At 40.8% G+C, this 72,089-nt stretch overlaps 1 protein-coding gene and 1 long non-coding RNA gene across 2 annotated transcripts; one reads left to right on the top strand and one right to left on the bottom strand.

The window, feature by feature from the left end:
- The first annotated feature begins 28,283 nt into the window (after positions 1-28,283).
- On the top strand, positions 28,284-30,059 carry LOC5568349. The gene is made up of 2 exons (XM_001657953.2): positions 28,284-29,743; positions 29,807-30,059. Exons 1-2 carry the CDS (start codon positions 28,340-28,342, stop codon positions 29,993-29,995), a joined length of 1,593 nt encoding a protein of 530 aa, XP_001658003.2. The 5' UTR covers positions 28,284-28,339; the 3' UTR covers positions 29,996-30,059.
- A 31,676-nt stretch (positions 30,060-61,735) lies between these two features.
- Positions 61,736-62,389, bottom strand: LOC110674692. The gene is made up of 2 exons (XR_002499101.1): positions 62,001-62,389; positions 61,736-61,939 (listed from the first exon to the last, which is right to left on the bottom strand). It is a non-coding gene; the product is annotated as an uncharacterized LOC110674692 (long non-coding RNA).
- Positions 62,390-72,089: the final 9,700 nt, after the last annotated feature.

Raw genomic sequence — 72,089 nt, forward strand, 5'->3', positions numbered from 1 at the left:
AAATGCACAAAGAATCAACTAGAAGTTCGGCTGGGATTGGCCATAATCTTCTTCAGTGTGCATAATTCAGTGCCTCTATTTATACAGGGTCAATAACGGCGCCGGCCACGTCCTTGCAGTCAGGTGGGATTGGAGGAAGGAATGTTAGTGTGTAACCTTTGCTATATGGAGACCGTGTTTACCTCTGCATCTCCACAAAGGTTACTGGGAGGGATGTTTGTTAATGGGGAGGATCGTTGGGTCACAGGATTCACTTTGATAAGCGATTAGACCATGATAAATTATTTGACGCGAGCTAAGGATCGAACACTACCAACCTGCTTCGCGAACCGCGCCACTAATAAATCATGCCACGCGAGCGACGCGCGACACGATTGATCCTGCTCACATCACCCGCCCCCGCAGGAGCAAGCGACGCGAGCAAAGGATCAAACACAACTAACCTGCTTCGCGATCCGCGACACTAATAAATCATGCCACGCGAGCGACGCGCGACACGATTGATCCTGTTCACATCACCCGCCCCCGCAGGAGCAAGCGACGCGAGCAAAGGATCAAACACTACTCAACACCGTGAGCGGAAAAGTCGCCGCGGCGATTAATCCATACGAATCTATGACAAAAGGTCGAAAGACAAAAGGTCGAAAGGACAAAAGGTCGAAAGACAAAAGGTCGAAAGGATAAAAGGTCGAAGAACAAAAAAGAAGGGACAAAAGGTCGAAAATCTATTTTCAAAGAAGGAAAAATTTCCCAACATGCAAATCATTTTCGACCTTTTGTCCTTTCGACCTTTTGTCTTTCGACCTTTTGTCCTTTCGACCTTTTGTCTTTCGACCTTTTGTCCATAAACCCTATAAGTATGATGTCGTCGGCATATACCAGTATGCGAACATTACTTGGTACTTCATCGAAGACTGGATTTATTGCCAGTAGAAAAAGCGTAACTGCCAAGACAGAGCCCTGAGGTACCCCACTTTCTTGGGTACGCTCAACTGATGTTGCTCCGCCGTAACTCACACGGAAACGTCGATCCTTCAGAAAGCTGGTTATGCAGTTCCGCATACGGTGTCCAACGTTAAGGTTTTCTGCTTCAGGATATTAAGTCGCCAGGTTTGGTCGTACGCTTTTTTAATATCGAGTATGGCGAACTCGATATGGGAGCCGTTCACCCTCGTTTAGGATTTCTTTGAGGTCAGAGAAATAAGAGGATGTGCCTCGGCCAGCCCTAAAAGCATGTTGATTCTCATTTAACACCTTATTTTCCTCAAGAAAGGTAATTAAACGATGATTGATCATGCGCTCATAAATCTTTCCAATACAGCTGAGTAGTGTAATGGGACGATATCCGTCTACATTTTGCTGTTTTCCTCCCGGTTTTGGAATAGGTACAACCAGTCCTTGCTTCCAGCATTCAGGGAATTTTCCGGCTGACCACACTGAGTTGTAGGTTTGAAGCATCGCTAGTTTTCCTGCCAGCGGTAGATGCCTGAACATAGGGTATCCTATGTTGTCGTTTCCGGTGGAATGTCCTTTTGCTGCGTCAATAGCCCGGAGAAGCTCCTGAATAGAGAAATCTTTGTTCATGTACGAAGGTTCCTCACATACTTGGACTTGTTCTGCTTCTGATTCGAGATTTTGCTGTACACTTGATGCAGATATTTGGTGGAAAAAGTCGGCAAAATGCTCGGCTATTTTAAACGGATCTTGCACATGGCTCCCATCGATTGTGAGCCCTCGTTGCATAGTTTTTCTTTGCCCGTTTAACCGGTGAAAGTTATTCCACAGTATGTCTACCGGGGTGTTGGGATTGAAAGATTGACAGAAGTTGTTCCACGAATCATTTTTGGCTTTCAAAATTGCTTGTCTTGCTGAGGATCGTGCTTCTTGAAAGGCTTTTCGTGCACTTTCCTTTTGTGGGTCATCAGGTGGAAGTCGTTTTAGTTTTCTAAGCATTTTTCGGCGCGTTTTGACTTTGGTTTGAACTTCGTTTGTCCACCATATTTCCTCCGCTTGGAAGGGCTTCTAGTATATTTTGCTCAAATGTGGGCCAGTCTGCATTTTTATATAACCAGCGCTTTCGGCATCGGAGCTGTGGAGAAGCAGTTTGCAAACGTACTTCGATGGGAAAATGGTCGCTACCATAGGTATCATCCTTAATTGACCAATAGAGCTTACTAGCCAGACATTGCGATACCACGGTAAGATCAATAGCTGAGGTACTTCCGTGAGCAGAACTAATAAATGTTGGCTCTCCATTATTGAGAACAAGAAGCTGGTGATCTACAAACCATTCGAGAAGTAACCACCCACGTTTTGATGATTTTTCGCTTCCCTATGCTTCGTGCGCAGCGTTGAAATCGCCTCCAATAATGAATGGTGGTTGTAGATTGACTACGAAGTGGTCCAACGTATCGATTATATCTGCATCCGTGGCGTTTGGTGGGATATATATTGAACCGATTGTCATGTTATATGGGGCAAGCAGTCTAGCAGCACATACGGGGATTGCTGAGTTGATTTGTATTAGCTGATGGGGGATTTCTTTGAGGATTCCAAGGCCCGCTGCGCCAGCTCCTTGGCTGTAGTGTCGATCAGCAAGTATCCATTCGTATTGATTTCTGAATTTGTTGGTCATGTTTCTAGTCATCATTTCCTGCAGACCAATAGCAAGAGGTAGCTCGCGATCCACAAGTAGCGACAATTCGGTTTGGTTAGACTGCAATCCACGAATATTCCACTGCAGGAGTAGAACCTTCTTCCCAGGGCTGGTGTTGCTGCTGTTTTCGTCGATTGAGGTGGTACTGACTGGTGAAACATCTCTTATTTCTGCGGTCCGTTGACTGTCTAAAAAGTGTGCCTCGGAAGTAAGGTTTGCAAAACTGCAAGTTAATGGAGGAGGAAGAATACTTGCCCGAGATTGGTTGGGGTCCATGACGACTGCCGCCAGAGGCTCATCGGAAAAATCCGGAACATCTCTGGTCAGGGTCGACATGGAATGCCTCGCGCTTGGCGAATCAAGTGATGCTGGCTGCAATGCTCTGCTGGTTGATGGTTGTGTCGTTATATTCCGAAGAAGGTCGTAGGCCGCAGAGTTCGATTTGGCGAGGTCTGGTAGGGTATGCTTCAGACGAAATTTAATTGGTAGCATGTTTTGGTGGGTGTCAACCGATGATAGTTGTTCAGCGTGTAAGGCAGGGTCGGAGTTGACGATGTTCGAGACAAAGTTGATATTGCTTGTTTGTTCCATTATTTGAAAAGTTTGACGGGAATGCTGGTGACAGGTTTAACTAGCAGATTGTTACCCTTGATGCCATCGATTAGGATAAGTTTTGCGTTCCGCATTTCTTTGAGTAATCGATGTATCTCTGAAAGGCGTAATACGGGGAAGCAGTAGGTTGCACGGAAAAACATTATTCGCAGGTGTATACTTGCCTGACAATGGCAAGGGTCCATGTTGACTGCCGCCAGAGGCTCATCGGATAGTTCCGGAACATCTCTGGTCAGAGTCAACATGGAAGGCCTCGCGCTTGGCGAATCAACAGGTTTCGAAGCAGAGTAAAGTTTATCGTAGTTGAGTAGCGGATGAGTCCATTCGGTAGCGGCCGAGCTGTAAGTTTGGAGATCAACGGGTTGGGTGATGACGTTCCGGACCACCTCCCTTATCAGCATCGCTTCCTGAATCGGAAGTGAAAGGGGTACTTCACATTCCCCACTTTCAAACCGTGAATCATTCTTTGGCGTGGGTTCCAATTGGTGTCCGATATCATAATCCGTTGGGGGAGAGCTAAATGGTGATAACATTTGTTCGTTCGTTTTCAGGTCCAGGTGCAATGCAAGGTCGGAGATAATGATGCTAGGGTTACGTTCTTGGTCCATTATTCGTCGATATCAATGGAGGCACTATTGGCCGGCTGTGCAGAGAATCGTTTACCCTGTGCACGGTGTGCCAGAAACCGTTATTAACAGAAAAAAATGTCCATGAATTCGGCACCTACCATTCGAAAGATATAGTATTCAATCATCTTCTCCGTGAATTTGAAAATATTCTAACGGGAGAATCGAAAGTTATAGTGATATGAAGGTTTTAAGCTATTTTGCATGGGATATTCACATGCTTATAAATATTCCTCAACGGTACATCATTATTAACTTGTAAACAAGCCAAGTAACCATCAACTTTGCATAAAGCATTCAAAACATGTGATATCCAAGCATCTTCCCTGTAAATTTGAAATCATAACGTCGAGAAAATCTGAAGTTACAGTGATTTGTTTACATACCATTATTTCTATGAAGTCTAAATCAGAGCTTTTTTATGGCTTTTTTATATTAGTGCACAGAATTTACAAATAAAAATGTCCACATGACTGACACTGGGCATTCAAAAGATGATTTTTCAAGCCTCTTCGCAGCTAGGCTGAGAATACTTTATCTAGATACAACACTACTAAAGTACTTTGAAGTTTTGGACCTATAATAAAGTAAATTTTGAGTATTAAATTACCACGTTCAATGTTTTTACCACTACTAATTGCAACAAATTCTTATCAATATGTTGATCAATGTGATTTAATAGCGTGATTGATCGCCTACTGTTGCTTCTCCGTTATTACAAGAGCAACTATACATGCACAAGGAACCAACGGATGTTACTTAGGATTAGTCGCAGCACTCTCAGTGTGTAAGTAATGGAATTCTCATTCCTTGTACTAAGCAGTACCGCGTCCTGCTGCGTCCGAATTTATGTCAATTGGGTTATGGAATAAGTATTTACGTGATACTATCTTTGAGGAAGCCTTTGGAATCCTCTGCACTTCCACGAGAAGTCAATGGGAGTTTGGAAAATTGGAAGTGGTTATATTACAGATTCGTCTTGGTAAAAAAAAAACGCTTAATTACAATAGTCCTAGGGATCATCACATCATTTTCACTGGTTAAACCCTGTTATACCTCTCTTAAAACATAATGAAGTCATCAACATAATGAATAAAATAACATAAATAGTAATCCTTTTATATGCACAAAACATGACAAAATCAATGTATAATCGATACCTTTGATGACGAACTATTCAAAGATTTCGCATGATGAAAATCATGTAGCATCAATCCAAAAAGTAATCTATCAGTATCTAAAGGAAAAGTCGACGCTTATAGTATCCAATAATTCTAGGAACTAAACAAAATATAAGGCTTGTTGCATTTACATATTTTGCAAAACATGAAACAAGGTTAATTTCTACAATAAATTCCTACTAACTATTAATTGAACAAACACATATAAAAACGTATCCCTTTCGCTGTCATGAACAAAATGTGCACCATCATATTTAACTTATTTAAAACACTAGCATAAAACGATCTCACTAGTTGATAATCCAACCTCGACTGAGCAAAATGGTGCCACTTTCAAATTGTTCAGGTTCGCCAATATGCTTATTTGGGCCATAACGAAACACTGCCCCGCAAAACGCGCAGAAATTAAACAAAATTCACAAAAACGAACCCATTTGCTTATGATTTAACGCAACACTGCATTTCTTCAATGCAAGATATAAGTTGAATGCAAATCTATTAAGTTAATATGTGTCGAAATTATTAAAAGCATGTTGCGAACACTAGTTTAGACGATTGAAAAAAAATCCTTATGACTCCAAAACTTCAAAGTACTCTAGTTATGTTGTTTTTTGATAAAATAATCTCAAACTAACTCCGAAAATAATTGACTACTTTTTTGAATGCCGATGGTCAGTCCTATAGATATTTTAATTTGCAACTTACGTACATTTTCATAAAAAGGCATATAAATCAGCCCTAATAAACTTCACAGAAATAATCATAAAAATACAAATCACTGTAACTTCAGATTTTCTTGACGAAATTTTTTCAAATTTACAGAGAAGGTGCTTGGATATCACATGTTTTGAATGCTCAATGCAAAGCTGGTGATAACTTGGCTGGTTTACAAGTTAATAATGATGCCACCGTTGGGAAATATTTATAAGCATGTGAATTTCCCTTCCAAAATAGCACAAAACTTTCAAATCACGATAACTTTCGATTCCCTCGTTAGAATATTTTCAAATTCACGGAGAAGATGCTTGAATACTATATCTTTCGAATGGTAGGTGCCAAATTCATGGACATTTTTTTCTGTTAATAACGGTTTCGGGCACACCGTGCCTGTGAGTTGTCGGTTGACGGTGATATGTCTATATGACGTTTACCACTACGGCTGCGATTTCGGAGATCGCACGTTTTCATATCATTGATGTTTGATGCCAACGTTGGTGGAGAGATATACGATTTGTCTTTACGTGATAATCTGTTGCTTTTGTTTTGTGCTGGAGCAGGCATGGCTGTTGAGGAAGCGTTCGAAGGAAGTGACGGCTGGGCTGTAGAGTTTCGTGGATTTGAGGGCTTAGTACTTGTGCCAACAGAGGATTGACCATGAGATTTAGATTTGATTACGCTTTTCAGTTCGTTGAGTTCTTTCGCTAGAGTGGCTACCTGCTTTTGTAGTGCTGCAATCATTTGATCTTTGATGGCTAATTCGTGATTCAGACGATCTTGGACAACGTTCGCAAATGAATCTTTTTTCGTTTCTTCGCCGTATATCCGTCTCGCTTCCGGGAAAGAAATCCCCCGATCGACTTTAAGGCGGATAATTCTTTCCTCGGATTTGTATTTTGGGCAGTCTCGCGAAATGACAGCGTGCTCTTTCTTGCAGTGCATGCAATGTGGTGTTCTGTTGCATTTTTCACCTTGAACGACTTCGTGTGTTTCGGAACATTGTAGACAGATGGCACAGTTTTGGCACATTTTTCTGGAGTGGCCGTATTCACCGCAATTGAAACAAATCATTGGGTATGGATAATAAGCTTTAACTTGGATACGCAGGAGGCCGAAATATACGAATTGTGGCAGTTGTGTACCGTGGAATGATAACACTAAGAGTGGTGTGTTCTGAAGCGTATCATTCACACGTTTCTTTATTCTACGAACCATGTGCAGTGCACTCCTTGAGATGTCAAGTATCCTAGCACGTCCTTCTCGTCCATGTCTTTGGTATCTGGGTCATATACGGTACCTTGTACTGAGTTTAGAGTGGGGTGCGGAATAATTTCGACTTGAGTGCCATCCGTGAGCTCCGTGATCTGCAGTAGTTTATTGAAGACAGTTTTCGATGATGTGCGGAGGAGGTATCGCGAGCCACGCCCTTCGCGCGTAGCTTCTACCTTAGATCCGACTGCCAATTCGATCGACGTTCCAACTATAAATGGATTTGAGAGAGGTTGCATTTCATTTCGATTGCCTCTATTCTCCTCTGCATCTTGGTTTGCTTTGCGTCGCAATAAAAGCACCATAGATCCCATGTCGTCTGCGTTTCTCATCCAATTAGGTTGTCTGCCCGGTGGCTCATATTTAGGCCCCCTTGGAGGGCCCGATGAGCTGCCGGCCATATGATCGGAGCTTGACAACACTATGCACTAATTTGCAGCCAGTTATTTCATGCACGAAGTACGCACTATGCCAAAAATTAACACGCTTTGGTTCAACCCACCACTCGGGTTAGATTACTAATGTACACCACAGATACACACGTCTTTGGCGGGTATTGTTTAGCCACCACGTTGTATTGGCAAACTTTGTACCGTAATTTTCGTACGAGACAAACGATTTTTTTCCTCAACTGTAACTTTACTTCAGTCACTCCGGCGAAACCTTCCAAACGAATGTAGTTTGAAGGATTTTAAACCGATATTTCCACCCAAAAAACGGTTGCAAAATAGAGAAATCCGCGCGCGCTGTATAATAACAGTAGCCCGACTACTCGAATGTGTAACAGTGTTATGAAATCTTCGCCACTAATTCTTTATACGCACTTTCCCTAGTATTGTCGTGTTGATGTGAAAAGAAAAGTAAATGCAGTGAATTAGGTTTCACAATGACATAGAAGTACAAGAGGTATTTTGTCACAGTGCGCATCGTACCTTCGTGCTGTGCGTACACGAATTCTCTCTGCTCTTGGAAGTTTTCTTAAAAACTACCTAAAGCAATAAATCAGTACTTTTCAGTGCTACATAAACAGTACTTTTCAGTGCTAAAATAAAAACGGTACTTTTCAGTGCTACCAAAACAGTACTTTTCAGTACTATTTTTTCTACTATTGATCCCTTTACTTGTTTACTTGTTTGGACCCGTGCCTTAGATTTTTCGTTGGACCCGTTGGTGAAAGCTAGCGGTGCTAATCCTTCTTGGACACCGTCTTGGGAAAAAACCTCTCGAAGGTAACGTCTTCTTTCGTTTATTAACTAAACATGGTATCAACAACAAACAAAAGGAAGGGTGAATCTCTGAATTCACTACTTCCTTCCAAAAAAGTGGGTTTTAAAACTGTCACTACACGTGGCAAGGATGGAAGAAAGGACATTTCCCCGGAATGCGAACTTTCTTCCAAGGGTGAAATGAATAATTGTATCGAAATGAGCAATCAGTTCGATGCTCTAGACAAATTTTCCGAACACCAAATCGAAGCAGCCTCTAGCCCAGGCTCTTTGATTCAAGTGAGGAAGCAAAGAGTGCCGCCTATCGTGATCAGTTGTTCCGAATTTGCGGGATTTAGGCAGGAGATCTTGAACTCCATTAGGGGAATCAAGGTTTCCTTTCAAATCGCAAAGAAAGGAGACAGTCGCGTTTTGCCGGAAACTCTTAAAGATTTCTTCTCAAACATCTTGAAGAGAAGAAGCACAAATTTTTTACTTATGACGACAAAACTGAACGTTTGTTCAAAGTTGTCTTGAAAGGTCTCTCAAGTGACTATAAGTCACCTGAAGAGATCAAAAATGGAATAAATGATTTACTTGGATTTTCCCCAGTCCAAGTAATCATTATGAAAAAGAGAACCCAATCTGGCATTGTTCGAAAAGGGCTTTCTCAAGAATATTATTTAGTTCACTTTAACAAAAAAGAACTAAATAATATTAAAGCTTTAGAAAAAGCAAAACTTTTGTTTGATGTCCGTGTGACATGGGAACATTTCCAGAAACCTGGAGGAAATTACCAGAACCCCACTCAGTGCCGTCGGTGCCAAAAGTGGGGTCATGGTACAAAAAATTGTCGCATGGATGCAAAATGCATGAATTTCGGAGGTTCTTCTCACGCTAAGGACGTCTGTCCAGTGAAGGAAGATACCACCAAATTCATATGCTGTAATTGCGGGGCTAACCATAAGTCCAATTTTTGGAATTGTCCTTCACGCAAAAGGGTCATTGAGGCTCGTGCCAGGCAGATGAAAGATAATATCCGTTACGATAACGGTCGTCCTCGGAATTTGCCTGGTAGAGTATCGAACAATGCTCATTTTTCAGTTAACGATCGCTTGATCATGAATCATACCCATCAGGAAGATCATAATCATGCTCATTCACAAACTAATTTTAATCCGTCGGGTAGCCGTTCGAATCTTTCAATTTCGAATGTATCTACCCACGGTAAATCCTTTGCCGATATCGTAGCAGGTAATTTGAACTCTTCCCCTATTCGTTCCATGAGTACCCATTCTACTTGTTTCAAATCAAATGGAAAAAACCCTACCGCCACAGGTAACTCCTACCCCGCTTCTTCGTCTACCGAAAATTCCAATGGGAAATCATCAGATGATATGTCTGCCTCTGATTTTAATTTTCTAACTGAACAATTGAATCTAATGATTGATGCAATGTTCAAAGCCACCACTATGACTGAAGCAGTCCAAGTAGGTGTAAAATTTACAAATCAAATTGTTATTGGATTACGTTTTTCTTACTTACTTATTTGGCATTACATCAATTATCTTGATAAAGCCTCGCCAACAATATTTCGCCAATTCCCTCGGTTCATGGCCGCTTCTCTCCATCCTCGAATGTGACCCACGCTCTCCAGGTCCTGGTGTACCTGGTCAATCCACCTAGCTCGCTGCGCCCCACGCCTTCTTGTTCCGACCGGATTCGTGGCGAACACCATCTTTACAGGGTTGTTGTCCGGCATTCTTGCAACATGCCCTGCCCAGCGTATCCTTCCAGCTTTAGCTACCTTCACGATACTGGGTTCGCCGTAGAGTTGAGCGAGCTCGTGGTTCATCCTTCGCCGCCACACGCCGTTTTCCTGTACGCCGCCGAAGATCGTCCTTAGCACTCGGCGTTCGAAAACCCCAAGAGCTTGCAAGTCCTCCTCGAGCATAGTCCACGCCTCATGCCCATAGAGGACTACCGGTCTTATGAGCGTTTTGCACATCGTGCATTTGGTGCGGGGGTGAATCTTTCTTGACCGCAGTTTCTTCTGGAGCCCATAGTAGGCACGACTTCCGCTGATGATGCGCCTTGGAATTTCCCGACTAACATTGTTGTCAGCCGTCAACAAGGATCCGAGGTAGACGAACTCGTCCACCACCTCGAAGGTATCCCCGTCTATCGTAACACTGCTTCCTAGGCGTTTTTCTAATGGATCCAAATAATAATTTAAATATTTTAAATTGGAATGCTCGTTCTTTGAATGGTAAAGAGGACGAGCTGTTTAATTTTCTTACGGTTAATAACGTGCATATAGCAGTTATTATCGAAACGTATTTAAAACCTGGATCTAAACTCAAAAGAGATCCTAACTTTTTTGTTTATCGTAATGATAGACTTGATGGGGCATGTGGGGGAGTTGCAATCATCATTCATAGGCGTATAAAACATCAACTGTTTTCATCATTTGAAACTAAAGTTTTTGAAACTTTAGGTGTTTCTGTTGAAACACAGTTTGGTAAATATACTTTCATAGCTGCCTATTTGCCTTTTCAATGCTCTGGACAGCAAGTTAATTTGCTCCAAACTGACTTGCGAAAATTGACTCGCAATAAGTCAAAATTTTTTGTCATTGGTGACTTCAATGCCAAACATCGGTCATGGAATAATTCTCAAAGTAATTCCAACGGCAGAATTTTATTTGATGAGTGCTCTTCAGGATATTTCTCAATTCAATACCCTGATAGCCCCACATGTTTTTCCTCTTCTAGAAATCCATCTACCGTCAAGCTACCATTCACCGTGCATTTAAGAAAAATTTGCACTTCAAAAAATTATATAACTTTTCCAAATAATTTGAAGCGTATTAGAATACCACTACGTAGCGTACAATTATATAATAATTCAGGGAAAAATCTTAACCTAGTGATGCATAACTAAAATTACTGAAAAATTATGTTTGAAAATCTCATGTTAAGGTCGCCTCGTACCGTTCTATGCCACCATTTACCGTGCACACTAGTGCACCATTCACCGTGCGTATAGATTTCGTCATGATTTAATTTTGTTTCTTGAAGAAACGTTGTTGATGGAGCAACTATGTTGCTAATATTGAGCGCACTCATTTTTAAGACTGTTCAAATCTTTATTTACAATAAAATCTATAAAAAGTTTAAAAATTGGCTAAATAATCATTTTTTCATTAAAATCGTTATAGGATGTTTGACTGTATTGTCCAAATCATTCCATATTCACTCAAAAACTAAATATGAAGTAGTTTAATGACGATATAACAATAAATCTAATATTACCGAATAATTTCATGCCTTTTACACTAATGCACGGTAATAGGAACCATACATACTGAGAGGGATCCATTCACCGTGCATTTGGGTTTCGTCTGAAACACAATATAAAATTCTAATTTGCATAAAATCTCATTGCTCATACGATGAAATACATCTTACTAATAGTATCCACAATGAAAACTTGTTGAAATTTTGAAAAAAATCATACTCTATCGTTAAAATGAAAAATGTGATTTTTTGGTGTTTCTACTAAAAGTGTTGAAGAATCTTATTATCAAACAGAATTCACATGATTTTTACTACATAAACTAGGTTTTTCAAAATGCTTTGTGACAAAAACTACTTCATTTCATCAGTTTTATCTTATTTTGCTGACAAAAAAATAATTAGTGAAAATTGTATGAATATTCTGTAGGAATTTGTATATGTGCACGGTGAATGGAGGCCGCACGGTGACTGGTGATTTAACGGTACGATTGATTTGGTCTTAACCGACTCTAGTCATCTTTGTAGCCAACTGATTACTCATGCTGATTTTGATTCTGATCATGTCCCTGTTACATTTCAAATATCCCAAGAAGCGATTCTCAATCCTATCAGCTCCACTTTCAATTATTTACGAGCCGACTGGAATATATATAAAACGTATGTTGACTCTAATCTTGATGTAAACATTTCTTTAGAAACTAAACTTGATATTGACAATGCTCTTGAAACTTTAACAAATTCCATTGTTGAAGCCCGGAGCATTGCAATTCCAAATGTGAAGTAAAATTTGAATCCGTGATCATAGACGATGATCTTAAACTCTTGATCCGTCTTAAAAACGTGAGGAGAAGGCAATTTCAACGCACTCGCGATCCTGCTATGAAAATTATATGGCAGGATTTGCAGAAAGAAATCAAGAAACGTTTTGCTCAATTAAGAAACAAAAATTTTGAAAATAAAATTTCTCAATTGGACCCTGGCTCTAAGCCCTTTTGGAAATTATCTAAAATCTTGAAAAAACCTCAGAAGCCAATAGCGGCATTGAAAGAGGAAAACATATTATTACTAACTAATTGCGAAAAAGCTCAAAAACTTGCTATGCAGTTTGAAAGTGCGCACAATTTTAATTTAAGACTTACTAGTCCAATTGAAAATGAAGTTACTCAGGAGTTCGAAAATATTCTCAATCAAGAGAACGTTTTCGAAAATGCCTGGGAGACTGATTTGGAAGAAGTGAGAACTATTATTAAAAAATTCAAAAACATGAAAGCTCCTGGCGATGATGGAATTTTTTACATCCTCATCAAGAAACTTCCAGAAAGTAGCTTATCATTTTTAGTTGATATATTTAACAAATGTTTTCAATTTGCATATTTTCCTGACAAATGGAAAAATGCTAAGGTTGTTCCAATTTTAAAACCAGACAAAAATCCTGCAGAAGCTTCTAGCTATCGTCCAATCAGTTTGCTTTCCTCCATCAGTAAACTTTTTGAAAAGGTTATTTTGAACAGAATGATGGCCCACATCTACGAAAATTCAATTTTTGCCAATGAACAGTTCGGATTCCGCCATGGACATTCGACCACTCATCAACTTTTACGTGTAACAAATTTGATCCGTTCCAACAAATCTGAAGGCTATTCTACTGGTCTTGCTCTTCTAGACATAGAAAAAGCATTCGACAGTGTTTGGCATGAAGGCTTGATTGTTAAATTAAAAAAACTTTAATTTTTCAACATACATTGTTAGAATAATTCAAAGTTATCTGTCAAATCGTACACTTCAGGTTAATTATCAAAACTCTAGATCTGAAAGACTTCCTGTAAGAGCTGGTGTTCCTCAAGGCAGCATTTTGGGACCAATATTATACAATATTTTCACATCTGACTTACCTGAGTTACCTCAGGGATGTCAAAAATCTTTGTTTGCGGATGACACAGGCCTCTCCGCCAAAGGACGAAGCCTGCGTGTCATCTGTAGTCGATTGCAAAAAAGTTTGGATATTTTTTCTTCATACTTGCAAAAATGGAAGATTTCTCCTAATGCTTCCAAAACTCAACTAATAATATTCCCACATAAACCAAAAGCTCTTTATTTGAAACCTTCAAGTAGACATGTTGTCACGATGAGAGGGGTTCCTATAAATTGGTCAGATGAAGTTAAGTATCTAGGGCTCATGCTAGATAAGAATTTAACTTTCAAAAATCACATTGAGGGCATTCAAGCCAAATGTAATATATATGTAAAATGTCTCTATCCGCTTATTAATAGAAAATCAAAACTTTTTCTTAAGAACAAGCTTTTGATATTCAAACAAATTTTCAGGCCAGCCATGTTGTATGCTGTACCAATATGGACTAGCTGTTGTAATACCAGGAAGAAAGCTCTGCAGAGAATTCAAAATAAAATTTTGAAAATGATTCTGAGACTTCCTCCCTGGTATAGTACCAATGATTTACATAGAATATCCAATGTTGAAACATTGGAACAAATGTCAAATAAAATAATTAATAATTTCAGGCAAAAATCGTTACAATCTTCTATTGCCACGTTTAATGCGTTATATGTTTAGGTTAAGTTAGGTTAAGTATATTAAAAACGTTTTATTTTTCTCTTATAAGCAGGTGAAATCAACTTACCTGTAAAAAAAAACTGAACTGCTACGGCAACTGAAATGTAATATGTTGTTAACAAAATGTTAATTAAATCTTAAATTTGTTTTACCAAATTAGGATGATAGTGTTGTCTAATAACACAGAACACCTAGATATAAAAAAATGAATGTAATGTTTGGAATGATACTAATAAAGAAATTATAAAAAAAAAATAAAAAAAGAGGTATTTTGTCGGCTTGGGGGAACCTTCAATCAATCAAGGTGAAGATGAATCGAAGCCAAAGTTCAAATTTTCAAGAGCACGGATCTGGAGAACCAAACACCCGTTTAAGCTGAAAACCTAATCGATTGGCCACCACCAGCTAGAGACTAATCGATTAAGTTTTCAGCTTAAACGGATGTTTGGGTCTCCAGATCCATGCTCTTGAAAATTTGAACTTTGGCTTCGATTCATCTTCACCTTAATTGATCTAAGAAAGTGTTACATATATTTAGTACTAAGATGTGTAGTAGTTAGTTCTTTAAACGACTTCTAAGATTAGAGTTCAATCAGCTAACAATGCCGACGAAATCACTAGGACTAGCCTCATCATGTCAGTTGCATCTCATATTTTTAAACATTTTAACAATAAACTTCCTTTTTCGTAACGACAATCGTTATTAAATCCCAGACTTCCACCTGACATTTGTTTTGAACAGATGCAAGATCGAAACAAATCTGATAACAAGAAAAGAGGATTTCTGAGCAAATGTAAGTAACTCAGAGTTACCTAGATGCGCATAGCCTGCTCAGAGCAAAGGTGTCTTCCCCTTGCATTGGACTATACATCTAAAACTCTCTCGATGTATGACACAAAATGTCCAACTCTACAGGTTCAGATCTGCGCCACCTATAAATTAATTTTGATGAAATACTAACAAGACCTTATTTATATATTAGAACAAATGAAATTAAAATTTTCACCAAAAAAAAAAAAAACGATAAAATTTTATAAAAATTGGTTTGTAAACTACTCAGTTTAATTTTGCGGAGCCTACTATTTTACACAAAAGTATTGAAAATGTAATGTACATACAGTTGTCTCTCTCTTCTGAGGATGTAGCTTATCACAGCGTCTGTTCTCCATGTCAGGGGCGGCTGATCATCGTCCTAGTGCCAGCGTGGGACTCTAAACAGTGCTGTGCACGATGATCCTCCGGCGAGACAGGGGGTTGGTGCAGGCCTTACAAGACAGCCGTGAAAACCATCAGTACAGGAAGCATACAATGTAAATTCGTACCGGAACAATCGGCATAGACCCAAGCATCGAAAACGGACTAACGATTGGAAACTCGGATCATGGAACTGTAAGTCTCTCAATTTCTTGGGAAGTACCCGCATTTTTTCCGAATTATTGAGGGTCCGCAAGTTCGACATCGTAGCGCTGCAGGAGGTTTGCTGGAAAGGGTCGACGGTACATACGTATAGGGATGGTTATACCATCTACCAGAGCTGGGGCAACAGACATGAGCTGGGCACAGCTTTTATCGTGATGGGTGAAATGCAGAGGCGCGTGATTGGGTGGTGGCCAATCGACAACAGAATGTGCAAGTTGAGGATCAAAGGCCGTTTCTTCAATATCAGCATAATCAACGTGCACAGCCCTCACCTAGCAAGTGACGATGACGATAAGGACGCTTTCTACGCGCAGCTGGAACGTGAATACGACGGCCGCCCAAGCCATGATGTCAAAATCGTTATCGGAGATCTCATCGCTCAGGTTGGCCAGGAGGAGGAATTTAGACCTATTATAAGGAAATTCAGCGCTCACCAGCGCTTAGACTGATTGATTTTGCCGCCTCCAAAAACATGGCCATATGTAGTACCTACTTCAATCACAGCCTCCCGTATCGGTACACCTGGAGATCACCCCAACAAACTGAATCGAAAATCGACCACGTTTTGATTGATGGAAGACACTTCTCGGACATTATCGATGTCAGAACTTATCGCGGCGCAAACATCGCTTCGGACCACTACCTAGTGACGGTTAAAGTGCGCCAACGACTCTCCGTTGTGAACAACATTGTGTACCGACGCCCGCCACGGTACAACCTGGAACGGCTCAAGCTACCCGAAGTCGCAACTGATTACGCGCAAAGCCTTGAAGCTGCGTTGCCGGAAGAGGGAGAGCTCACCAAAGCCCCTCTTGAGGACTGCTGGAGTAGTCTCAAAGCAGCCATAAACAATGCAGCGGAAGGTGCCATTGGGTTCGTGGAAGCAAATCGACGGAACGGTTGGTTCGACGAGGAGTGTCAGGCGGTTTTGGACGAGAAGAATGCAGCGCGGGCGATGATGCTGCAGCAAGGCACCCGTCAAAACGTGGAACGATACAAACAGAAGCGAAGACAGCATATCCATCTATTCCGGGATAAAAAGCGCCGCCTGGAAGAGCTAGAGTGCGAAAAGATGGAGCAGCTGTATCGTTCTCAAGAAACACGAAAGTTCTACATGAAACTAAATGCATCCCGCAAAGGCTTTGTGCCGCGAGCCGAAATGTGCCGGGATAAAGATGGAGGTATCTTGACGGACGAACGTGAGGTGATTAAAAGGTGGAAGCAGCACTACGATGAACACCTAAACGGCGCAGAGGAGGAAGATCAAGACAGCAGGAGGAATGGCTTCATCAACGGCGGATGAGGGAGACGTGCCACTCCCACAATAGGTGAAGTTAAGGATGCTATCAAACAGCTCAAGAACAACAAAGCAGCTGGAAAGGATGGTATTGGAGCGGAACTTTTTAAAATGGGCCCGGACAGGTTGGCCACTTGTCTACACCGATTGATAGCCAGGATGTGGAATACAGAACAGCTACCGGAGGAGTGGAAGGAGGGAATAATATACCCAATATACAAAAAGGGTGACAAGTTAGAATGTGAGAACTATTGAGCCATCACCATAGAGCAGCCTATAGAGTGCTTTCCCAGATCATCTTCCGCCGTCTATCGCCACTGGCAAGCAGATTTGTTGGAAGTTATCAAGCCGGATTTGTGGACGGTCGATCGACGACAGAATCTTTATGTTGCGGCAGATCCTCCAAAAGTGTCGCGAATATCAAGTCCCTACGCACCACCTATTCATCGATTTCAAAGCGGCCTATGATACCATCGACCGCGAAGAGCTATGGAAGATTATGGACGAGAACGGTTTTCCCGGGAAATGAAACTGATTAGACTGATCAAAGCTACGATGGATAGTGTACAGTGCTGTGTGAAGATATCGGGTGCTTTATCGGACCCGTTTGAAACACGCAAAGGACTTCGACAAGGCGATGGTCTTTCCTGCCTCCTGTTCAATATTGCGCTAGAAGGTGTTATGAAACGGGCGGGCTTCAACATGCGGGGCACGATCTTCAATAAATCCAGCCAGTTCATTTGTTTCGCTGACGACGTGGACATTGTCGGAAGAACGTTCCAGGTGGTTGCTGAACAGTATACCAGGCTGAAACGTGAAGCAGATCGGGTTGAATTGAAGGTAAATACGTCGAAGACGAAATATCTGCTGGCTGGAGGAACCGAGCGCGATAGAGCTCGCATAGGCAGACGCGTGACGATCGACGGGGATGAGTTCGAGGTAGTGGACGAATTCGTCTACCTCGGATCATTGATAACGTCGGATAACAACTGCAGCAGAGAAATTCGAAGACGTATCATCGCCGGAAGTCGTGCTTACTATGGACTCCACAAGACCTTGCGGTCTGGTAAACTTCACTTCCGTACTAAGTGTACCATGTATAAGACGCTAATAAGACCGGTAGTCCTCTACGGGCATGAGACGTGGACAATGCTCGAAGAGGACCTGCCAGCGCTAGGAGTTTTTGATCGACGTGTGCTTAGGACGATCTTCGGCGGAGTATGTGAGAACGGCGTATGTAGGAGAAGAATGAACCACGAGCTTGCGCAACTCTATGGTGAACCCAGTATCACGAAAGTCGCCAAAGCTGGAAGGGTACGATGGGCGGGACACGTTGTGAGAATGCCGGACAACAATCCCGCAAAAATGGTGTTCAACTCAAATCCGGCCGGTACAAGACGAAGGGGAGCGCAACGAGCTAGGTGGTTTGACCAAGTGGAGCAGGATCTTGGAAGTGTGGGGCGATCGAGGAATTGGAGGTTAGCAGCCATGGACCGAGTTAGTTGGCGTAACATTGTGGCGCAGGTCATGTCTTGAAGGACGTAGAGCCAGCAAAAGTAAAGTAAGTATGTCATGTTCGAATTGATTAAGTAAGCGTAGAAGGACAGTTTCATGGTCACTAGATCCATGTTCTATGTAAACCATATTCATCACGAGTCTGACATGTCAAAAATGGCAGTGTAGAAGTATCGAATTTCATTTCATTATTGAACATCATCATAAATAAAAATATTTATTGATGATGTAAGCCCCTTTTTTATAAAAAGTCAACTGAATAGACAAAATTCACATCCTTATTGAGCATGATTGAATTTTGAGATGATTGTGACCTTCACTTGTAAAATTATTTGTCAGGAAAACTTTTAATTCTTGACAGTGTCTGTCTTGCGAAATTGATAGAAAACATAATTACCTTTCAAATTTGAAGAAACAAAGTAAACAAAGTGGCTTATTTTGTCAAGGTCTACACATCCAGAAAGTTTCATTGAAATCTGAGAAGGTGCAACCAACATCTGTTCGAATTGGCGCAAAATGCACCAATACGTGAATCGAACGGACCCATAATAAACAGATTACAAAAACCTCAAGTTACACCCCACTCATTCCCCAATTCGTACATTTAGATCCTTAGAAGCCACTGTAAAAGTTTGAGTGGAATTCGTCTAATCTAAGGAGCGGCAAAACGAACGTGAAGCTCGTATGGAGAGAATCGACTAAATATTTAGGATATACGGATCAAATTATATTTTTGACAATAATATGGCACTGTAGTCAATATTGATTAGAAGACTCTCCAATCAATATTGAAGAGACTACAACAAACCGGGAGGCATTCCGTTTTTTTTTTTTTTTTTTCCTTCTAAGCAATGGGGGGATAATCTGCTCAACAGACTCCGGACCGAGGTCCGGGAGTGTGGGGTTGGGGACCATTTACTACGTACAAGCAGTAAACAGGACTACACCCCCGACCCACTAAACCATTTCCATTGCCGCCAAACCCTTCGTCTCTCCAGGACCACCAAGAAGGCATTGCTTCGGAGAGGGGCTATTGCACATCGCATCCTCCAGGTTAGCTGCGTAGCCATGCAGCAACGAACATCGATGACACGCTTAGGGGGGTCCACCAAGGTAGCATGCTGGCGCATTGCCAGCTTCCCGGGTGGTCCTCACCTCCCGTTGTCCGCTAAAGGCGGGCAGGGTCGACCACTAAGCCCGCGCCCAGCTGCACCGCAGGTATCAAGAACTGATACTGCGGGCTTCGCAATTTGACCTACTGAAGGCTCAGGCCCTATCAGCTAGCACCAGCTGGGATTGCTGACGAAGGGGCCTCCACCTGCCCCGAACAACCAGAGGCTCGTATCCACCCAGTAGGCCGGCGCCACGACAGCAGCGCTACCAGGATGTTCTCCCGCGGTCACTTAATCGCTGTAAGGGTCGATCTCGACCGTAGGGCACCGGTATGACCTACGTAGCCGACTGCGAACCCTTGGACCACCTGTTGATTAGCGTCTGCACTAGTCACTCCTCGAGTCCACACGCCACCTCCTTTGGAGTTCCGAGACGATGTGGGTGATAGCCGATGAAACGGCATTCCAGCCAAACTCGTCTGCACACATCCTCTGGACCAAATTGTCCGGAGTCGTGTCCCGACCGCATGTGGCAAACATGCGGTCACGCATTGTGCGGAAACGCGGGCACACGAACAAAACGTGTTCCGCCGTTTCCTCCAAACCTGCACAAACTGGACATTCGGGAGAACCCGCATGACCGAAACGGTGTAGATATTGTCTAAAGCATCCATGACCCGAAAGGACCTGTGTTAGGTGGAATGTTAGTTCCCCATGGCGCCTATTGACCCAGATATCTAACCTCGGAATCAACCTGTGAGTCCACACTCCCTTGGTGGAACTGTCCCACGCACGCTGCCATTTGACCATGGAGGCCAGTCTGGCAGTCCTGCGTATGCCTCTTGTGCCGCGCATTTCGAAGCACTCTATGTCTTCCATGATAAGGATACCAATAGGCATCATACCGGTGATGACACAAAGTGCATCGTGTGACACGGTACGGTACGCGCTCGCAACCCTCAGGCACATTAGCCTATAAGTACTCTGTAGCTTGCTACGGTAGCTATCGGTACTCAAAGCCGTGCCCCAAGCCGGGCCACCATACCTCAGTATGGACGAGGCGACACTGGCCAGAAGCTTACGCTTGCTGGCGTACACCGCAGAGCTATTGGACATCATCCGGGACAGTGCCACAATAGCTGTGGAGGCTCTCTTGCAGGCATAATCGACATGGCTACCGAAGGTAAGCTTGTCGTCGATCATCACCCCCAAGTGTTTGACGGAGCGCTTCGAAGTGATTGTGCAGTCGCCTACACTGATCACCGCTTGCTGCACCGACTTTCGGTTGTTGACAACAACAGCCTCCGTTTTGTGGTGAGCCAATTCCAGTTTCCTGGAGCTCATCCACTCCTCCACAATTGCGATCGAGTGGGCTGCAGTCAATTCCACTTCTTCGATCGATTCACCGTAGACCTCCAGCGTAATATCGTCGTCCAACGATGACCACACCCGCCGGGAATTTTAATCTCAACACCTCGTCGTACATGACATTCCATAACACCGGACCCAGGATGGAACCTTGCGGGACTCCTGAGGTTATGTGAAAGCACTTCCGACCCACCTCTGTGTCATAGACTAATACCCGATTCTGGAAGTAACTTCCGAGAATCTTGTACAGGTACTCGGGTATCCCCAGACGCAGGAGCGCATCAGCAATAGCCGCCCAACTGGCACTATTAAATGCATTCCTTACATCCAGAGTCACTACTGCGCAGTAGCGAATACCCCTCCTCTTACGCTGGAGTGCTATCTCAGCGGTTTTCTTAACCGCCAGAATAGCGTCTACAGTGGACCTCCCTTTCCGGAAGCCGAACTGGTTGCCTGAGAGACCATTTACACCCTCGGTGTACCTCGACAGTCTGTTGAGGATGATCTTCTCGAGCACTTTCCCCACCGTGTCAATCAAGCAAATTGGTCTATACGCCGACGGGTCACCGGGTGGTTTCCCCGCCTTTGGCAATAGTACCAGGCTCTGCCTCTTCCACGCATCTGGAAATACTCCCTCGTCCAGGCATATCTGCATAGCAGATCTGAACATACCGGGAGCCTCCAAGATTGCGACTTTGAGGGCCAGGTTTGGAACTCCGTCCGGACCTGGTGCCTTCCCCATGCTTAGGGATTTTGCAATCCCTACAAGTTCCTCATCAGTTACTCTATCCTCATCGCCAGCCCCAATCCCCGGCTGTCCTACAAAAGGAGGCCATGGGCTAGGGTTGTGGCGCGGGAAGAGCCCCTCGATGATCCCCTCCAGCATCTGTGGAGATTGCTCCGTAGGAGCAATTGCACCTCTTGTCTTCGCCATTACGATCCTGTAGGCATCACCCCACGGGTTCGCGTTGGCGCTCTGACAGAGTCCCTCGAAGCAGGCCTTTTTGCTTGCCCTTATCTCGGACTTCAGCGCGACTTTGGCAGCGGTGAACACCGCCCGTCGTTCTTCACGCTCCTGCTCGGTACGTGCTCGCTGCATCCGTCTCCTGGCCCGTAGGCAGGCACGGCGCAGGTTCGCAATAGCTTGAGTCCACCAGTATGTCGGTGGTCTCCCATTCCTAGGGTGGACTTTTCTAGGCATGGTCGCATCGCATGCACGCGTAAGCACCGCTACCAGTTCGTCCCCGCTTAGGCCGAGTAGGTTACGCTCACGGCGGAGCGCCTCCCTAAGTACTTCATCATTGAAGTACGATGTCTTCCACCTACGAGGGCTTGGCCTTGACCTAGCCGCTTCCTCAACCCGCTGCCTGCTGTTGTTGTAGTCGATACTGTAGCGAACCGCCAGGTGGTCGCTGTGAGTGTAGGCATCGTCTACCCTCCAGTTCGAACTACTCGTTAGGCCAGGACTACAAAAAGTAACGTCGATAATCGACTCCGCTCCGTTACGGCTGAAGATACTTTTGGCACCAACATTAGCCAGATCGACATCTAGCACGGCCAGTGCCTCTAGCAGGATTTGACCTCGCTGGTTCGTGTTACGGCTTCCCCATTCCACGGCCCAGGCATTGAAGTCACCCGCTATTACAACTGGCCTTCGCCCTGTCAGCGCGGTCGTCATGCAGTCCAGCATCTGCGTGAACCGCTCGGTCGACCAACTCGGAGGCGCATAGCAGCTACAGAAGAGGACCCCGTTTACTTTGGCGATCACGAAGCCCTCGTAGGTAGTAGACACCAACTGCTGGACAGGGCAGGCATTCCGTTTAGAAACAAACAAATTACACTGTTCGACAAAAAAAGTCGATCTGAATGCACAGAGACCGGACAACCCGGGATTGAAAGTAATGGCGTTTCAGAATGTTCGTGTCTGTCCCAGGTCATTTTTAAAATATACTTGAACTTTTTGCATTTTTTATTTAAAAATCTAATCTAATCAATAAACCGACACAGTGGGCCGTATGAATAAAATGTAGTAAAGTTGAGTTTACTACATTCTCGGTAGTAAACGCTATATGTGGAACACGAGTGGAACATGTTTGTGTCATTTTCCTTTCTACACCTTTCGAACATACTATAAACAACGCATTGCTATGAATAAAGGTAGCATTTACTACAAAGCTACTGGTAGTTAGCTTCAGAGGTTGCTACACATGCTTTGAGATTGCGGAATTGAACGGAATAATTTACTTTTGAGTAAAAATCATGGGAAATCGATATGAGTTTTGATATTTCGGAAGGTATTTTGAGTTTTGCTTAGGAATTCTGAGGTTACGAAAACATTCGCCCCGCCAATGCTGAGATTCCGGTAAGATTACCGGCAGTAGCAGTTTGTAATATCCGTGTGAATTCTGGCATTACGATAATTATGTTATTTTCTAGGAATTTTAGGATGTCGGTAGGAATTCAGATATTTACAATGTAATTTGGAATTTTACTTGTAAACTCTGACATCTCAGATTTCCTTTCGGATTCCGGAATTCCTGTAGGAACTTTGGGATTCCGATAGGGATGTCGGATTTTTTATGATAATTCTGGAAGTTTAAATACCATTCTAGGAATATTGCGGAAATATTAGGAATCTGGTAAGAACTCTAGAATTGGGGTGGGAATGGGATTCCGAATATTAATCTCTTGGAATTCTGTGGGTATCTTTGAGACGGTATTTCTGTAAGAATCTATAAGATTACGGTGGGATTCCTGCGAATTATTGTGTGAATATTTGTAATTCTGAAAATCAATCTTCGTAATTATTGTAAAAACCTTTAAGATTCCGTTGATCTCCAGTTCCGTTGGAATTTCAAAGCAAAGCTTTAATATAAACGATTTGAATGTTGGTAAATATTTTATAGATTTCAATGGGATTTTCTGTGAAATCGACAAGAATTTTGTTAATTTCAAAGGGAACCCTGGTGTTTTAGGGGAGATCCTCATTGAATTCTAACGACTACCAATGGAATCACTACAATTCCCATAAAATCTCGACATTCTAAGTTCTAGACATTCCAAGGATACTATCAGAAACCCCACCAAAATAACGAGAATATCGCAGAAACACTTAGAACTTCCGGAATTCAACATGCTGTTAAGAAAACACACGGGGAGCATCAAAATTCTACCGCAATTTCACCAGAATCTCAGTACTGGTGCTAGAAAATATGTGGTTCCAAATTTGATAGCTGTAATCTCAAGATCTCTTCATAGATGTTAAGCTAGTATTTAAAAAATCATCAATCACTGGCGTTGGCGAAGGCCGAAAACCACCCAGAAAATTCTTTGATGTACCATCATCATAAAATCATAGACATAAAGAGAATACCAGACTAATCGCAAAATTACACTACAAATTTTGTCAAATGACAGCACCTTCATGATTTGTGCAAATTGTCGCGTAATCGATTAGATTCCATGCATTTTCTTCATATGCATGATTGTATTAATTTTAGGCGTCACTCTGAATAGATTGTTCTTTACGTGCAGAATCACTCTGCACTCTGAATGGAAATTTCTTAACGTGCAGCTTCAGTCACTGCTCATGTTCGAAAGTAGTAAGTACTACATGTTCGAAAAGTTTTTTATTCATACCAAAAGTGTAGTAAACTTTGTGGATTTTGTTTTTGAGTAGATGCTACATGTAGTAAAGTTCAAAGTTTTTTATTCATATCACCCAGTGTTTTATATTCAGGACAGCGGAATTCATGTGCCATATAATGTTTAAAACGTTAAGTCCAATATGAAGAGTTGTAATAAGATTTGCAGGAAGCCCTCCCCCCTTTTTTTGCACCCTCCCCATTTTTAAAGTATCGCAAATGATGGAATATTTGATATACAGGGGGTTGTCAAAATAACTGGGACAGGCAAAAATTGGGCCAACTTTGGAATGCTGTAACTTTGACAAAAATTGACCGATTTCAATTCTTTAAGAAGTAATGGACGGGTCAACTAATCTAGTTTTGAGGTGCATCCACGGAGATGAACTATGACCACCGGATACCAGTGATAATCCGGATTTCCGGAAGCATGTCTTATGCAGTGTCGGTTTATTGATCAGATTAGATTTTTAAATAAAAAATGCAAAAAGTTCACTGTCGTGAATCGCAAGTCAGTCCCATCTGTAAAAAGTAGGCATTGAGAAAATGGGCTGTGAAGTTTACAAACTCGTTTTCCATACAAATATTCAAAAAATTCTAGAGGATTAGAACATGTTTCAATCTTAATGAAACTTTCACTACTTGCTTTTCACTACGATATTTTTCCGAGAAAAATACAAAGATGATCAAAACAAGTTACAATTTTGTGTTCCACGGTACAAAAGTCTGTAGTGGGACTGATATGCGGTTACTTTTCATTATGGGACAATTTGACTTGCTGTTTTTTCCTATTTTTTCCGAACAAATCTCATTATTTCATTAGTGCAGCTGAAAGAGCATTGGAAGAGATGTTGAAAGCTGAACTCAACTCAATTTTGACGAAAATGCAGATGGGACTGACTTGCGATTCACGGCAGTTCAAGTATATTTTAAAAATGACCTGGGGCAGACATTAAAAACGCCATTATTTTTGTTTATTTTTATACTGTCAAGCCCGGGTTGTCCGGTCTCTGTGCATTCAGATCGACTTTTTTTGTCGAACAATGTTATACCTAGGGAAACTGAAATACGGGTTTCCCCTACTATGCTAATAAAATTTACGAGATCAAATCCAATAAAGCAAATTATTCCACAAACAAAGAAGCCAATGGAACTGACTCTTATCACTGCTGTAGGTAATATGCGTTGAGGCTAGACAAACACCAGTTGCTATGGACAACACAATACTACCGAAAAAGATGCTACATTTCTCGCATTGGTTACGCGAATGCTTTCGAAATTGCATGGGCCCATAACATAAGCTACCGTAAAAAGGGGTAGCTCTAATGGTTTTTATTTAAAAAAAAAACAGACTGATGTTTTCTACATTCTGTCTTAAATAATTTTATTTTATATTTTAAAAACAAGCACTGGTACCTGATCCTCGAGTCGAAATATTGCATAGTAATTCATTTTGAATGAACTTATTTTTTTGTATACAGTTAACTCACCCTTACTCGATATTTCGTATCTCGATATCGAGTTAGAGAACCATAGCAAAAGTTGGTTTTCATGGCTAATTCGATGGTCTCTTGGATCGCAGTTGTCTTGTTTTTGTGTTCTGTAATTCGATGCCTCCCTTACTCGATGGTCCCTTCAATATCGAGTTAGGGAGAAGATGGCTGTATAACCGATTTTCCGAGTTGATTTTCTGTTTGGAGGTTACTTTGAAAATATGTATGTAAAACATGAAAAATCCACAACCAAGCTTCTGTTTGACATCACTTAAGTAGGAACTAGATTGGAGAACGTTTAAAAACTTGGATTAGATTTTTGGCATAAAAAAGTTTTCAGATAAAAATCACATGCAAATAGTTTTAGTTGAAACAAGCATCGAGGTAACCATGATTTTCATAGCTACCTCGATGGTCCTTTGGATCGCATTTGCACTAGTTTTTGTTCTATAGCTCTATATAGGTCAAACTCGATTATCCGGAGTATCGATTTATTTTTCACTTCGGAAATCGAATCACTAGGGAAAAAAAAATCTTTGACAAAAGAACTCAAATGTTATTTTTTTCGTGATTTTATTTATATGATGCGGTGGCGTAGTCAGAATTTTTTTCTAGGAACAGTAGGGGTCTTTACAAGACAGAATTTTTTTTTTCGACCAGCATACACAAAAAACACTTTTTCAAACCCCCCGTTTGAAAACGTTCTAAACTGCTAAACCATTCATATTGCAATACAAAATTATCTCAGATTTATGCATAAAAGTTGAAAAACAATAACATCAAGAAACAAATTCCGGATAATCGATTCCAAAATTCCGGATAATCGGGTCCCCGGATAATCGAGTCTCCGGATAATCGAGTCCGACCTGTACCTCCCTAACATGATGATCCCTTCAATACCGAGTTATGCAGAGTAGTAGTGTACTAAAATCTCATCTTTTTTGTTTTTTAAATATGAAGTCTCAATTGTTTTCGATTCCAAGGAAAAAAGTTCTGACAAAAAATTTAATACTTAAACTGTTTACTTCTACATTTGTGCTGCTCAACTGATTGACATAAATTATGTTCTTTAAGGTGAAGATGAATTGAAGCCAAAGTTTAAATTTTCAAGAGCACGGATCTGGAGAACCAAACATCCGTTTGAGCTGAAAACCTAATCGATTGGTCACCACCAGCTAGTGACCAATCGATTAAGTTTTCAGCTCAAACGGATGTTCGATTCTCCCGATCCGTGCTCTTGAAAACTTGAACTTTGGCTTCGATTCATCTTCACCTTAAGCTGTGGGTTCCACACAATCAAAGTTATCCGCATCATCAAAGATACCTCGTTTTACGGTACTCGATAATGATCACGTTTTCAAACAGCTGTTATGAATCGAATCACGAGACTTTCGCGAAAACCAGGCCTACTACTCCACTATCGCTATCACCAGCTCCAAATGGTTTATAGTCTCCTAATTTGTGCGATCGAACGAAAAAAAGAATTGACATTCAAAAATAGACAGTTTTCTTCGCTAATGACTATTTTTATATCACACCGTTACGGGGGCTTGTGTCGCCATTTCTCTCTCGAGGGGCCGGTCAGTTCGCAGGGAAATTTACATAATATTCCAATCAATGCTAAACCGACCTGGGTCATCCCAGGCGAAAAGTGGTTTATTCGCGCATTTGGGCGCGGGATTCCGGCCTTTAGGCCGGCCGGTGGTCTCCGAAATGCCCACTCGCCGCGGCGCACAGTGGGAACTACGCAGGTGTTAATTTACATTCGTGAATTTGATACGAATGAAGTTCGAACTATTCATTGATAAATGAGGAAATTGGAATATACAGTACAGAAATGAAATATTTGAAATTAAAAAAAAAACAGTTTCTGAAGATACCATGAAGTCATTGCTTCAATTTTTTGAGTTATATGAAAATTCAAGTTATGTCTAAAAAACTCATTCAAATCAATTCAGAAATAATATAGATTTAACCTTCTTAAGATGACCATCTTGAAAGAAAAATCGAGAAAGTTTCAAATGCATTGTCCATTATTGTAGGTTCTCCTTGAATCAATTATGTCCTTTCTGTGTGAATTTTACCTCGCATTTATCCCACTGTGCGCCACTTCACTAGCGTAGTCCAAACGCCCCGCGAATAGCTGAGAATCTATGCGCTGCTCGACTGTAATCCATATTAATCTTAATGTTAAGTGGGGGCCTGAATTTGGATGTATTGTTTTTATTTTTCTCTCCTTTCGGAAGAAATTTCGATTGATGTCACTGAATTGGGCAAAATCGTATAAAATCGACGCGGTTTCTGTGCAGTATCATCAGTAGAAAGTGGTACGTCCTTCAGTGACAGTGTGAACATGAAGTTATCGGTGGTGTTTCTGATTGTGCTAGGCGTCCTTGTGTTTCAATCACAAGCTCAAAGTTATAGCAGCAGAGGTTATCGCAAGGATGACTTCGAGGAGCATGATAAAAATGGAAAAGGTGATGATGATGATGACGATCGAGACAGCAGTAAGCTCCCCATCCCTATCATTAGTGATGAAGCAGCGGACGCTATAGTTAAAGGATCAGAGCTGCTAGCAGAGGCACTGAAGGTGGTAGTCGAGAATGAGGTCTACGACAAGACGGAAGTCCTTACCCATATGCGGTCATTACTCATGGATGTGAACTCGATGCTGAACGTTCTCTTCACGAAGGTTTCTGGTGCAGTTACCAACAGAATTACTAGATCCAGGGGACCAGAAGATCCCCTGTCGGAGTTGATTTCCACAGTAAAGAGAGCTGCAAAAGATATCAAGGAGAAACTTATCAGAACCCTGGAAAGGAAAATCAAACCATCCGAATTGTCGGATATAATCAACGCGCTAAACGATATAGTAGAAAGAGTGGAAAATCTCAATGTCTTCAAGCCGAAATCACGCTCGCCATTCAGGCCTTTCCAGTTTGATGAAAGCTTCGATAAAGGTGATAAGAATGATAAGGGTAACGATAAGGATAAGGATAAGGATAAGGATAAGGACGATTATCACTACCACGAGGGTCTGGATCTGGAAACGGTGATTTCCGAATGGGCAACTGCCGTTGAAGGACTCGCTAAAGCCGTGAAAATTCTGGCGAAGGCAATCCAAAAAGCCATCTCTTCCAGAACCCTGGCCATAATGTTTCAAAAATCGGTCCAGAAGTCTTTGTCCATCAGTGCATCAGGCATTAGCTCGGTCTCGACGAAACTCAACAGTGCTTTGGAGAGCGTGAAAACCACACTCGGCATGTTCAGCCAGACAACTCTGACGCAGATCAACCAAAGCTATTCGTCGATCACATCCAACCCTAACAAATGGCATCATCGTCTGCTCAGCAAACTTTTCGATTTCCTCGCTTCCTACAGTGGCTACGTTCACAAGGAATACCTCCATACGATAGCTTCAAGTGTCAAGAGAGCCGAGCTCGAAATTGCCTCCAAGCTCATCAGGGAAACAAGGAAGACGGGATTCGAGATCTCCGACATTGCCATTTACATCACCGATCGTGCCGCGTCCAGTTCCAACCCTCGAGCCACATCCGAATGCTCCCTCAAACAGCTCCAGAAGCTGAATCCAAGCTCCTTGAGCCGTTTGTCCGACTGCTTAACCAACGAAGCTAGCAACATCAGAAGTATGACATCTCAAGGAAAGCAACTGCTCACCCTGGCCAAGGACAATGCAGTGAACATCGTGACCCAACTGTCGGTCTGCAACAGCGGAACCGATAAGTGCTACCAGCAGGTAAGTATCAACCTCCTCGTTAGCCAGCCACAAACTACAACCACTCCTCAATTCTTCCCGCAGTTCTCCGATGTTTTCGACGGAAAGAAGGAGCGCGCCAAGGAGGATCTGAAATCCGCCGCAGAACAGACGGAGCGAACGCTGAAGGCCATCACTGGACGGATCGACAGCTGCCTGGAAGCTGTGGCCGAGGAAATTCTTACGGAGGCCAAGAAGTGTCGGAAGAACTTCGATTTCTGCATGAAGTTTTGAAGGGTTGCTCTAGGTCAGAAATTGACGAATGGAGAAAGGCTGCTTTCATTATTGAGAAAAAAAATGAGCCACTTTATCATGGGGTTAACAATATTGTAATCCCAGCTTATGCAGATCAAATTGCTCAGAAAGCACCAGAAGTTTAGGATAATATTTAATTTATTGAGATTCAGCCTGATATTTATTGAATTATTTAAAGCTAAGCTTGAACAATAAATTAATTTATTCACAAAATCCAACATGCGTTTCACTTCGAAAACGGAGCAAGGCTATTCTAAAATTTTGAAAATGGACGGGCGGAACATCATCTTCAACTTACTTCTTCCACAAAATCGGCATCTCTCATAGCGTTCATAGCTACCGCTAAAACCAGAGATGGACGAGAAACCGTCTAATGCAGCCCACAGACGCTCAGACGGTTTGACCAACATTGACTCCGCCTCCAAGTTAGTCAAACCGACTTATGTTGATACAACCAGGCCCATGACAACCATATATCGATACACAGTGTTCTTCGTAGCCAGGATGTCCCGGGCGATAAGTGAATATCGCCCACTGTCAGTTTGTAAGAACTGTGAAAATAAAGACCATTGTTTTGTTTAATTGTTTGCTATGGTTTGATTATCAATTTTTGATATTGTTAAATCAGCTAATAATGTGCCAAAAAGTTGAAGCACATTCAACATTTCGATGGTTTTGGAAGGAGAGCAAACATTAAAAGACATCCTGCAAGCCTCCAAGCAAGCAATCAGTGATTTGATTGCGACTCTTGCTCGATTATGGATTTTATTTATTTATTTATTTATTTGGAGCAGGGAAAAGCCCTTGGGAGTGAAGATCAGGTGTATCCTCTTCTCCAAAAGGCATAAAACCTACTCTTCTTTTGCGATATATATATATACAAATCATGTGCACTTCCAGTGAGAATATGTTCTCTTTTAAGGAAGCGCCTAGTATAACTACAGGATACAAGCTTACTAATTAGATAGATTATAAACTTTATATAAATTGAATTAGGTAGGATGAGCTGTTGACTATGTGCCGTTGAAATGATGTCTCGCTGGCAGGGAAACTGGTGCTACTGCTGACCAAGGATACCTGGATAAAAAACGACGAAAAACGGTGTCGTTGTAGTCCAAGAGCTAACGGCGAAATGTTGTTGCTGCTGAGTGCTGGAGACATTGCTGACAGGGAAATTGGTGTTACTGCTGACCGAAGAAATATAAATCTGAAGTAACTTCTGTACGAAGACGTGGCGAGGTTCTGGAAGCGTTAAAGGACTCCGTTATGGGCGTAGTATCACTGGCTTCGGCCAGACATATACCAGTCTATGTTACCTGAAAGGGAAACTGGTGCTACTGCTGACCAAGGACACCAGGATAAAATTCGTCGAAAAACGGTGTCGCTGTAATCCAAGAGCTAACGGCGAAATGTTGTTGCTGCTGTGTGCTGGAGACATTGCTGGCAGGAAAATTGGTGCTACTGCTGACCAAGGACATCAAGTACTGGAGAAATTACTGCAAAACTGGAGTAACTTCTGGGCGAATTGCAGGCGTGGTTCTGACAGGGAAACTGGTGCTACTGCTGACCAAGGATACCAGGATAAAATACGACGAAAAACGGTGACATTGCTGACAGGGAAATTGGTGTTACTGCTGACCGAAGAAATGTAAATCTGAAGTAACTTCTGTACGAAGACGTGGCGAGGTTCAGTTTCTGTTACCTGGAAGGGAAACTGGTGCTACTGCTGACCAAGGACACCAGGATAAACCAGGATAAAACTGCGTCGAAAAACGGTGTCGCTGTAGTCCAAGAGCTAACGGCGAAATGTTGTTGCTGCTGAGTGCTGGAGACATTGCTGACAGGGGAACTGATGTTACTGCTGATCGGAGCAATGTAAATCTGAAGAAACTTCTGGGCGAAGGCGTGGCGTGGTTCTGGAAGCGTTAACGAACTCCGTTATGAGCGTAGTATCACTGGCTTCGGCCAGACATATACCAGTCTATGTTACCTGACAGGGAAACTGGTGCTACTGCTGACCAAGGACACCAGGATAAAGGACAACGAAAAACTATGTCACTGTAGACTAAGAGCTAACAGCGCAATGGTATTGCTGTTGAGTGCTATCCAAAAACTGGAGACATTACTGCAAAACTGGAGTAACTTCTGGGCGAAGTGCATGTCTTAGAAGTGGATACGGAAACGTATTGATGAAGTTGGAGCTAATTTAGTCAAGCTAAATCAAGTACAGGTTTACATTGCTTTTAACGTATCGTTTTGCAGCAGCCTTAAATTTCATTAGATTCATTTCCGATTTCAACGCCGCGGGTAAAGCGTTATATCGCAGGAATCCATTGTACGTGAAGGACTTCTTCCCAGCTTCCGTATTACGACGAGTAACGAATAAGTTATTTCGATTCCTCGTTCCATGCGGGTGATGAGCTCGCTGAAGAGTGAAGTTGTGGTGGATCCGTGGGTTGTAGAGGATGTTTTTCATCATAACCACGGTTTGCAGCTCTTTTAATGCTAATATAGGACTGATTGAAAGAGCTGCATTTGTGTACAGATTTATTGTTGAATATAGTCGGGGTTTGCCGTATACAATTTTGAGGCATCGATTTTGTGTACTCTGCAGTGGTTTCAGAATAGTTTTTGATGCAGCAGCCCATATAGAAACAAGGTATTGAAGTTTAGAATGAACAAACGCTTGATACATAGTAATGACTTGTTTCAATGGAAGAAACTTGGAAACTCTCCAGAAGAGACCACAATACGAACTGATATCGCTTCGCAGTTTATCGACGTGGGAGCTCCAGCTCAAGGTAGAGTCGAAGATCAACCCAAGGTATTTAAACACCTCGACTTTCTCAACAACAGTAGATTGCGGTTAGATAGCTTCTGAACAATGCGTTAGCAGTACCGTAATCCGGGGTATCATTGATCAGCGGGGTAAGATTGATCGGAATGACTCATCTCGTTAAAAGTTCGTATCATCATTTATTGATGGAACATTTCTAAATTACGAATGGTGCTTCTCTTTCTTATATTCATAAGCAAATGTAAGTGAGGATTTTTGCAAAAATTGCTTTTACATTATGCGTAAATTTGTCAATTTTTCGAAACAATGATTTCAATGGGTAAGGATGACAATACCGAAAATTCATGTCTCACATAACTTCTGCAAACGATATGACCAAGGAAAATGCGGTTCTTACTAAAAATGGCATCGCCGAAAACGATTCCGTTGTCAAAACTTTCATAAGTATGTTCAATCAGGCAACATTAACGAATTACTGTAAAGAATATAGAATTCCCTTAGGAAATTGCCTACCTTTAGGCGTATTCCGTGGTTCGAAGTGTTTTTAATTTTAAAATAACTCAAAAAATAAATGACTTGTAAGCGTTTGGCCTTCATATTCGGCTTCGGGAGCCATGATTTAAGTAAGTAACGATATTTTCAATATTACCGAACGTTGTTTACATAGGTGATCAATGTTACCCCATATCAGCTAAATAAAAAAATCACTTAAAACATTTTTTTAAACATGCTTAAATCTTTCATAAAACAAAATGCAGTATATAGTCACGAGCTATGAGTGACAGTACTTGTTTTAAAAATATAAAATTTGCAACATTTGCATTTTCAAACGATATATTTAAGAAATATTCAAAATAATGATCAATGTTACCCCGGATTACGGTACCACGAATTCCATAGTACTCTAATTTTCTCAATAGTACGTCATGGTCAATGGTATCGAAGGCTTTTTTCAAATCCAGGAACAAGACTCCGGCAATACAACGATTATCCATTGCCCGATAGATATCGTCAACAAGCTCACTCGCAGCCGTCCAGGTACTTGAACCAGCTCTAAAACCGAATTGGTGATCGTAGACTACCTTTTGTTCGTCCAAAAAACTGGAAACTCTGTCGGCTAAGAGTTGCTCGAGAAGTTTACTTAAAACCGATAGGATCGATATCGGTCGATAGTTATTTACTTCCGATTTATTGCCTGATTTGTGAATTGGAACAACACGTGCAATCTTCAGATTTTCGGGGAAAATTCCTGAGGAAATAGATTCGTTGAACGTGTCTGCTACTAAAGAAGCAAATATGGCGTGGTGCGTCTTTATGAAGGAGGCTGGGATCTCGTCATGGCCGGGACTTTTATCGATATTTAATTTGTTAATCTTGACGATTACTTCTTGTATTGAGGCGGGCCGAAGAAAAATAGACTGCCTGACTGTTTGTAATGTTCCAAACTTGTTGATATCGCGGTTACTGGAAATAGAGGAGGCAAGCTGGGGTCCGATCGCACTGAAGAATTCGTTAAACTTGTCTGCAACCGTAGATCCGTGACTCGTCAAATCGCCGTCAACAGTCAGTTTTATGCAGTCATTAATTCCTTGTTTACGGCCCAACACTTGATCGAGGTTTCGCCATACGCTTTTTTGGTTCGAATAATTCTCGAATAATCTAGTGTAATAGAAGCTTTTAGAACGATGCTTCTCCAGTTGAACTTTACGTGAGATATGTGCGAGCAGTTCCCTTAATCGTACATCATCTGGTCTTCTCCGGCTTCTCCTTAGGACATTGTTTTTTATTCGCATCAACTTCCAGAGATCAAAGCTCATCCATGGACATTGACCTTTAACCCGAGCATTGATTGATATGACCTTAGAAAAACGTTGCTTATACGTACGGTATGATTCCACAGCATAATTCATTTTTTCACGAGCTGAATCACCAACAGGATTTTGCATGGCCATTAAGAACGCCTCATTGAGTCTTGTGTGATTCACAATGGTTTTCTGAAGCTGAATAAGTTGTATTGGATGGTCGAGTCGGAATGTAGAAAGAATAGCACAATGATCGCTGATTTCCCACGGCATTGTTTCGTTGACTACACAGCCCATTGTATTTTCCGAGCAAACTACGTGATCCAAAATGTTAGCGCTAGCAGGTCTCGTTGGAATTGTATTTGTTACTGCGAAGTTATAACAATTCAGTAAGTCCAAGTATTCGCGTACGACTCTGGATTCGGTTTGATTGACTGGAATGTTTACGTCCCCTACAATAACGCAAGAACTATCATTCTTTATACACGAGCAAATTCCTTCCAGCTTTTCGTTGAACAGAGATTGTTGAAAACAGGGTGGTCTGTATACAGCATGCACATCAAACGCAGAACTCCGCAGCTTTAGACAAACATGAATATGATGGAAACCGCATTCATTGATGTTGGTCAATACTTCGGCGTTGATCCCGTTCCGAACATATACGGCCAATCCACCGCCGGCCATGTCATCACGGCAGGAAAACGTTGCGCTGTACCCCTCTAGCCTAAACAGTTGTATCCGATCCGCCTTCAACCAAGTTTCTCCAATTACCAACACATCAATAGGCCCCGTGTACAAATCAATAAATTCCTTCAAAGAATCGAACTTGTTGGGATTGTTCATCCCCCTTATATTAAATTGCAATATTCGCAAGGAACAATAATTATTCATTCGACCATAGTTTTTATTTAAGAATTCAACGTTATCAACATATAAATTCTCCATTTCATTAATTTTAAATCAGGATACAAATAATAGAAATTCACTTTTAACGAGTGCGTTTATTTAATTGCTGACTCTGCGGCGACGTCCGAGGTGAAGCCAATGGCGAAGAATCCATTGAGTGCACTCCGCCAATTGAAGCATCGAGCGGGCGTTTTGAAGATGTGCTTGTAAGCAGTTTTAGATCTTGCTTGGTTCCAATTTGCTCTACTTTGCCCCCATCCTGACGTCTAATGAGCACCTTGCCATTTCTTCCAGGCCAAACGTACTTGAAGCCCAGCGACAATTGAACCTCTTTGGTGTAACGCAGTAGCTCACGTCCGAAAACAGTCATTTCATCCCGAACCGATACTCGATTAGTCGACCCTTTGAACGCTTCTGAAACAATCGATGCTTCCAGTACTCCGTGTTTCCGTTTATGGTCGAAAAAATCCTGCTTCAGCTTTTCATCACGAAATGTTACCAGTATGGGAGCACCTTCTTTGTTCGCGGAATTTCCCGAGAGCCTCCTAGCTGCTGTAACTGCCGTGTCCTCGAGTGAGAATCCAATAGCACGACATACTTGGAAGATAAGTCCTCTGGTATTCTCACATTCCATTGAAGGGAGACCTAAGACGACAGCATTCTTGGCCAACAGTAGTCGATTAGCTTTGTCAAGTTCCAGCTCTAAAGAGTCTACCTTGGAAGAGAGATCATGGTGCTTTCTTTGCCATTCGCCGACTTCGCTGCGTATTTCGACGTTCTCTGTCTTAATCGTGTCCATATCCAACTTGAATTGACGAAAGTCAGACTGAAGGGTGTCGAATTGATTCGATAAAAACTGCTGGGATTCTTCAATTTTCCCGCTGGTCTTTACCAAGGCTGCTAGCTGTAACCGAGATTGCTCCACAACGTATCGCAACTGAGATGCCTCTTTCTTCGACTCACTCATTCCTTGATTCAGCGTATGTAACTCAGCAACAACAGCATCAAAACTTACAGTTTTCTGATTGGTATGCGAGTTCATCTCCGAGCATTCAACAGAGCATAAGTAAGGATTTTTCTTCACTTTGGTAATCACATTCCCAAATAGCTTTTTGCATCGAAAATGCGCAAACCTTCCACAGTATGCACAACTTATGAGACGAGCCAGGTTTGGCTCCACTTTCTCACAAACATAACAAACAGCTTCGTTCTCCAACTCTGACATCGTATTACTGTAGTTATAAACAACGTAGAGGTAATATTCTCAATCAAGACCACAAGTCAGCTCAGGTAGGACCAATCGAACGACCGTTAGCACCAGCCATTAGGAAACTTATAACACCACTACACGAATGATTTGGATGTGGGTTAAAAGATGTCGATAGCCTTCTTCGATTGTGAACTCATAAAATGCGTATAAATAATGTTATACTTATGTTTCCGGTGCGATAAAGTCACGGACCCCAGCGAAATTTATTGCCCTCCAAAGTATCACTGGTATTAACTTTTTAGATGTAATTGTACAACCAATAAACAGATAATTAGAACGGAGCTTAACCACCTAGTTTTGGCTGATACAGTGTTTCCAGAAAAACTTGGATCTGGATCATAAACATTAAACAAAACTTCGCATTCTGATTGCACTCTCGATTCAAATTACCCGAAAATGAGTAAACACATGGAGATGTTGACTACGCTAAAAGTCGTCCCGTGCCATGGGCCTGGATACAACCGTTTGACCAACTGTCAAGGTTGGTTGCAGCTACACGATATTTCTTCGCATGCATTTAGACTTGCCGAGAGTCTAGCGAATATTTGATTATTAGTTTTTCGAATGCTGTGGCTGTGAGGGAGAATCTTTTCGCGAATTTCTGGCAGAAATCGCAGTAAGGAAGAGAAGAACTTTCAACATTTAAGCACCGGAAGAAATAAATATTTAAGAGGAATTCCAGTTATAATTCGTACGAAATAGTCCGGCAAAACTCAGAAATCATGACGGGTTTCTTTCGGGAAATATTCTGAGCAGTCATTGATATGGGAATGACCAAGGGATTTTTTTTTTTCAAACATTCTATCCACAATCTTTTAGTCGTTTTCTCTGGTTATTCTGCTTTGAAGTTTTTCCAGGAATTCATAAGATATACTAAAGATTCCACCAATAGCTCTTCCTGAGATTCTATAACGAATTTTATCAATAGTTTAGAAATTTATCCACAGATTCAACCAGAAATTTCTCCGGGGAACATTCTTCAGGCATACCTTCAGGTGGAATTTTTCCAAGGATTTCTTTAGAGGTTCCTCTACAAATTATAGTGGATTTCAACCACTGATTCCTTCAAAGATCTGTCCGAAGGCCCAGATAGCCGTAGCGGTAAACGCGCAGCTATTCAGCAAGACCAAGTTGAGGGTCGTGGGTTCGAATCCCACCGGTCGAGGATCTTTTCGGGTTGGAAATTTTCTCGACTTCCCAGGGCATAAAGTATCATCGTACCTGCCACACGATATACGCATGCAAAAAAAAGGTCATTGGCATAGTAAGCTCTCAGTTGATAACTGTGGAAGTGCTCATAAGAACACTAAGCTGAGAAGCAGGCTCTGTCCCAGTGGGGACGTAACGCCAGAAAGAAGAAGATCTGTCCAAAAAAATCCCAAGGAATTTCTTCAGAGCTATCTCCAAGGCTGCCTCCTAGAATTCCTCCAGATTGTTATAACATTTTTTCAAAGATTTCTTCATAAATTTCTCTGGAAGTTAGTTCCAAGGATGCCATCACGCGTTACCCAGGAATCGCATCACGAATTCTTTCAGATACTTCTCAAGGGATTTCTCAAAAAAAAAAATCATCACCAGAAATTCCCCCAAGGACTTCACCAGGACTTTTTTAAGGGCTTGCTCCTCAGACTCCTTCTCGAATTCCTCAAGGAGTTACATCAGAAAATCCACCAGGAATTTCTTCAGCGATTCTTTCTAGCAGTTTTTTAATAGATTTCTCCAGGGATCTATACAAATACTTCCCAAGGGATTTCCCCAGTGGTTCATCCAATGCTTCCTTCAAGAATTCCACCAAAAAATCCTCCAAAGATTCATTTAAGAATTCCTCTAGCGAAACTTCAAGCATTTCTATACAGATACTACCCACAATTTATCCAAGGATTCGTCAAGGGATTCAGCAACAATTCCACCAACAATTCTTCCAAGAATTCCATCAGAAAGCCTTCAAAGATTTTAAGAGAAATATTGCAAAAAAAATCATCAAAACTTGATCAGCAGGAATTTTTTTAGAGATTCCACTTGTAATTTTTCGAGAGGATCCCCCAGGTTATCATTCGGTATTCCTCTAGCGAGAATCTTCAATAAATTCTCTTATAAACTCCACCAGTGTTTCCTCCAAAGATTCCTTGTATCTCTGAACAATCTTCAACAATCTAATATAAATTTCTCCGAGGATTCCATAAATTCCATCCAATGAGGATCCATAAATTCCATCCAGTGTTTCTTGGAGGGTTTTTTCCAAGGATTCTACAGGGAATTAACTTAGAGAATCTTTCAGAAACTCCTTCAGGGATTGCTTTTAAAGTTTTTCCAGAAATATAATTAGGAATCTCTCCAGGAAACACTCTAGGAATTAATCTATTGATTTCTTTGGTGATACCTCCTAGAATTTCTAAAGATATATCTCCATGGATCTTTTAGGGATTCATCCTGAAGTATTTAGAGAAATGTGTTGTTTGAAACTCTGAGTAAATTTCTGTTAATTCCCTGGAGTAATTTATGATAATCCTGAAGCACAATCCTAGTAGAACTTTTGATGTATTTTATGGTTGAACTGCTGGCGAAATTCTGTTAGATTTTTCTAGTGGTAATTCTAGCGAAACTCTGGTGATATTCCCAGTGTTAACGCTAGAAGAATTTCTTGTGATATTTCCTAATAAACTTCTCTCGCGAAAAATTACAGGTGATATAATTAGGGAATATACTGTTGAAGTATCTGAAGGAATTACTAGTGGAATCTTTATAGGAAATCGTGGTCAAATCGCATAGGAAATTCGTTATTGTATAATTGGAGTTCATCTTGGTGGCATCCACGAAGGAACCTCCCAGAGGAATCCCCAGTAGATTCCCAAATTACAGGTAAAATTTTAAAATAACTATTATAAGAAATTTCTGGTAATATCGCTGGAGGGTTCCTGAAAACCCTTCAGAATCCCTGGAGTTATTCCACGAGAAATTCCTTGGAAAATCTGGAGAAATCCCTTGAGGATTTCTGGGATTGATTCCTTAAGGAAATTAACCCAGAATAACCCTAGAGGGATTCCTGAAGGAACCTTTAGAAGAATTCCTGATAGAATCCCTGACAGAACTTCTGATGGAATCCCAGGCGGATTTATAATAAAGTCTTAGAAGTTTTTCTAATGGAATCTATGAAAGAACTTCCGATGGAATACCTGCAGAAATTCCCAATAAAATCTATTGAAAAACTCCTTCAGATGGAATCCTTGGAAAAACTTGTGATGTATTCCTTGGAGTAATTCCTGATATAATCATTAGAGAAACTCTTGATAGAATTCCTGTAGAAATTCCGGGTGGAATCTCTGGAGGAACTCCTAATGGAAACCCTAGAGGAACTCCTTATGGAATCCCTTGGGAACTCGTGATGAAATGCCAAAAACGACTTCTGTTGTTTTGCCCAGTAGGAATTCCTAATTGAATCCCTATTGGAACTCCTGATAAAATCCTTAGAAGAATTCCTGATGGAAATCCTTGGGAACTCCTATTGAAAGACTCAGGGGAAATCCTGATGGAATCCCTATAGAAACTCTTGGTAGAATCCCAGAAGGAATTCCAGGTGGAATGTCTAAAGAAAATGCTTATGAAACCCCTGAAGGAACTCTTCTTGAAATCCCCAGAAGAACTCCTGATGTAATTCCCAGAAGAGATCCTGATGTTATCCCTAGAAGAAACTTCTGATGTAATCCCTCGAGCATCCAGGTGAAATCTTTGAAGAAACTTCTGATACCATCTCCAAAGGAACTCCTGATGGAATCTCTAAGGGAACTCCTGTTAAAATGACGATTCCTGAATCCGGAGGAATTCCTGATGGAACTCCTGAAAGAATGCCTAGAGAAATTCGTTATGATATCCCTAGAAAATCCTGATGGAATTCTTATATGACCTCCTGATATAAACTCTGGAGGAAGTCCTAATAGAATCTCGGAAGAAATGCTAGCTGGAATCTCTGAAGGAACTCTTGGTGGAATTTTTGGAGAAACTCTTGATGAAATCCTCAGAAGAACTCTAATGGTAGCCCTAAAGGTACTTCTAATAGAATCCCTATTGGATTAGAATTCCTGGAGGAACTCCTGGAGGAACTCCTGATGGAATCCTTGGAGGAATATAAAGATATTGTTGTTGGATATATAGAGGAACTCCTGATAGAATCTCTTGAGGAATTTAGGGTGAAATCTAAGAAGAAACTGTTTATGGCATCACTGGAGGAACTCTTGATGAAATCTTTGGAGTAAATCCAAAACATATTGTTGATGGAGTTCCTGATGGAATCATTGGAGGAATTTCTGATGAAATTCATAGAATAATTAGTGATGGAATCTCTAGAGAAATCCCTGGAAAGAATTCCAGGTGGGATCGCTGAAGGAACTGCTGATGGAATCGCTGGAGAAACTTCTAATGGAATTGCTAGAGGTATTCCTGACGGAATCCCTGAAGAAGTTCCAGTTGCTATCGCTGAAGGAACTCCTGATGGAATCCCTGGAGGAATTTCTGATGAAACTCCTGTAAGAATCCATAGAAGAACTCTAATGGAAGCCCTAAGGTATTCCAGATAGTATCCCTATAGGAACTCCTGATGGAATCCTTGGAAGAACTCCTATCTATAGATATTCTTGAAGGAATTCCTAATCATTGAAGGGACTCCTGATAAAATTCCTGGAAGAGTTCCTGATAAGTTTCCGGATAGAACTCCTGATAGAATCCCTAGAGGAACTCCTGATATTTCTAGAAGAAACCTTGATGGGATTCCTCGAGGAACATCTGATTTAATCTCTTGAAGAATTCCGGGTGAAATTTCAGAGATAACTGTTAATGGAATCCCTGGGGAATCAAAACGCATTTTCACTTTCCACTCCTAATGAAATTTCCGGAAGCCTGGTTTCAATTCCAGATGGAATCCCTGAAGAATTCCTGATGGAATCCCTAGACGAACATCTGATGAAACCCCCAGAAGAATTCTTGATGGAATTCCTAGAGTAACTTCCGATGGAATCCCTAGTGCTAGTCCTGATAAAACCCTGAAGGAACTGCTGAATGAAACCTTCGTAAAATTTATGATTGAACCTTTAGAAGTTCTCCTGATGGAATGCCTGGATGAGACCGAGTTTAATTCCGTAGAATAACTTCTGATTCTAGAGACCTTCCTAAGCCGAGTGATCAGAGTCCGCAGCTACAAAGCAAAACATTGTTGAAGGTTAATGGTTTAAATTTCCGGTCGGTCCAGGATCTTTTCGTAATGGAAATTTCCTTGACTTCACTTCACATTGAACTCTAAGCTGAGAAGCAGGCTCTGTCCCAGTGAGGACGTAACGCCAAGAAGAAGAAGAACTCCTGATTCTCAAAGGAATCACTGATGGAATCCCTGTAGGAACTCCTGGTAGAATCCCATGAGGAATTCCAGGTGAACTTTTGGAAGAAATTTATAAAGGAATTTTTACAGGAATTTCTTGTTAAATCACTGAACACAATTTTGATTAAATTTCTGGAAGAACACCTGGTGGAATCATGAAGCAGTTTTGAAAGAATTCCTAAAGATATTACAAGAGGATTACCTGGTAAAATTCCTGATGGAATCCCTGTAGTTTAAATACAGGTACAATACATGGATTGATTTTTTGAATCACAGGTGAAACTGCTACTGGATTCACTGAAGATATTTCTGGAGAAATTGGATGAGGAATTATTAAAGAATACTTTGTGAATTTGCTAAAGAAAACGGTTAGAGATAGTTGGAAACGATAGTAAAATATATAGAAACAACTCAAGAACGTGCATTTGATAGATCACTATGGCACCGACGCTGCGTAAATTCACGCATTTTGACTTTCCACCCATCTGCATCGGAAGTTCATGGGACGTCGAAGCTTCAATTTGACATGATGACGTCGATGTTCGTGCAACATCCCTACAGACGGTACGATCGGTTCGTCGAACATTTGGCTCCGCCCACCGGTGGTTTGAGCAAAATCAAACTCGTTTGATTTTGGCCGACCGATTCGTCAACCGTCAAATTGGTTTCACAAACTGTCAAATTGGTTCGTCAAACAGCATCACACACGGTCAAACATAGCACCAACATGAGCATCAACCTGGGGGGCGGAGTCAATGTTGGTCAAATCGTCTGAGCGTCTGTGGGGTGCATAAGGCGTTTCCATTCTTTCAACATTATAGCACGCCCTTCCCTTACGCCTGATACATAGGCAGCCTGCAAGCCTCAATCAATGGTATAAATCGCCTTACCTATTACACCCTCATACATTTCCGCATGAACTTGCGTAGATGCAGTGATAAATGAGGTCCACAGTAGTACCCTGCCTTGCCCCAACTAAAACCACCCCATGCTCTAGCTGTAGTGTACAGAATGCACAAAAATAATCCTTGGCCTTAGAGGGGTCAGTGCATATAGCACTTTAACAGCCGCAGCAGAAGTAGCCTTTTGGAGTGACTTGAGATTCATTACAGTTTTCAACACATATTTGACACAAACCATTGAGCAGTTGAATTTGCATGCATACTTACAACTTATTGGCATGCACCATAAAATTTAATTGAAATCCCAATTTAATAAAAAGAAAAACAAAACATTCAAAATATAGAACGAGCTCACCAATGATTTAGAAGCCTTCTATTCCGACAACCATTGTTATCGGTCTTCTTCATCATCTTTTATGATCCAAAAAGAACCCATCTCAGAGAACATTCTTCTCAAAAATTTCATAGAACCATCCTCAGACTTCTGATAGAATGTTTCTCAGGATTTGGATAGAATTTTTCTCAGGATTTTGACAAATCCCTCCTCAAGATACTGGTGGAATATTTTTCAGGATTTCAATATAATTCTTCTCAGGAATATTTCTCACTAGTGGTCCCGGCAAACTTCGTCTTGCCATCAAGTAGGCTGTTGTAGAACGTCATGTTATCTCCCATACAAAATGACACATCAGTCTTCTCTCATTTTACCGATAATTTCGGAGACTCTCCCAAACTTTTTCCTTGCACGAACACGTCGCATCCCTTGTCGAGTGCAACAGTGAAAAACTTACGTCTATCCGATGATCCGTTCTCAAGTTATTTCGTGACATACAAACACCACTCCATTTTTATTCATATAGATAATTTTGATGGACTCCTTTTCAGATATCAGATGCAATCCTTATCAGAATTCCAACGGATTCCTCCTCAGGATTCCGATGGAATCCTTCTTAGGGTTCTGATGAAATCCTCCTCTGACGGAATCCTCCTTAGGATTCTGAAGGAATCCTCTTCAGGATTCAGAAGTATCAATCTCAGAATTTAAATTTTTTCAAGATTCTGGAGGAATAATTCCCAGGATTCTGAGAGAATGCTTTTTAGGATTCTGGCGGAATCCTCCTCAGGATTCTGAAGGAATCATTCTCAGGATTCTGGAGGAATCCTTTTCAGGATTCAGAAGTATCCATCTCAGAATTCTATTGATATTATTCTTAAGATTCTGATGGAATAATTCCCAGGATTCTGAGAGAATCCTCCTCAGGATCAGGACTCCGAAGGAATCCTCCTCAGGATCAGGATTCTAATGAAATACTTCTCAGGTTTCTGATGAAATCCTTCTGAGGGTTCTGATGCAAAACTTCTCAGGATTCTGATGGAATTCTTCTCAGGAATCTAAAGGAATCCTCTTCAGACGTATCCATCTCAGAATTCTATTAATTTTTTTCAAGATTCTGGTGGAATAATTCCCAGGATTCTGAGAGACTCCTTTTCAGGATTCTGGCAGAATTCTCCTCAGGATTCTGACAGAATCTTTTTCATGATTCTGGAGGAATCCTTTTCAGGATTCAGAAGTATCCATCTCAGAATTCAATTGAAATTTTTCTCAAGATTCTGATGGAATAATTCCTAGGATTCTGAGAGAATCCTTCTCAGGATTCTGATGGAATCCTCCTCAGGATCAGGACTCTGAAGGAATCTTCCTCAGGATCAGGATTCTGATGGAATCCTTCTGAGAATTCTGAAACAATCCTTCCCAGGATTCTGATAGAAGGATTCAAGATTGTGATTGAATCCTTCTCAGGATTCTAAAGGAACTTTTTCAGGATTCACAAGTGTCCATCTCAAAATTCTATTGAAATTTTTCTCAACATTCTGATGGAATAATTTCCAGGATTCTGTGAGAATCCTTCTCGGTATTCTGACGGAACCCTACTCAGGATCAGGACTCTGAAGGAATCCTCTTTAGGATCTGGGTTATGATAGAATCCTTCTCAGGATTCTGATACAATCCTTCCCAGCATTCTGATAGAAGGATTCATGATTCTGAGCGAATCCTTCTGAGGGTTCTGATGCAAAACTTTTCAGAATTCTGATGGAATTCTTCTCAGGATTCTGGGAGAATCCTTTTCAGGATTCAGAAGTATCTATCCCAGAATTCTATTGAAATTTTTCTCATGATTCTGATGGAACAATTCCCAGGATTTCGATAGAATCCTTCTCAGAATTCTGGAAAAATCCTCCTCAGGATCTGGATTCTGATAGAATCCTGCTCAAGATTCTGAGAAAGATTTTTCTCAAATTTTTGATTGAATCTTTCTTAGAATTCTGATAGAATCCTTCTCAGGACTCTAATAGAATGCTTCTCAGGATTCTGATAAAATCCTACTCAGGGTTCTGGTAGAATTATTTACAGGATTTTAATAGAATCCTTAATAGGGTTCTGATAGAATCCTTTTTATGATTCTGATACAATCCTTCTTAAAATTTTGATGAAATCCTTCTCAGGACTTTGACAGAATCTTCCTCAAGATTTAGAGAGAATTACTCGTAAAATTCTAAATCGCAGCAAAGCCTGCTCTCTTTTACTATCCTTCTAGCCCCATGCTTGGCGATAGGAATGACGACACATGTTTTGATTATAAATCGTTGTTTCCACATGGGAATAGCCTACCTTGTAGTGTATACCGTGTTCCTCTCTTGAAAGTATTCAATAACTACTTCACAAGTTCAACCTTCTCGATGGACGAACAACTCTGCTCGATCGTCTTTGGGATGGATGTGATTCCTCTTCCTGAGCAGAGTCGATGCTTCTTCTTCAGTCATCAAGTCAGGATCAGGATCTCTCCTACCCGAGCAGAAAAAAATAACTATTAAATACCAAATTGAGGTATTCCATACCAGATAATTTCCAATACTTACAACCTGAATGAGGTATGAATAAGCCCTGCATAAGAGGTAAAATACCTCAAATAATACCTTCCGCATATTGAGCATGAGCATGAGCATTGATGACCGTACAATTCGTAGTTGCTACTCCGTGATTGACAAGAATCATCGAAATTGTACAGGGAACCAACAGATGTAGCTTAGGAGTAGCATACCATCTTTAATGTACATTTTCGAGGACTCTGAAATTAGTAATGTCAATAACGGCGCCGGCCACGTCCTTACGGTCATCGGGGAAGGGAAGGAATGTTAGTGTGACATCCATTGTTACTAAAGACCGAGTATACCTCTGCATCTTCATGGTTGCCACGGGAAGGAGTTTTGTTAGTGGGAGGGCTTCAAAGCTACATGATTAGGATTCACCTTGGTAAATGATGCGATTCATGTAACCTCTGTTTAAAAAGTTATCTATCAATGCGTCGACATCTTAAACATCGAACTATTCAAAGGTTTGAATCTCGAAATTTTATAAAACATGAACAAGCGCTTATATCAACACTTAAAGTGACGAACTATTCATAGTTTGTTCAACAAATTCATAAAAAATACATGTTATGATTCAAATGTGTTATAACAAGCTTGAAACGAGCTCACCAATTGGTAATCCATCCTCGACTAAACCGTTACAATCGCAGTGTCAACACGTATAAGCAGGAATATAAAATAGCTCGGTGTATAATATCAAATAATATATGGTGTTGCGGATGAAACGGAATAGAGGGGGGTATAAAATCCGTCTCAAAAACATCAGGGACGACTGAAACGACTGGATCGTAGTAGCAGTTGTGATGTTGTTAACAATCCTTGCCTCGGGCCACTTTGTATAGGCATCCACTAGTACGATGAAGTACACGTTTCTAAACGGACCAGCAAAATCAACGTACACCCGCTCAAAGGGCTTTTAAGGGTGTTTTCAGCAGTGTATAGGAAAAGCCTTCGCTGGTTCAGCTCGAGTAAACTTGGAAAGACTGTAGTTGTTCACTAGACCCTCGATACAACTATCTATTTCTTCCCACCAGACATACCCGCGGGCCCTAGACTTCAATCTGGTGACACCAAAATACGAAGAGTGTAGTTCTGACAGCACCTTCTTGCGCAAACTTGGCGGAATATAAACCCGTATTCCCCTCAGAATAAAGGGCGAACACGAAATTATTGCGACACATTCAACTGGGCATAACTTTTCTACCCTTGGGTAAAAATCAACCAAATTTTGCACATTTTCTCATTGATGTGTATTGTTTACATGCTGTCAAACTCGAAGTCGTGTTTTTCGATTCAACGAAAATGGAGGTGAACCAACGCGAGTCGAGTGAACAAATTCTTTCCAAACACCTAGAATTTCCTGACCTGTCGCACCGGCAGTTGGGAAAAATGTTTAACATTCACCATTCAACCGTCTCCAGAGTGTTGAAGCGGTTCCAGGAGCGGTTGACGTTGGACCACGGCAAAGGAGCTGGAAGAAAACCGGGACCAGAAAACAAAAAGACGGAGGGAAAGGTGAAGCGGATGATTAAAGCAAATCCCAACGTCTCAAGCCGTGATTTGGCTAAAAAGATCGGTATGTCGCGTAGCTACGTCCAGAATGCAAAGAAGAGATCTAGACTGCATACATACAAGGTACAGAACTTCCCAAACCGCGATGAGCGGCAACAATCGACGGCTAAAATTCGGGCACGGAAGCTCTACGAGAAGATGCTGACAAAATATGGCTGCTGTGTGATGGACGACGAAACGTATATAAAAGCCGATTCTAAGCAAATTCCGGAGTTGGAGTTTTTCACCAGCAAGAGCAAGTTTGATGTGGACGACAAATTTAAGAAGAAGAAAATGTCGAAGTTCACCTCCAATTATCTCATTTGGCAGGCCATCTGCTCTTGCAGACTGAGGAGTGATCCTTTCGTAACAAAGGGCACAGTAAATGGCGAGATCTACAAATCTGAGTGCATTTTGTTCCAAAGGACATGAATCCGCTGAACTGTCCGGAGCTGCGCCCGGTGGAGCAATACATTTTCACAGTTACTAGTTAAGTGTTTTTCCACCAATAGCTGGTTAGGTTTATGGATGAAATGTCGAAACACAATAAGTCGAAAGTACAAAAGGTCGAAAATGGTTTGCTTTGTGTAATTTTTTTCCTTCTTTAAAAAAAAGTTTTTCGACCTTTTGTCCCTTTTTTTTTGTTCTTCGACCTTTTGTCCTTTAGACCTTTTGTCTTTCAACCTTCTGTCCTTTCAACTTTTTGTCTTTCGATCTTTTGTAATAGATTCAGCTGGTTAGAGAAGCTTAATAGCTGTAGAATCTTCTCTGCCAGAAGCTGAAAAACCTTCTCTACAAGTAGCTGGATAAATTCCTCTACCATTAGATGGAAAAGCTTTTCTACCAGATGCTGGAAAAGCTGAAAGGCAAAGATGGAAAAGCTAAGCTGGAAAGTAAAAGCTGGTTTAACTTCCCTATCAATAGTTGGAAATCTTCATTACCAGGAGCTGCTTAAGTGTCTCTACCAGAAGCTGAAAAGGCTTCTCTACCAGTAGCTGGGTAAACTTCCCTGCCATTGACTGTAGAAAAAACTTTTTTATCAGATGTTGAAAAAGTTTCTCTACCAGAAGCTGGAAAACTTTTCAACCAGTAGTTGGAAAAGCTTCTCTACAAAAAGCTGGTTAAGCTTCTCTTCCAATAGATGGATAAGCTTCTTTACCAGATGCAGGAAAAGCTTATCTACCTGAAGCTGGATAAGCTTCTCTACCAAGTGTTGGAAAAACTTCTCTACAAGACGCAGGAAAAGCTATTAAAACCTGGAAAAGCTTCTCTTCCCTTCTGGTTAATCTTCTTTAACAATTCCCTAATTATTTACCAAAAGCTAGAAAAGCTTCTCTTCCGGAAGATGGAAAAGCTTGTCTTCCACAAGCTAGAAAAGCTTTTCCACCTTCCAAGCAATTTGGGTAAATTAACAAAATTCTAGCAAACTTTGAGTCCGAAAAAATAACTTCTGGAAAGTTGTCCAATAACGGGACTCGAAAAGCCGTTCTAGTGATTCGAAAAAATCGTTCTCTGAATAAAATAATCCTGTAAAATCCTTCTCAGGCTTCTGATAGAATACACCTCAAAATAAGGAAAAAATATCTCGAGATTCTGATACAATCCTTATCAGGATTCTGAAAAAAATCTTTCTCAGGATACTGATAAAATCCTTTTTAGAATTCAGAATCCTTCTTAGGAATCTGAGAGAATCTTTCTCATGATTCTGATGGAATCATTCTTAGGATTATTATGGAGTCCTTCTCAGGATTCTGAGACAATTCTTCTAAGAATCCTGATAAAATCTTTCTCAGGAATCTGAGAGAATTCTTATAACGATTCTGATCCTCCTTAGGATTCTGATGGAATCCTTCTGAGGATTCTGGTAGTATCTATCTGAGGATTCTGATAGCATTCTTCCAAAAATTTTCACGATTCTGAGAGAATCCGTCTCAGGATTCTGAGAGAATCCTTCTCAAGATTCCGAGAGATTCCTTCTCAGGACTCTAAGAGAATCCTTCACAGGTTTCTGAGAGAATCCTTCTCAAGATTTGGAGAAAATCCTTCTCAAAATTTGGAGAGAATCCTTCTCAGGATTCAGATCGAATCCGTCTCAAGATTATTATAGAATGCTTCTCAGGTTTCCGATAGATTTTTTCTCCGAAATCGGAGAGAATCCTTCTCAAGAATCGGAGACAATCCTTCCTAGGATTATGATAGAATCCTTCTCATGATTCTGAGAGGATCCTTCTCATGATTCTGAAAGAATTCTTCTCAGGATTCTGATAGAATCCATCTCTGGATTGTTATAGAATCCTTCTCAGAATTCCAATAGAATTTTTCTCAGGACTCTGGTTGTATTCTTCTCAGAATAGAATTTATCTCAAAACTTTGATAGAATCTGTCTCAGGATTCTGATAGAATTCTTCTCATAATTTTGATAGAATCCGCCTAAGGATTCTGATAGAATCCACCTCAAGATTTTGGCAGAACCCGTTTTAGGATTCTGAGAGAATCCTGCCAGGTTTCTTATAGTATCCTGTAATAAATTTTGATTGAATCTGTCTCAGAATCTAAAGGAAAGATAGAATCCTTCAGTCCTCCAGGGTTGATAGAGAATTAATTTTAAGTTCTTTTTGAATCCTACTTATGATTTAAAGAGATTTCTGCTTAGATAGATGCATATCCTCGAGAGTATCTACTGCTGGTGTTTGAGGCTGCCCACAAAAACTGCAGCTGAAATCTCTAAGAAGCATTCTTAATATATTCAAAAAGAATATACTCTGCAGTAGATTAACCACTAAAGATAAATCGGATCGCCAAACAATGTCAATTATAACTGACGAACCGAACCTTCTTAGTCAACCAACTTAATTCGGAATGTTCACCGAATTTTGAATATTTTTCCGAAAATTTCCAATTCAAACGAACATCTCATGAATATTGTAAATTTTGCACCTTATCGGACGCGACGATTTGTAATCGTCGCCGGTGAAACCGTCGCCAAAATCGTCGCCAGCCAACCAGCCGGTGCGAATTTGACGTTTCCCCAGTCTTACCAACACAACGGCAAACCACCTCCTTTGATTAGTTTGCTGGCGACGATTTTCTCGGTCTGTTTAAAAGTTGGCGGCGCGTTTTGTTGTCAATGAAACGGACAATATCAACCGAGGATGTGGGAAAAATATGCCAGAACTATCCACCTACAGGTGATACGGAATTTCTTAAGGTAAGCCCGCTGTTGTCGAACCTTCTGATTTCCAAAACTGATGCATTAAACAGTATATCGGAATGAAGGTTCCCAACAGAAGTAGCCACTCCACTTCATCCAAGCAACCTAACGTAAACTCCAAGCCGAAAATCCTCCCTCTCCCGGTCCAAGTCACCTTTGGCCCTCGCCGCCTGCTTTGCCATCGAAATCGGTTGCATGTCACATCTGATGGATGGCAACCGAAACTGGAATTCATCTTTCTTCGTCGGTCCGTCGTTCGCTGCTCGAAATGGAGCAAAAGTTGGGTGACAGCCTCAGAATCGTAACCATGGGAAAAAGCCTTATCCAAATCTAAAACCGGAGCAATCGCTTTGAGAAGTAAAACATGTGAAGGAAAACAAAAGCACATGGACCCCCAAAAACTGTTTCGAGATTAAGAGGGATATGCACGGAATGGCAACCCGAGCAGAAGAAAATTGATGGTGTTCTACGAACACCAAACTGAATTGGATCAAGAATTGCAATACCTCAATAATACACGATGCGTTTTCGTATAGAAGTAAAATTTTTCAATAATCGTCCCAAATAGCTTTTCGACACATCAATGTTATATTTAAAATCGTTTTAAACAATATTTTGATAACCATTTCAATACCATGTTAAGGTGTGGACAATAGCTGGATGACTGAGCAACAACTAATTAAGGTATAATACCAAAATATGGTATGCATAGATAGGTACGAGTTATTCGTTTTTATTCGGGAATCATTACCAACTGAAGAGGACCAAAATTTCACATAAATTTCGAATCAGCTTCCGATGGGACAACCTATCGAAAAAGCTAAAAACGAGATGGATTTTGACACGATTGGGAATGGAACAGGGGGGGTGGTGTAATGATTGGGGCCAGCCAGCAGCCCTCAGTAATCCATCCGAACGGAAAGACCCAATAAAATCACCCAAAACGAGAGCAAAAAACCAAATTCACCAACGAAGGAGGAAGTGCAAGGAAGACGATGAAAATAATATAAAATTTGCTGTTGTTTGGTTAAACGACTTTGCAGCTTCTTGACTCTTTCGCTTTTTCGCTCCGGCCAAGAGCTACGCTTGCTATGATTCGGAAAAGGCGGCAGCTGCTGCCGTTTCCATCAGAGGAGCCTCATTTTCAGCAGCCAGCAGCAACAATCTTCTATCATGTGCGTAGTCAGAGAAGGGCACTGAGAATGAGAATGAATCATTCTAATCTGAGAGAGACTCGCGAAGAGGAAAAATATCAACGTCATATGCAGCCCAGATTCCCCTCTCACGAAACTTCAAATGCAGCCCGCCGTTTTTATGGCTGCAAAAGTAAAAAGTATTGTATTCACAATAAACTGTTATTGAAAAGCTCAGTCAGCGGAGTTGTTTTTTCCAAAGTTACTGATGAATCTAAACACAAGATTAGTTATTTATAATGTCTGCTACGTTTGCTGAAATCAAATTTCACTCAAAAGGCTATTTATGGTTCAGTGTGACATAAACACAATCATTTTCTACTGAGAGGTTCATGTCAGCGTTTCAACGGCTTGCGCATGATTGGTATGAACACAAAGTGGAATAGCTTAGCTTAGCTTAGCTTAGACTGACTACACATATCAATGGTATGAACAGAAAGTGGAATAAGACAAAAACTCAGCAATCACAGAAAACGAAGACCGTCTTCACGAGTCTCAGCTCAGATTCTAATTAGATAACCCGTGACATACAAACACCATTCCATTTTCGTTTATAGGGATTTACAAAAATTCTGTCATAGATTTTATCAGCAGGATTACTTCTGAGAGAATCCTGCTCAGGATTCAGAGAGAATTCTGCTCAGGATTCAGATCCTTCTCAGGATCGAGTGAATCCTGCTCAGAATTTTGAAAGAATCCTTTTCAGGATTTTGAGAGAATCCTGCTCAGGATTCTGAGGGAATTCTTCTCAGGTTTCAAAGAGAATCCTTCTCAGGTTTCTGGGAGAATCCTGCTCTGGATCGAGAGAATCCTGTTCAGGATTCTGAGAAAATCCTGTTTAGGATTCTGAGAAAATCTTGTTCAGGATTCTGAGATAATCCTTCTCAGGATTCTGAGAGATCCCTGCTCAGGATTCTGAGAGAACCCTGCTCAGGATTCTGAGAGAATCCTTTCCAGGATTCTGAGAGAATCCTTTCCAGGATTCTGAGAGAATCCTTCTCAGGATTCTGAGAGAATCATTCTCAGGATTCTGAGAGAATCCTTCTCAGGATTCTGAAAGAATCCTGCTCAGGATTCTGAGAGAATCCTTCTCAGGATTGTGAGAGAATCCTTCTCAGGATCGAGAGAATCCTGTTCATAATTTTGAAAGAATCCTGTTCATGATTCTGAGAGAATCCTGTTCAGGATTGTGAGAGAATCCTTCTCAAGATTCTGAGTGAATCCCGCTCAGGATTCTGAGTGAAACCTGCTCAGGATTCTGAAATAATCCCGCTCAGGAATCTGCGAGAATCCTGCTAAGGATTCAGATAGAATCCTGTTCAGGATTCAGAGAGAATCCTGCTCAGAATTCAGAGAGAATCCTGCTCAGGATTCAGAGAGAATCCTGCTCAGGATTCAGAGAGAATCCTGCTCAGGATTCAGAGAGAATCCTGCTCAGGATTCAGAGAGAATCCTGCTCAGGATTCAGAGAGAATCCTGCTCAGGATTCAGAGAGAATCCTGCTCAGGATTCAGAGAGAATCCTGCTCAGGATTCAGAGAGAATCCTGCTCAGGATTCAGAGAGAATCCTGCTCAGGATTCAGATAGAATCCTGCTCAGGATTCAGATAGAATCCTGCTCAGGATTCAGATAGAATCCTGCTCAGGATTCAGATAGAATCCTGCTCAGGATTCAGATAGAATCCTGCTCAGGATTCAGAGAGATCCCTGCTCAGGATTCTGAGAGAACCCTGCTCAGGATTCTGAGAGAATCCTTTCCAGGATTCTGAGAGAATCCTTTCCAGGATTCTGAGAGAATCCTTTCCAGGATTCTGAGAGAATCCTTCTCAGGATTCTGAGAGAATCATTCTCAGGATTCTGAGAGAATCCTTCTCAGGATTGTGAGAGAATCCTTCTCAGGATCGAGAGAATCCTGTTCATACACAGTACGAACGAAACCTGTAAAATTATAGCGAGTCGAATGTAACAAAAGGACTCCATCATATATGATAGAAAATTATGTGCGATCTTAAAATTACATTACTGCTGGTTTCGAAAATGAGCTATTAATAGCTTCCAAACAAGAGTATATATAAAAAAGATCTAGACGGGATAAGAACTCGTGACCTTTGGAGCAATAGCAGCACGCCCGAGCTCTCTTGGCTGTCTCACCACTTGGGTAAGTGGCTGACAAAAGTTGAACACCTTCTGCGTCAAATGAGTGTATCATAGAATCGCTTCGACGGTTGGCGGTTTCATCGAGAAGTGATTGAAAGAGTAGTCAACAATGCGGAGCATTCTCTCGGTCGCGTGATGGTTGAGCGTGGCTGGTTTTGTTTTGTGGCAGATTCATGTAAATTTCTAGCGGATTCATCTGAAATATAGTTGGAAGGGCCCTGATTGGTTGACAGACGGTCATATTTGCTTCAACTGTTGGCTAACGCTTGTAATTTTCAAATGCCTGCCACAATTTTCCGTCGATGTCCAAATTGCGTGTTGATTAATATTCACAAATTTTTGCTGTGTAATTTTGAAAGAATCCTGTTCATGATTCTGAGAGAATCCTGTTCAGGATTGTGAGAGAACCCTTCTCAAGATTCTGAGTGAATCCCGCTCAGGATTCTGAGTGAAACCTGCTCAGGATTCTGAAATAATCCCGCTCAGGAATCTGCGAGAATCCTGCTAAGGATTCAGATAGAATCCTGCTAAGGATTCAGATAGAATCCTGTTCAGGATTCAGAGAGAATCCTGTTCAGGATTCAGAGAGAATCCTGCTCAGAATTCAGAGAGAATCCTGCTCAGGATTCAGAGAGAATCCTGCTCAGGATTCAGAGAGAATCCTGCTCAGGATTCAGAGAGAATCCTGCTCAGGATTCAGAGAGAATCCTGCTCAGGATTCAGAGAGAATCCTGCTCAGGATTCAGAGAGAATCCTGCTCAGGATTCAGAGAGAATCCTGCTCAGGATTCAGAGAGAATCCTGCTCAGGATTCAGAGAGAATCCTGCTCAGGATTCAGAGAGAATCCTGCTCAGGATTCAGATAGAATCCTGCTCAGGATTCAGATAGAATCCTGCTCAGGATTCAGATAGAATCCTGCTCAGGATTCAGAGAGAATCCTGCTCAGGATTCTGAGAGAATCCTTATTAGGATTCAGAGAGAATCCTGCTCAGGATTTAGAGAGAATCCTGCTCAGGATTCAGAGAGAATCCTGCTCAGGATTCAGAGAGAATCCTGCTCAGGATTCAGAGAGAATCCTGCTCAGGATTCAGAGAGAATCCTGCTCAGGATTCAGAGAGAATCCTGCTCAGGATTCAGAGAGAATCCTGCTCAGGATTCAGAGAGAATCCTGCTCAGGATTCAGAGAAAATCCTGCTCAGGATTCAGAGAGAATCCTGCTCAGGATTCAGAGAGAATCCTGCTCAGGATTCAGAGAGAATCATGCTCAGAATTCTGAGAGAATCCTGTTCAGGATTCAGAGAGAATTCTGCTCAGGATTCATAGAGAATCCTTCTCAGGATCGAGAGAATTGTGAGTGAATCCTGCTCAGGATTTTGAGTGAATCCTACTCAGGATTCTGAGAGAATCCTGCTCAGGATTCATAGAGAATCCTTCTCAGGATCGAGAGAATTGTGAGTGAATCCTGCTCAGGATTTTGAGTGAATCCTGCTCAGGATTCTGAAAAAATCCTGCTCAGGATTCTGAAAAAATCCTGCTCAGGATTCTGAAATAATCCCGCTCAGGATTCTGAGAGAATCCTGCTCAGAATTCTGAGAAAATCCTGCTCAGGATTCTGACAGAATTTTTCTCAGGTTTCTAAGAGAATCCTTCTCAGGTTTCTGATAGAATCCTGCTCTGGATCGAGAGAATCCTGTTCAGGATTCTGAGAAAATCCTATTTAGGATTCTGAGAAAATCTTGTTCAGGATTCTGAGAAAATCCTGCTCAGGATTCTGAGAAAATCCTGCTCAGGATTCTGAAAGAATTTTTCTCAGGTTTCTAAGAGAATCCTGCTCAGGATTCTGAGAGAATCCTGCTCAGGATTCTGAGAGAATCCTGCTCAGGATTCTGAGAGAATCCTGCTCAGGATTCTGAGAGAATCCTGCTCAGGATTCTGAGAGGATCCTGCTCAGAATTCTGAGAGAATCCTGCTCAGGATTCTGAGAAAATCCTGCTCAGGATTCTGAGAGAATCCTGCTCAGGATTCTGAGAGAATCCTGCTCAGAATTCTGAGAAAATCCTGCTCAGGATTCTGAGAGAATTTTTCTCAGGTTTCTAAGAGAATACTGCTCAGGATTCTGAGAGAATCCTGCTCAGGATTCTGAGAGAATCCTGCTCAGGATTCTGAGAGAATCCTGCTCAGGATTCTGAGAGAATCCTGCTCAGGATTCTGAGAGAATCCTGCTCAGGATTCTGAGAGAATACTGCTCAGGATTCTGAGAGAATCCTGCTCAGGATTCTGAGAGAATCCTGCTCAGGATTCTGAGAGAATCCTGCTCAGAATTCTGAGAAAATCCTGCTCAGGATTCTGAGAGAATTTTTCCTGCTGATTTCCTGCTGGATTCTGAGAGAATCCTGCTCAGGATTCTGAGAGAATACTGCTCAGGATTCTGAGAGAATCCTGCTCAGGATTCTGAGAGAATTTTTCCTGCTGATTTCCTGCTGGATTCTGAGAGAATCCTGCTCAGGATTCTGAGAGAATACTGCTCAGGATTCTGAGAGAATCCTGCTCAGGATTCTGAGAGAATCCTGCTCAGGATTCTGAGAGAATCCTGCTCAGAATTCTGAGAGAATCCTGCTCAGGATTCTGAGAGAATCCTGCTCAGGATTCTGAGAGAATCCTGCTCAGGATTCTGAGAGAATCCTGCTCAGAATTCTGAGAAAATCCTGCTCAGGATTCTGAGAGAATTTTTCTCAGGTTTCTAAGAGAATACTGCTCAGGATTCTGAGAGAATCCTGCTCAGGATTCTGAGAGAATCCTGCTCAGGATTCTGAGAGAATCCTGCTCAGGATTCTGAGAGAATCCTGCTCAGGATTCTGAGAGAATCCTGCTCAGGATTCTGAGAGAATCCTGCTCAGGATTCTGAGAGAATCCTGCTCAGGATTCTGAGAGAATCCTGCTCAGGATTCTGAGAGAATCCTGCTCAGGATTCTGAGAGAATCCTGCTCAGGATTCTGAGAGAATCCTGCTCAGGATTCTGAGAGAATCCTGCTCAGGATTCTGAGAGAATCCTGCTCAGGATTCTGAGAGAATACTGCTCAGGATTCTGAGAGAATACTGCTCAGGATTCTGAGAGAATCCTGCTCAGAATTCTGAGAAAATCCTGCTCAGGATTCTGAGAGAATTTTTCTCAGGTTTCTAAGAGAATACTGCTCAGGATTCTGAGAGAATCCTGCTCAGGATTCTGAGAGAATCCTGCTCAGGATTCTGAGAGAATCCTGCTCAGGATTCTGAGAGAATCCTGCTCAGGATTCTAAGAGAATCCTGCTCAGGATTCTGAGAGAATACTGCTCAGGATTCTGAGAGAATCCTGCTCAGGATTCTGAGAGAATCCTGCTCAGGATTCTGAGAGAATCCTGCTCAGAATTCTGAGAAAATCCTGCTCAGGATTCTGAGAGAATTTTTCCTGCTGATTTCCTGCTGGATTCTGAGAGAATCCTGCTCAGGATTCTGAGAGAATACTGCTCAGGATTCTGAGAGAATCCTGCTCAGGATTCTGAGAGAATCCTGCTCAGGATTCTGAGAGAATCCTGCTCAGAATTCTGAGAGAATCCTGCTCAGGATTCTGAGAGAATCCTGCTCAGGATTCTGAGAGAATCCTGCTCAGAATTCTGAGAAAATCCTGCTCAGGATTCTGAGAGAATTTTTCTCAGGTTTCTAAGAGAATACTGCTCAGGATTCTGAGAGAATCCTGCTCAGGATTCTGAGAGAATCCTGCTCAGGATTCTGAGAGAATCCTGCTCAGGATTCTGAGAGAATCCTGCTCAGGATTCTGAGAGAATCCTGCTCAGGATTCTGAGAGAATCCTGCTCAGGATTCTGAGAGAATCCTGCTCAGGATTCTGAGAGAATCCTGCTCAGGATTCTGAGAGAATCCTGCTCAGGATTCTGAGAGAATCCTGCTCAGGATTCTGAGAGAATCCTGCTCAGGATTCTGAGAGAATCCTGCTCAGGATTCTGAGAGAATCCTGCTCAGGATTCTGAGAGAATCCTGCTCAGGATTCTGAGAGAATCCTGCTCAGGATTCTGAGAGAATCCTGCTCAGGATTCTGAGAGAATCCTGCTCAGGATTCTGAGAGAATCCTGCTCAGGATTCTGAGAGAATCCTGCTCAGGATTCTGAGAGAATCCTGCTCAGGATTCTGAGAGAATCCTGCTCAGGATTCTGAGAGAATACTGCTCAGGATTCTGAGAGAATACTGCTCAGGATTCTGAGAGAATCCTGCTCAGAATTCTGATTAAATCCTGCTCAGGATTCTGAGAGAATTTTTCTCAGGTTTCTAAGAGAATCCTGCTCAGGATTCTGAGAGAATCCTGCTCAGGATTCTGAGAGAATCCTGCTCAGGATTCTGAGAGAATCCTGCTCAGGATTCTGAGAGAATCCTGCTCAGGATTCTGAGAGAATCCAGCTCAGGATTCTGAGAGAATCCTGCTCAGAATTCTGAGAGAATCCTGCTCAGGATTCTGAGAGAATCCTGCTCAGAATTCGGAGAAAATCCTGCTCAGGATTCTGAGAGAATTTTTCTCAGGTTTCTAAGAGAACCCTTCTCAGGTTTCTGATAGAATCCTGCTCTGGATCGAGAGAATCCTGTTCAGGATTCTGAGAAAATCCTATTTAGGATTCTGAGAAAATCTTGTTCAGGATTCTGAGAAAATCCTTCTCAGAATTCTGAGAGATCGCCGCTCAGAATTCTGAAAGAACCCTGCTCAGGATTCTGAGAGATTCATTCTCAGGATTCTGAGAGAATCCTTCTCAGGATTCTGAGATAATCCTTCTCAAGATTCTGAGAGAATCCTTCTCAGGATTCTGAGAGAATCCTTCTCAGGATCGAGAGAATCCTGCTCAGAATTTTTGATAGAATCCTGTTCAGGATTGTGAGAAAATCCTTCTCAAGTGAATCCTGCTCAGGATTCTGAAATAATACCGCTCAGGATTCTGAGAGAATCCTGCTCAGGATTCTGAGAGAATCCTGCTCAGGATTCTGAGAGAATTGTGCTCAGGATTCTGAGAGAATCCTGCTCAGGATTCTGAGAGAATCCTGCTCAGGATTCTGAGAGAATCCTGCTCAGGATTCTGAGAGAATCCTGCTCAGGATTCTGAGAGAATCCTGCTCAGGATTCTGACAGAATCCTTCTCAGAATTGCGAGAGAATCCTTTTCAGAAAAAATCCTCCTCAGGATTCTGAGAGAATCCTCCTCAGGATGCTGAGAGAATCCTCCTCATGATTTCAAGAGAATTCTCCACAGGATACTGAGAGAATCCTCCTCAAGATTCTGAGAGAATCCTCCTCAAGATTTTAAGAGAATCTTCCTCAGGATTCTGACAGAATCTTTCTCAGGATTCTGAGCAAATCCTCTTCACGGTTCTGAGAAAATCCTTCTCAGGATTCTGAGAGAATTCTTCTCAGGATTCTATGAGTTTTCAGAGAATCCATCTCAGGATTCTGAGAGAATCCTTTTCAAAGAAAACCCAACTCAGGATTCTGATAGAATCCTTCTCAGGATTCTGAGAGAATCCTCCTCAGGATTCTGAGAGAATCCTCCTCAGGATTTTGAGAAAATCCTCCTCAGGATTGCGAGAGAATCCTCCTCAGGATTCTGAGAGAATTCTTCTCAGGATTCTGTGAGAATCCATCACAGGATTCTGAGAGAATTCTTCTCAGAGAAAATCCTCCTCAGGATTCTGAGAGAATCCTTCTCAGGATTCTGAGAGAATCCTTCTCAGGATTCTGAGAGAATCCTCGTCAGGATTTTAAGAGAATCCTCCTCCGGATTTTGAGAGAATCCTTCTCAGGATTGTGAGAGAATCCTCCTCAGGATTCTGAGAGAGTCTTCCTCAGGATTTCAAGAGAATCCATTTCAGGATTTCAAGAGAATCCTAATCAGGATTCTGAGAGAATCCTCCTCAAGATTCTGAGAGAATCCTCATCAGGATTCTAAGAGAATCCTCATCAGGATTCTAAGAGAATCTTTCTCAGGATTCTGAGAAAATCCTCTTCACGGTTCTGAGAAAATCCTTCTCAGGATTCTGAGAGAATCCATCTCAGGATTCTGAGAGAATCCTTTTCAGAGAAAATCTTACTAAGGATTCTGAGAGAATCCTTCTCAGGAAATCTTTTGATAATGTCATTGTGTCTACCCCCTGAAGGAAATCAAGACTACGCCCATGCCTTCCACCATGGCAACTTTGTGGAGCTTCTGCGGCGACGACGATGACTACTGCGATCAATGTTCGAGTTGGCCATCAGCAACCACTGCGACTTTCAGTCGATTTTCCCACTTGTGTGATGCATTTTTTACCCCCATTTTCGCTCCAGACTTGCACAGCATAGAACCGGCACAGACCAGATGTTCCTGATGCGAATTGTTCGGTGCTGTTTTTATTCCAACCGGCATGCATCTCGCCGTTTGTTAGAACAATCATCAACAGGAGCACTCGACGGGTAGATGAGATCTTAAAAGTGAGGTTGGACGATTGCTATCCAGTTTAAATGGTCCTTGAGCTGGTCGAAAATTACACATTATTTGTCACCGGAAATCGACTTTCTTCTACAAGGATGGCTCATTAGTGAACTGGATGTCATCATTCAGTCATTTTTTTTTTTCTTCAAGTCATTTAAATTCACCTTGAACCCAACATTATCCGAACGGAAGCTGCATGATCGTTAACCGACGTCGTCACTCGCCCTGTAATTTCCGAACGCAGAAGAGTTCATCGAACTATTCGCGAAGATATGCGAGACTAACGACCACGTGGAACGTGAATTTTCGGCGACTTTTTCCAGAACCCCAATTGGGTACTAAATTTTTAATGAAATTTTGTTTTAATTTAATAATATGACACAGCATTTTCTTGCAACTACTTGAGATATTTTATTCAAATAACAGCAAGTTCATAAATAAACTTCAATTCGCTATCATTTCAACCTTGACACTTTTGATCATCTTTGACATTTACTTCGTCGAGATAGGGCTTCAGAACCCTATTGCCGCGCGCAGTCAACCTGCCGAAACATGTCATTATCGGTCATAATAATTAGCATTTTGAGTAGGAATGGCTCTTGCTCGAGCTCTGGCACCTTTTCGAAGACACAGTCAGTCCGGATGCTGTGGCCGTCGCATCGATATGGAGGACCAGAACCAGAATCGACTGTCGGACAGTGACGCATTGCACCCGGGACATGCAATTTTCGAGGATTGTGCAACGGATCGTAACCTATTATTTAGCCAAGTCGGCTGGACAACTGCACACATGGCATCCTGCGATCATGAGGCGATTGATTGCAGCTCGAGCGGCGGGTGCTTGCAAGTATAATTAGGTGCATTCTCTCGTCGGAAGTCGAATCCTCGGTTCCAGTTTGATCGTTTTTACTGAAGAGCTTGAAGATTGTTAGTGAGAAAATGATTTCTAGAATAAAAATTCACCTAGAATTTTTGGATAACCGTTACGTCATAACATACGAAATTCTCGCGGAAATGAGAAGAAAATAGCCCGTTTTCACACTTGTGGAGAGAGAGCTGATAAAGTGAGATGTGAAAATATCTTATCATCTCACAAGTGTTTTCGTGAAAGCAACAGTCCCGATAATATTTTTTCATCGATAATGAGCAAGTGAGAAATCGTTTGGTTATCGCTGATTTTCAGCAATCGATATTGAATTATCGGCTCGTTTGATACTCTTGGAAGATGAAGGTGACGAGTTGCTCAAAGAAGGAGGCTCAGGATGGGTTTCACAAGATGGTTCCAAGTCAGATTTCTTGGAAGACAGAACGACTTTTTCATGCACCTTCAAAAAGTAGTTCTGAAACAAGAAAAATATTCATTAAACACCATTTTGTTGTGGCTATATGTTAACAACTTACCACAATGTTTTCTTTTTGCTGTGGCAAAAATAGCGTAGAACCATGAAAAGAGAACCTTGGATCTAAGTATAGTGCAGCTTGCATAGCGTAATTATTGAACAGTGATGATTCTCGTCTGTCCATAGCTTCCAGTAGGGTCTCTTTAAATACATTTGACGAGAGTGATCCCACTCGTCCATAAGCTGTCATCCAGTGACCGAAGAAAAAAAAAAAAGATTTAATCGCTGAGTGTACAGTCAAGTCTTTGGATTGCAATAGTGCAATCGTAGAGGGGTCCAAATGCTTCGACGTAGGCTTCGATGAATGTCCACTGATCTGACAAATCTTAACGAGAAGGAAAAATAAAACGATAATTTAGGGGTCTATTTTATAAGTCGATCAAAAACGACAAGTCTGTATTCACCTGGGAGGGAGAAACCAATCCAGCTTTTTACGCTAGCATGCCATAAATTTTGAATCACCCTCTCTTGACATGTCTTGTCTACACTATAATTTTTTATAGTTCGGTCAAAGCAATCATCGTGAATGTAAAAATTTTCATTGTTGACGATGTAATGACTTTGTTCAGGACTTTTAAATTGTTATTTAAATATTTCTCATTTTCTAATGATTTTCTTTTTTTAAGGTAAATGAGAAGCAGTGGACAATAACTGAAGTGGCTTCATGCTGGATTAATTTCGTATGCTCAAAATGTGTAGTGTCGAATCACTCTTATTCCCTTTCGCTCAGCTGTATTAATGTGATTTACAAAGCTAAACTTTGATTTTTCAAGTGCCCAAGTCTGGAGAATCTTACAACAATTCGCGTTGAAAATCGATCAGATTACTTCCTTGCTGGTGAAGACCAATGAGACAAATTTTCAACGCGGAGCGTTGTTTGGTTATCCAGACTTGTACTCTTGAAAATTGGAGGTATGGCTTCGTTCTATAATCCTCTTAAATAGTTTGTGGATGACTTAGAAAAATTCGCATAGGCGTACGGCGAATAATTTTCCTAAAAGCTAATTAACGTAAACCTTTTTTGGGCCTGTGTTGAAACTGTTTTAATCTCAGACAATTACAGCAAGAGGAAACTATCATCAACTTGATTTAGTTTCTATCTAGACTAGCGTTCAACTAAAATGTAACAATGTTCAAATGGTTCGCCAAAAACCCTTGTGGTAATGTTAACTTATTAAGTGCTATGGAGAATGTATCTATTGTTGAGCGATGTTCAGTGATCAGTTTGTCACGTTTGTAAGCCTCTCATTACAAAACAATCGAATGAAAATTTGACACATTGCTTCAAAAGTATGTAAGAGAGCAGCTTCCCATATTTACTAGTTTTTCTGTACTGTATGAAAGACACATAAGAAAATGATTAAATATTGTGTTGCACTATTGATTATTGATGCTCTGTGTCAGAAACAATGAAATGATTGGTTAATCCAGGGCTTTTCAAAGCAGCGCCAACATTTTTCCATAGCTCGACTGACATCAGTTAATAATAATGATGAATCCTACAATTGGGTACCTAAAATAATATAATAAAACGCAGTTATTAGAATAATTAAGGTACATGTAAAAGAATTTGAATACTAAGATATTCAAAACAAATGAGGTGAAAAAATTTGACAAATGAATCAACAAACCCAATTTATTGCCTACTATGATCGAACCATAAAAACTGTGGGCAAGAATCGTCAAAATCAATTCGCCCCCCGTCGTTTTATAGCTAGCGTAAAAAGCTGGATACCGTCATTGGGGGTGACAATGGGTCAAAAAAGGATATGTACGAATTATTTCTTGAATAACTATCGCAATTTAACGCCAATAAACTTCAAATTTGGTGTGTATGTACTTTGATGTTTCATTAACAACTGTACGAAAAATTAAAGAAAAATATTTATTCACAGCGGCACCGCAAGTGAATGAAAACTGACCCAATCTCACCCCATAGAGGGGGTGACATTGGGTCACTGTAATTAAAATAACTTGTTTTTGAAAATATGATTGCAAAACCATTCACAGCTAAAAAATATTGATGAAATACGATGCAAATAAGAAGAAAAGGCATCTAAAATGTTTCACAAGTATGATAAACCTACTTAAATGTACGATTATACCGAACAATTGAAGAGCTATGAGTAAAAATATATAAACCCAGCATTTATTGTCATGTTTACATAAATTTTCTTGTTTTTTCCTTCAAATTGACTTCAAAGTCTCATCCCTATTGCCATAAAGCCTATTCAGTTTACCCAAAGGTGCACTGAAACCGATACTATTTTAAACCTTCGCAAATAGTTAAATATCGGTGCGACTTTCCACGATTTCATACAGTTGTTGACGTCATAATCCTGGTATTTCAGCGATCCAATTCATTTGTACTTCCGTGAGATGCTTCTACAATATGAAAACAGTAATAAAAAAAAAATTGAAAACAAAAAATCCATTTGATTAGATTTTACGTTATTACTGCGCACGAAAAACAGTTGCCGGTTTGAGAAATTGTCAAAATGCGTTGCATTGTTAATCAATGCACGGAATCCTCAAGTAGACTTGTTTGATGTTTCAGGATGTTGTATTTAGAAAGAATAAACACATCCTAATGATGAAAGAGTACACCCGGCACCGTAAAACGACAAAAATGTAGACTTGTGATTTCAGTCACAATCGTTTTTGTATGACCCAATCTCACCCCCATTTTTAATGTTTTAGACACTGTACCGAAAAATATTAAATTTTTGTGGAAAAATAAAACAGATTTTGGAAAATACGATTGAAATGTATTGAAAAGACTTTCGACCATCTACTAATATAACCATAGAGGTTAAAGTACATGCGTTATATTTTGCACAGGAGAAATTTAATGTTGTAAATTTTCTCTAGTTTCAATACTCAAGTTTATTGATATATCAAACAAAAACTACTATTTCTAAAAATGTATATTGTGATTAATTATATGTAATAATATGTTCCCTAACATTTGAATCATAAATTTTAGTAATATCGGCGTTATTAACTGAAATATTTCATGTATCATATTTTTCCGTTTTGACCCAATCTCACCCCCTAGACCCATTGTCACCCCCATCGACGGTACAAAACTTCTCTACGTCACAGTGAGCCGGGATTTTGCTGTCACGAACTGTCACTGTGAGCCCGGGTCTTATACAATGGACAAACATGAAAAAAGCGCGTAATTAGCCAAAGCATATTTTTGCATTTCATCAAAAGTAGCAGAAATCGAATTAGAATCAATTCATGCACATTCAAAAGTAACGTCACGAAAGCACCGTTTATTCTAATTGAATATAACGTATTGGAATGAGGTTCTTTTTACTGTTTTCATTAAAACTGAAAATTGAATGCATAGAAAACTGTGGCCCATTTTCAATGTTTGTCAAGAAAGATCGAAGGTACACAACAAATCAAAACTAGCGATTTTCACTAAGCCTGCCTTGATTGTCGTTGGTAAACTGGAGTTATCTTGCAATTTGGAAAACAAATTGTATCCAATTTCGTGTGTAGTATCTATGCCTCCCTCCCAGGTATTTCGACAGTTGAGTGATTCCAAGAAACAGCACCAAAATTTGGTAAATATTTTAATTCATTTTTTTCTATTGAGCTGAAACTTTGCACAGTTTTCCAGTTCCATCTAAATCGTCATTTTCCGATATCAAATCTTCAAGTTGAGTCACGACTAAATTTTCAAAAGGGTGTATGTGAAAATGGTTCAAAAATATTCAAAAAGCTGCACAGCAAAAACGGTTCGTTCGATTGTTAGACAACTAAAGAAACAAAGTTAGACAACTAAATAAAGATTCAAAAAAAAATACACACAGTAAAAAAAATTTTTTTTTGCATTAAAAAACATAATTTTTGACACAAAAACTCAAATATCTCAAAACTCTATCGGAATACCAACGTAATTTTTTGAGGGAAAACGGTCCATTATATTAGCTATCTACCATAAAAATTTGGTGATGGTAAACCAATAAACAAAAAAGTTATGACATTTCAAACATGTCACAATTTTCACATTTAGTAGAAAAAAAAATTTTTTTTCGGTGTAAATTATTACGGGAACCGCAGTTTGTTGCTGATTTTATTGTTAAGGGCCTTGCGTGAATTAAACAAGTCGTTTTCATGTATTCATTAGTATTATGTATATTATATGTATAAATATTATATGTATATGTATATATGTATAAATTAAAATGAATTAACAGATTACACGAAAATATTTTTTTTTTACCAGGATATTTTTTTTTAGAGTATGATTGATGAGTTTCTAAATGTTATATATAAACTTTAAAAGTTTTGGATTTGGGTATGCGTTATGAGATCATGAAAACATTTTGTTAATACTTATTTATTTATTTATTGTTATTCAATTTTTTTACAATATCGAACACTTTTGCATCATTATCAGTACAGTTCGAGTATAGTTTTGCTTTAATTTTATTTTCTGACAATGGAATGAAACAGTGAAAGTTTTGGGTTCCTTGGATCGTTTTCGCGTTATTATATTGCTCGCTGAGCTCTGATGCCGTTAATTCGTACTCTTCAGTAGTAGTAAAACAAAATGATAATTTTGTTAAATCTTCTTCTTTTCTGCGATTCGCCCAATCAAATAGTTCTTTTGCAGTTTTAATTGGATGCTCACGTTCTTTGGCTAAACTTGCTCTTGTGGCCATGCGCTTTATGGTTCCTCCAATAGCATCACAAGGACCTTTGCCATGTGACGTAGCAAAGAAATGCCATTCTGCATCAATTCCGTACTTTGATTTAAATTGACATAGGCTCGAAAAATTCTTACGGTTTTTGTACTGCGATGCTGCTCCATCAGACATGAAATATATCTTTCTGATTTCTTTATTCTTATCAACGCGTATAAAGTTAATCATTTTGGCAATGAACAAATTTACAGATACTGAGTCGTGTCTTAAATCTTCGGAAATTACAATAAAACTAAAATGTTCAATTTGCGTACTTCCATTGAAATAAATAACGAATGGATGATGTAGCTTGTTGTACGTTCCAGTGATGGGACTGCACTTCATCTTGCAATACAAAGCTATAGTTTTCAGAAAAATCACAAATGACTAAAAATTCACCATCTTGTAATGTATTTTTCGTATTTTTTAAAAAGCGGGATTGCTCTGTTTTAATAAAGTCGTGAGGAATTAAACTTTCTAATTTCAAGCAAAAAAATGACACAAACTCATCTACAGGTTTTACAATAGTTTCTAGGTCACACCTATCCGTGGTCACCCATTGCTCAAATGATAACTGATCAATATAATTTTCTTCAAACTCAGCGAATAAAGTATTTTCCAATGATGAAGAATCTGGACAATCCGAACAAGATCGTAGATAGCAATTTGATGTTGTATTTTCACACAAAAGACTACCAGTTAACATTTTAATATCCTTTGATAAATTGATTCTTTTCAAACTATGTAAGATTAGGTTAATATTTTCGTGTGTTGTGCACACACAAACATTATGTGTTCCTGAATTGGATAGAAGCTTGCATTGCCTTGGACGAAGGCTTGCAAATGAGGAAAAACCTACCTTAATATTTTCGTTAATTTCCTTGAAGCGTGTATACGCTTCTTTCAAAGTAGTCATCATTAATCGTTTTTGGATTGCTTGACGCTTTCCATCTTTTTTTACAGATACATAATCTTTTTGGCCAGGCATAGCTCTACTTATTTCATCGTCTTCAAAATATTGAATTATTGTTTCTTTTGTCTCATCTGTTAATGAAGTACTCGACCTAGCATTTTTGGTTGCAAGACAGTTATTTTTGAATTGTTTTTGCCTCTTTTGCTGTATTTCTATTGGTTTTGAACTCATCAATGGCGTCTTGAATAGACCACGAGCTTGGCAGCATCGACAAAATCAATAATTTTTCTTTCCTTCTTCTTCTTCTTTCTTCTTTCTGGCGTTACGTCCCCACTGGGACAGAGCCTGCTTCTCAGCTTAGTGTTCTTATGAGCACTTCCACAGTTATTAACTGAGAGCTTACTATGCCAATGACCATTTTTGCATGTGTATATCGTGTGGCAGGCACGAAGATACTCTATGCTTTGGGAAGTCGAGAAAATTTCCAACCCGAAAAGATCCTCGACCGGTGGGATGCGAACCCACAACCCTCAGCTTGGTCTTGCTGAATAGCTGCGCGTTTACCGCTACGGCTATCTGGGCCCCAAACTTGTCGTGGCTAGATTCGAGAACCTTTCCTTCATATTCATAATTACCTCATCGTAGTCTGTATTTTCCACATCCTCAGGTCCTAATTTGAAGAGGTTCCTTCGTACAGCTTCGTTGATTTCACAGTATTTTTTCTCGGGATAATTGACGTAACCCATCTTCGTCCATTTAATCGGAGTCACTTTTATTCCAGCTATCCCTTCGTTGAAGCGTTCGATGTTGACCTTCTGGATGCACTCATCTTCTGATTGATTTGTTGAAACAGATGTCGCTGATGGTACCGTGGCAAGACTATCTGCATTTGGTACTTCTGGTAACTCCTCAGTTGTTGTCGGTGCATCTAGTAATTCCTCAGTTGTTGTTGTTTTCGAACTTCCTGCAACCTGATCCACCGATGATGTACAGATTGCCCGTTTGTCAACGTTTAAACGGCAGGACGTACAAATGCGTAAATTTGTATTCAATGTAGACATTGGAGCATAACCAGCCGCTTTCAGTTTATCTATGGTGCTTTCGGTGAGATTTCGTAGCTCTTTCGAACACTTTTTTTCTGCAAACGGCCTGCAACAGTTGAGAAAGCGACTACTCATGTTGTTCGTTAGATTTTATTAAACAAAATCACTTTTAAGTTTTTACTGACTAGTTTGGTGTCGTTTGCTTGACTGAAGAAAAAAATTACAATTAAATCTTTTATAACCATAGTGGTAGTATATTTTTAGCTTTTTCGTGAGTATGTTCATGGTATGTACCTATCATGTTTTTGATGTTGTTGAAGTTACTCGCTTTCTCCCAAATATGATTAACAAAGTCTATTCTCTACCAAGGCGGGTCTATACCCAGGTGTAATCAGATTTTAACTTTGTGGAGAAAACCAGCGCCGAGAAAACCGACCTGCTTTACGTATACTAGATCACCTGGGTATAGACCCGCCTTGTTCTCTACGAGGTAAACTTTTTGCAGGTAAACTAGTCGTATACCTGTATAGAAAACTTTTTTTGTAGCTTTTGTCTTCAATATTAGATTTCTTATAGGTTTCTTTTATCAAAAGGTTTCAACACTATTGAGAGAATTTTTCTTCAGTTACGTACAATAAAAAATATGACACTATCAAGAATTTAGATCACAACACTGGATCGCGTCTAACTTTCTAATAGATGCTATAATAGTTATGAATAATTAAATAAAATATCATAAAAACAACTTGTTAACCTCATGTGGTACCCTTAACAAAAAATTCAGCAACAAACCGCGGTCCTAAAAAAATTAACAATGAAAAAAAAATTTTTTTTTCACTAAGTGTCAAATTTGTGAAATATTTGAAATGTCATAACTTTTTTGTTTATTGGCTTACCATCACCAAATTTTTATGGTAGATAGCTAATATAATGGACCGTTTTCCCTAAAAAAATTACGTTGGTATTCCGATAGGGTTTTGAGATATTTGAGTTTTTGTGACAAAAATGATGTTTTTTTAATGCAAAAAAAAAAAATTTTTACTGTGTATTTTTTTTGGAATCTTTATTTAGTTGTCTAACTTTGTTTCTTTAGTTGTCTAACAATCGAACGAACCGTTTTTGCTGTGCAGCTTTTTGAATATTTTTGAACCATTTTCACATACACCCTTTTGAAAAGATAGTCGTGACTCAACTTGAAGATTTGATATCGGAAAATGACGATTTAGATGGAACTGAAAAACTGTGCAAAGTTTCAGATATTTTTGAAATGGTCGATCAGAATCGACTTGCATGCCTCCGTGGAATCCCTCAGTTGTCACGCTGTGTGACTTGATTACTATGGCAGTCTACGGGTGACATCTGAAATATTCATGTCTACTATGTTCGACAGTGACTACAGACGAGTCTTATGAATCTGCTAGATTTAGGGGTCTATTTTATAAGTCGGGTCGATCAAAAACGACTCGACTGAAGTCACTGTCGACCAAAAATTTCACTCGACACGACTCTTTCACTCGAATTTATCGAATGTTGTCGCTCTATGTGACTGTATTACTATGGGAGTCGACAGGTGACATCTGAAATATGTATGATTACTTTGATCGACAGTGATCTCGGACGAGTCACATGAATCTGCTCGATTTATGAAATAGGCCCCTTGTAGGACTCTATTTTATGAATCGAGCAGTTGCATGTGACTCGTCTGTAGTCACTGTCGATTAATGTAAGCATGCTGATTTCAGAAGACAAAGGTCGAATACTATAGTAATCCTGTCACATAGAGGGACAACTGTCGAAAAACTCGAGTGACAGAATCGTGTCGAGCGAAGTCTCAAGTCGACAGTGACTCGAATCGAGTCATTTTTGAACGACTCGACTATAACATAGACCTCTAATATTCATTTGCTATAAAACGTAGTTATTTTCAGATACAAAAAATACATGTTCTAATACTGCTACTTACCAAGTTCATGATATTCCTGACCAAGCTTCGTGAAAAAATCTTTTTGTTCCAGAAGTGAAGCAGTCATCAAATAGTTTGAGCTCCATCGAGTTGGTGCCGGAACCTGCGGATATTTTCCTCCGGAAATATCGAAGAAGTTTTTGTACTTGGTGTTGTGATAAGAAGCAACCAATTTGGACAGCTTTTTCAATTCAGGTTGATAACCTTTACATGCATCTGAAACCGCGAGCTGTACAGTGTGTGCACCACATCTGACTGTCACTGCTGTGTGGGATATTATCGACTCCTTATCTTGCAGCATTCCCTCAATAATCGAATCGTGATCTTCTTCAGAAAAATTACAATCGGCGGTTTGCCCATTGTCGCCCACATCATCAAGATCAATTTCTTCCAACGTTTCTTTCGCCATAAGAGATGCCATTTTGACCATATTACTCCCGTTGTCAATTGTAATGCTGTAAATTTGATGCACACGAATTCCAAGACGTTCAAGGATGCGGAATACTTCTTCTTTCAGATGGACCCCAGTATGACGTTCGGTTAGCTCGGTAATTGCTACAAAAATGTAGGAGATTTACCTACTGTTGTGTTACTTTTCCCCGAATGGCGTTTGCCCGTACGCCAGTTTTCCGAATAGCCCAACGAGGGGGGGAGGGTCAGAGTATAGCATAAATTTAAACAAAACCACTTTTTGAAGAAACATGTCATTCGGGCAAATGGCTTTCCGGTAGAAGTATCATTTAGGGAAATGAAATTCGGAGAAAAGTAGAACAATCGTTTATACCAATACTCACCAAGTGTTCGCTTTTGCAAAAGGCCGTTACTATCGACGAATTGTGCATTTTATCCGAGCACACTCCGATGCATTTTTGAAGCGATGTCAGCTTTGAGGGATACCATTATTCCGGCTACTTCCATAGTTATCTCCTTGTCAATCCAGGCTGCTGTTTTGGCTACATACTGGGGCATATTGTGGCAGTAGACAGTCAAATTCAGTACTTCGCAATACGGGTGGATTAAATCCTGCATTCCTTCCCATTCAACAAATTTGAATGGAAGACCGTTCAGGGTCGTCAATTTCACAAGTCCGCCTAGCAGACGCACTGGAGACATACGCACAGGGAGTACCGGATCTCGTTTCTCTTCACCTTTGGAATGTTCGGCTTCTCCTAGGCCAAGCAGAACATATTTCTTTGGATGATGCGTTAGAATATGTCGCTTGAAATTCCCGACGACAAGTTTGCTCTGCGTATATACGCAGTCCGGAACAACAGCACATCGATGCTCTCCTGACGGTAAAACTGTCTTCACCTTATTAATGGTCTCAGCAACGCACCGTCGTTTTTTCGGAGCTGTTGCACCACTGCTTCCTGCGCCGTTATTTGCGTCCGACACCTGTTCCGACATATTCCGACGCGGGTTTTAAATCAAATTTTCCTTTTTATTGAACAGATAAAAAACTCTGCCT

Source organism: Aedes aegypti, chromosome 1 (genome assembly GCF_002204515.2).
Source record: "Aedes aegypti strain LVP_AGWG chromosome 1, AaegL5.0 Primary Assembly, whole genome shotgun sequence".
Lineage (NCBI taxonomy): Eukaryota > Metazoa > Arthropoda > Insecta > Diptera > Culicidae > Aedes > Aedes aegypti.

Bases quoted from the DNA above. Each gene is read 5' to 3' on its own strand.
- LOC5568349 (XM_001657953.2), top strand. From the start codon at position 28,340: ATGAAGTTATCGGTGGTGTTTCTGATTGTGCTAGGCGTCCTTGTGTTT. The intron at 29,744-29,806 runs GTAAGTATCAAC...TTCTTCCCGCAG, and splicing joins CCGATAAGTGCTACCAGCAG to TTCTCCGATGTTTTCGACGG.